We start from the raw sequence: 72,089 nt of genomic DNA on the forward strand, positions 1-72,089 counted from the left end.
TGATAAAAAAAAAAAACAATTACTATTAGATCTCATCCCCACTATGTACAGAACACGATAAGGGGGAGGGGTCAAAAATTTATTGGGGTCATAAAGTTTTATTGGGGGGCAATAAACCTGTCAAGACGGCTTTGATAAAGTTACATGTACCCCATCCTATTTTATATATACTGATGCATCTGATTATGGGCTGGGGGGTGTACTTACCCAGTTACATGCAGACAACACAGAGAGAGTAGTAGCATTTGCATCCCGCACACTCTCACCTGCTGAAAGAAAGTACTCCACTGTGGAACGAGAGGCTCTGGCATGTGTTTGGGCAGTAGAAAGGTGGAGAACATATCTGTGGGGACATCACTTCACACTCCGCACAGACCACCAAGCCCTGACAACCTTGCTGACTTCCAAGGGCACAGGCCGTGCTGGACTGCGTGTGGCACGGTGGTCGGCACGTCTGCTTTGCTTTTCATATGACACTGCTTACCGCCCTGGTACACAGAATGTGACTGCCGATTGCTTGTTCCGCCTACCGTTGCCTGTCACTGAAGACGCCGACCTGGAACCAGATGTCGTGGCTACTGTCTTCCGGGACTGCTTACCTGCCATGTCTCTGCCCGAGTTCACAGCTGCATGTGAAACCTGCCCGGAGCTTACTCTCCTACGACAGCAGATACAGAAAGGCTGGCCGAAATGCAGAAAGAACGTGACTCCTGAACTGACTGCATACTTCAACACGAGAGACGAGCTGGCCGTGGAAGATTCACTCATCATGCGAGGCACTCACCGCCTGATCGTGCCAACATCACTTCGGTCCAAAGTGGTCGACTTGGCACACGAGGGGCACCAGGGAGTGGTGCGCACCAAGCAAAGATTGCGTGAATTATATTGGTGGCCACAGATGGACAAATTCGTGGAGTCCAAAATTGCTTCCTGTGTTCCCTGCCAGTACAATGACAAGACAGTGAAAACTGCGCCTACACCGCTTACTCCAGTGGAATTACCTGACGGACCATGGGAAAAGGTGGCCATTGACATCACAGGTCCTTTTGAACGTGCCACATGGGACTGTCGTTACGCTATCACTCTCACTGACTACTACAGTAAGTGGCCAGAAGTAGCATTCACCTCCTCAGTCACAACAGAGGTGATTACACGCTTCCTGGCAACAGTCTTCAGTCGTGAAGGGAAGCCTACCTGCCTGGTTTCTGACAACGGATGCCAGTTCACTTCCCATGAGTTTGCCAACTTCCTGAAAGAGAGAGACGTCAAACATCTGCGCTCCAGTGTCTACTACCCAAGAGCAAATGGAGCCATCGAAAGATTCAATCGAGTGCTGAAGGAATGTTTACAAACCGCAGACAAAATATTCAAGCCCTGGAAACAAGCTGTGACAGACTTCCTGCAGATATACAGAGCCACTCCACACGCCACTACTGGAGCTACACCATTCGAGTTGCTGCGCCACAGGAAAATGCGCACCAAACTCAACACTCTCCCTGTGTCACACAACACCGCACAACACACACAAGTCAAAGAGACTGTGAAAAGAAAACAGCTTAAAAGCAAAACATACACTGACAACAAAAGGGGAGCTAAAATGCCAAACTTCCAGGTGAACGATACAGTACGTGTCAAGAGACCTGAGCACGTATACAAAGGCTCACCTAAGTTCACAGAGCCTCTTACAGTCATTCGGAGGGTTGGACCTAGTACTTACCTTCTGAGTGACGGCCGGAAATGGAATGCGTCAAAGCTGGCTCACTTTCCAAAGCAAGCTCTGGCGTGCACCAGAGAGAGGAATAATATAGACTGTATGGACAATCTCACCTTACCTGAGTGCACACAGGTGCAAGCACAAAACCCAGGTCCGAGGCGGAACCTCAGGGTTCGTAAACCACCAGCCTGGCTTTCAGACTTTGTGAGGTGAAGGAGTAAAATAGTGTAATAATACTTACTTGATTCATGCAATGTCTTAACTGTAATAATACTTACTTGATTCGTGCAATGTCTAAACTGTAAATAATACTTACTTGATTCATGCAATGTCTAAACTGTAAATAATACTTGATTCATGCAATGTCTAAACTGTAAATAATACTTACCTGATTCATGCAATGTCTTAACTGTAATGATACTTACCTAGGGTCAGACATGTATATTACCTTGCAGTGTTTACAATGTTTACAAATTAAGGTGTTTAAGGATACAATGTTTTTTCTTAATCTATACTTGTTACTTTAATCAGTTAAATTCATTTAACTCTTAAGGGAAGACATTTCTTAAAGAAAAGGGAAAAATGTTGTGTCTTGAGACTTATGACTTACATACCAGCAGAGGGCGCTCGCGCCTCTAGACAAAGGAATGGAGTTGACGTTTGAAAGTGAACGGTTGGAGTTGACGGTTGGAGATTAAAGAGTACGGTTGAGTTCAGCGTTGTCCTGTCTGATTGCGACTAAAATTTACATACTACTAATATACCACATACACGTACACTTAGCTTTTTAGGCAGGACTGCCTTCTCTCGTTAAATCCATCTCTGATATGTTGTTCCAGGTTTGCTCCCACTGTCGACATTAAACCGCGAGTTTTCAATTTTTATTTTTTTTTAAAGCATTCATGTGCCGCGCCAAACAGTTTCTGTCACTAGCCTCGCGAGAACTGCCACCTGCAGTAGTCTGGGTGGCAGTTCCACCTGCAGTAGTCTGGGTGGCAGTTCCACCTGCAGTAGTCTGGGTGGCAGTTCTCGCGATGCTAGTGACAGAATTCTGTTTGGAGCGGCACATGAATGCTTTAAAAAATATAAAAATTGAAAACTGAAAATACAGGACAAATACGGGAAAATAAAAATACGGGATGACGCCGGGACAGAGCGGTAAAATACGGGACTGTCCCGGCCAAAACGGGACACTTGACAGGTATGAAATGAAGACACGTCATGTAGAAGCTCCCAGACAGATGATCAAGTCATTCAGCGACATCCTAGGTGTTCTCCTTACCATGAGTGACGAGTATGCTCATTATTTGACATTCAGTTATATATTATGCCTTATATCAGTGTTTCTCAACCTTTTTTCAGTTGTGGCACCCTTTATATGCATGCAAAATTTTAAGGCACCCCAGTTTACAATGCGTTAAAAACACAGGCTTTGGGGGGGGGGGGGGGGGGGGGGGAGTCGCGACAACGGAAGTTCAAAACGCTTGATGGTCACGGAAACTTCAGATAGTTCCAGGAAGTTCAATTTGAGCGCATAAACACAGAGACAGAACTGCGATTTGAGGATTATTGTGAACAGGAGAAAATGATTATTATGAGTATTGGTGTGATGTGAATTTGAACTTGTTGCACATCCTTGGTTGTTTTTTATACATGTAGTGTATACGTATCCAGTAAGTGTTCTCTAATACTGTGTATTCACCCACTATGGGATATGTATATGGGTAGACAAAACTGAGTTGTCATGTGTGAGGAGTAAACTCACATCACCCTGCAGGCACGTTTTGAGGCAGACCAGTTCATCAAAACCAAACAGGGCAAGACTAGGCTGAGAGCAGATGCTGTTCCCACCATTTTTGTGCATCGCCCCGCACTCAGAAAGAGGAAGCCCCCTGCACTACGATGCACCACTGGACCTGTAAAGACGGGGCCCATAGCTGCTGATCACAGCTATAGTGTTGACACAGGTATAATAAGTATGAACTCCTAATAATTATATTATTTCTTTAAGTGATAGAATATTTAAAACTTAATCACACTAAATAGTATACGTCTTATATCCAGCAGTTTCAAAAACTGAGGAAATACGTTAATAAAATAAAAATAAATAAAACGAAATAAAAAGGAAAATAAAATAAATAAAAGGATAAATAAATAAAATAAAAGGAAATAAAACGTTAGCTGGTACTCCAAAATGGATATCTTCATTTTACCTCCGACCCAACACATTCTACAATCACACTCAAATGTTATATTTAACCAATACTAGCTACCCCGCAAAAACATCGCGTTCAGGTGAAATGGCATTAAGAGAGGAATTTACAATTAATAGGCTGTCGGTCGTTAATGTGAAATCTCGCTAACTGTATTCGCGTTGTCTTAGCATAGATTTAGTTCCCTAAATCTGCTTATTAAGAGGTGGATAATTCACTAAAATGCTTTAATTCACATTTTAATGCACATGCTAATTTGATTCTGATGTCCTTATAATACACAATCTGATTTTTTAAGCGTACTAACCTGTAAAAGTGTATCACAGATGGTCCACTGCTCCTGTTTGACTGCGCTGCTCGTATTTGCTGCTTACTTCCGGGAACTATTGACAGGCTCCACGATCCGCCATTGCTGTAAAAAACTGGTCCATTGAAGTGAACGGAGTTGACGCGACTCTCTCTCTATAGGGCTCGGGGGGGGGGACGTAAAATGGACACAAATTAAGTATTATATCGCAATCTATCGATCGCGGGTGGTTGGCACCAGAGCGAACTAGTAACTCATTGAATCATAGATATGGATCAGATAAATAAACAAGATTTTTTTTTCGGATGTGAGATATCGGAAGTGTACGGAGCCCCTGAAGGGACATGGTGCAATTTTTTTTTTCAGGTAAAAAAGTGGTGAGCACCAGATACTATCAGGTGAGCACCAGATACTATCAGGTGAGCATTTTCTTGCACTCCGATGAGCACTACTTTGCAGTTTTGCCCAAGCTGCATGGATATTGGTGAGCATATTGAAATGTGCAAGACTTTGCACTTGATTCTCCCCGAGTTGAACTGCAAGCAGCCATTTTTTGACGACAAAAAGCTCTCACTGCAATACGATCTCCATATCTGGGGAAGTATTCTCCAAGCTCTTCATCCATCATGACAGAGATCACATTCATGTCAATCTGCAATGAAAACAAATATTTCATTTAAAAAAAGACTTTAAAAAACATTGGTCTAAAGGTTCGAGTTTTAAGGAGAGGTTTCTGTGCCAGATCTTAAGGCTATCATAACAGTGAAATAATATGAAATGATACTTAATCAGGCATCCCAAGTTGCAAAAGTTGATTTCAGGGAGGTTACCCCTCCCCGGAGTTTAATTCTCTCTCTCCTTCCCACTCGTGATTAGAGAAAATAAAGTCTGTCGCCTGTGTGCGCGTTTGTGTGGGTCACTCGTTCTGAATTCTGGGAGATTATATGTGACTCGCGGGTATCAGGGAGACACTACCGAAATGCGGGAGACTCCCGCAGCTTCCGGGAGACTTGGGATGTCTGCTTAATAAATAACACAAGGAAAAGTGTCCTTCTTTACTAGTTCTGATGTTGCATGTTTTCTTTACTGCAAAACACTATTCTCTCGAACCACAATCCACAAGAACTACACTGGATTTCACTAAACTTATTTCTTTCAGTGTGGCAAAAGTAAACGGAAAGTTCATCTAACTTTAGCTATTAGCCCAGAGTTAACGTTGGCTAGCGTCGGCTAGCGTCAGCTCGCTAGCTAACTCTAGCCATCTATGATGAGAAATGCACATAACAGGAGGTTTCTTTTTGCAGCAAAAAAACTTGTTGGGCACTAATATTTAGGCTACTTTCACCAAGCCTAACGTAACGTTATCGCAACCCTTCTAGCTGGCTAAGGTAGCTAGTTAGCTAGCTAGCTAACATTATCTAGCAAGGCCAACCTACATTTATATTTTTGAAAGTAATAAATTGGTAACATTAAGGTTTTTATAGCTATCTAAACAAATAAGCTTACCTTGTCATCTTTAAGTCGCTCTATTTGTTGTTGTGCCACCTGTCGGGACTCTAAAAAGTCATAAATGTCTTCTTCCATGATGGAAGATTCTGAGCACAGCCTGTGCACAGAGTAGAAGTATGTGAAGGTGCTCACCTGATAGTATCTGGTGCTCACCACTTTTTTACCTGAAAAAAAAATTACACCATGTCCCTTCAGGGGCTCCGTAGAAGTGTGCCGTGAGAGCGTGTGAAAACGGTCAAATTCGTGTGTCTCATGCTCAATGCGTGAGCGTTGGCAACCCTGAAAACATACTCTCTGCAACCATCTCCCGGCCAACATAACACAAAAAAGTGATTAAAGACAGAGCAGATAAATGGGACTTAGTCAGTGGGAAACCTGCGTAATCACGTGCTGACCTTGGTCAGGTCATATGCACGCTTTGAGCATGAGACTCACGCATATTTAGCGATTTCACACGCTCTCACGCCACACATGGAATTTCTCACGCTTGAATATTATTATTAATTTATTTTTAAATAATCTAATCGCCACACACCGCAGCATATTCAGCCAATCCATCGGTTGTATATTATAACAGGTTGAACCAATCAGAATATAGATCGCGCTGTTTCTTGGTAGACTTTAGCCAGCCCGCTCCCCAACCACACACACACACACACACACACACACACACACACACGATCTGGGAAACAAGAAACAAATGTTGCAAACTTTTGCTCTTGTGCTCAGCCATTTCCAAAGCCCTGCCTTTGCCTTTCAAATGCATGCATATAGCATCCTAAGAACTGTTTCATTATTGACCAATAAAGGCATTCTGCAGCTCAGTCCATTGTGTTTATTTATTATTAATAATTACCTGGAGTCTGACTAGGTATTGGAGGGGAAAGACTAATATTTCAGGAGTCCTCTGTTTGTTTTGTGATTAACAGAGGACTCCTGAAATATTAGTCTTTCCACTACAATACCTAGTCAGACTTAATTTTCATTGCGGGTTTATATATATATAGTTATACGGCTATGAAGGATATAAAGACATTATCCTCTGTCTGTGTGGATGTAACGTTTCAGAGGCAGAGGTGACGCAATTGCAAGTATATGAATATTTATTATAAGAGAAAGGAGCAAAACACTAGACAAAAACACCAAAGGCAGAAAGGAGCTACACTATACAATAGAAGGGGTAATACTGTGGTACGAGAAGGTAAGACATCTAGGGAAAGGGAAAACATGAAGCTATTACTACTAAACACACTAAGAAAACACAAAGGGGAGAACCATATAAAACAAAGGGCAACTACTCAAGGGAGAGAAAGACCAAAACACAACACCAGTCTATGGACTACATACTAAACCAGACTACAGAAAACGTAACTAGGGGTAACTGGTCTCAGCTTCAGGAGTGGCCCAGGCCAACATAAACAGAACTGAACTATGAAATAAACCAAACACTAATTACTCTAACAGAAAACAAACATACAGTACTACACTAACTCCCTAACAAAAAAACCTACAAACAAACCCAAACCAAAATGGCAGCCACTCCCTACTTACCAGAACACAAACAACACGTAGAATATTTACAAAATGTACAACCGGCAGACAATCCAACAGGGGCAAAGGCAAAAGCAAACACGAGTTCAAACAGTAGTCAAAGCCAGATTTCGAAGACAACGTATATAAATGCAGAATAATAACCAAGGAGCAAAAATGTCTCACTGGGAGGTACTGGGAAGGGCCTTATATAGTGCAGGGTGGAGCGGAGTCTGGAGCGGAGTCTGGAGCGGAACAGACAGCAAACACAATACACAAACACCTTCATAGGACATAACAGCGAGGGGAAAGCTTAACAAATCAACACGATATAAATGAGCTAGTCCACACGGAGCAGGTAAAAGGTCAATAAGGAGAAACATAAAACCAAAACCAAAACTAGATACAAGACAGAGAACATGAACAGACAGAACGATAAACAGAGGACCATAGGAGCGCGGAAAAGCAAGGAAGAACTCATGTACAAGGAATGACCAACACGGGAGTGAAACACTAGGGGGTTTTTATACACAGAAACAAGACGGTGAAACGAGACTCAGGTGTAAGGGACTAACGACGAGGGTGTGACAGACAGAGGGAGGAACGAATGGGAGCGGGGAGCTAGGCGGGACCAGGGAGGAGGGAGGGGCTGGATGTGACAGTGGATGTTGCCTACCATTAGCAAAAGTGGATTTCTGTTTCAATTGCTGAATAAATCCCGCTCAAAATTACTGTATTATGATTCACAGCAAAATTATATGTACTGTAGAATTCACCCGCGACTGAATTTTGACCATGATGCTTTGCAAGTAACATAAAACAGGAAGATGATAAATCCTGCACCTAACATCCGGAGTCATGCAACAGGCTTGGCTAGGATGTATTAACCAACCAACAACCATGATCTAATAATACCTACACAATACTACTAAGAAGACAAGATAGATTTCACACACCCTATGCACACACTAGTTGCTTGAACAGAACACAGCAGCAGCTACAATCTGATACTGGCTCGACAAGGATCCAGAAGCACAGCGCACTATGTTCATGGTCCATTGCCTCAACTGCCAAGTACTCAGACCACCAAACAAACCTGGACTGACCTTCAAAACAAAGTGACATGGACACACACAATACCTTGCAAGCTTTTCCTTGGGGTCATCAGGAAGGCACCTCCCTTTGTTGGTGTTTCGATGAATTGAGCCCCCAACACCTCCAGAAGGCTCATCAGTGGAGTCTGGCGTCCCAGACCCACCCCCCTCCAAGCTCACAATGTAGCCCATCACAAAATTACCAACAACCCTGCTACCTGACGGCTATCGGAAAAGCCAAGTGACAATCCTACCCATATCTCAACATCACACCCACCAAACAATTTATCTCTTCAAGTACTATCCTTACCCCACCTACCCTCAGCCCTTCTTAGCCACACCCACTGACTAGATCTCTCAGCTACCTCTGACAACTCCTTTACCACTGCTCTCATCACACAGCCTCTAAATCCAAACTCAGCCAGTAGTCTTGTGGCAGACTTCGCCACGAAACCCCTAGCCCCTACCTCTACAGGTCTAATATATGCTTGCCAGCCCCGCTCTCTTACCTCAGCCACCAAATCTGCATACTTCAACCTTTTCCTTTTATATGCTGCATCAACTTCGTCCTCAAATGGAACAGTTAGCTCTATGAAATACACTATCCGCTTACTTTCAGAGTACAACACAACATCTGGCCTCAAGTTTGTGACAACAATACACTCTGGAACCTGCAATTTACAGCCTACATCAACCAACAGTTTCCAATCTCTTGCATCAGCCCACTTATCGCCAACTTTTGAAAACTGTGCTGGCTCCTTGCTATGCTGCCCCTCACACACAAACCTAATTACTCTATTGGAACTAGCAACTGGCATGCCACTAACTTCCAACCGCTTCTTATCAAGTGCACCTGCCAGTGATTTAAGTACCTGATTATGCCTCCATGTATAACGTCCCTGTGATAAACTCACCTTGCATGCCGACAGGATGTGCTTCAATGTACCACTTCCTGCACATAGCTTACAAGTTGGATCCTCACCTAACCACTGCCCAAGGTTTTGTGGAGTTGGAAGCACATCATAAGTAGCTCCCACCAGAAACTTTATACGACTCGCATCCAATGCCCACAACTCTCGCCAGGTGATTCTCCTCTTCTCTACACTTTCCCATTTCATCCACTGACCATGCTTACTCTGTCCTGCAGCTTTTGCCCGTCTTACTTCCTCCTCCTGCTCTCGAATAAAACCAGTCACCATTCGTCTTCTCTCAGGAGATGTGGCCTTGCTGAATGCCCTCCATGTATCACCTGACCCTAGTCCTGCCCTACCATTTTGCACCTGCCCTACAACATCTCTATGCTCCAATGCCCTCTTTGCTGCCTAAGTAGCCTCTTGGGAATTCCACTTTCTTCCTGTACGTGTCACTGGTGCCGCTGCTTTGATCAGTGCATCTTTCGACCCCATCTCAACAACATTTCTCTGCCTACCTTGGCACATTTAAACTCCTCAACTAAGCTTGTTAGTGGCAGTTCTAGTACTCCTCTCCCAAACCATGCCACACTACTAAGACAATGTGGAACCCCAAGCCATTTTCTTACAGCCTTATTAACAATCCTTTCTAGCCTCTCAACTTCAGTCATTGGAATATCATACACTGTCAGTGGCCACCTTAGACGAGGCAACAATCCAAACTGCAAACACCACAACTTTAATTTACCTGGCAAATAGGGCTGCACGATGAATCGTATTTTTATCGTTATCGCGATGTGAAGTTTCACGATAAACACATCGAAAGAGCCACGATAACTCCTTGAATAACAGCAAACTCAAATTGCATTATCCTCGTCCAGCAATAGAGGGAGCTATTCGCGCTGCAGACTATGATCACGTGACGTAAGTAGGCAAGAGGCAGAGTGAGGTGAACACGCTCATCAGACACGCAATTTGGTTTAAGCCTGGTTTACACTTGATGCAGCGCGAGGGTCCGCAAGGCGAAAATAACGTAATCATGGTGGCTTCGCCCTGTGCGCGATGGTCTCGCGCGCTGTCGATTCACAAGGTCGTGCACCTCTTGAATTTTGTAAGTTCGCGCGCGCCGCGTCTCAGCGCAATGAGAACAGTCATATTTGCCGGGTTCATACACCTATACAAGGTGGAATTAAAGAACTTGTGCGTCACTTTCAAGGTCCATTTCAATAATTCCCAGCTCGTTAAACTTAATTGAGATAAATATTTATACATATACTCTAAATGATTCGAAATAATTCGCTTTTTTTATCACATTATTTAATGGTTGTTTATTTTCAAAACGCCCAATCTTAACGTCTTCACGTTCTTTCATGTTTCGTCCTGGAATTACAAGAGGCTCGTATTTGTTAATGTAATTACAAGAGAACTGTTCAGTCAGACAGATATTTGTTGTGAAACGAAGTAGTTACAATTTCAAGTACTTTATCCTAAATTCCGGCACTTTTCAAACCTGCTACACAAAGCAACATTAAAATTGGTCAGGTAAATGTTCATTCCCCTGTATTTGAGGGGTGTTTTTTCTATACTACTAGGCCTACATATCGTTTCGGACAACACTGCAAAGAATGTGACACGGCAAGATTAAACGCTTCCGTCGTTCGCGGAGGTTTACGCGAGGTGTGCAGAGTCGCACTACAGTCACTCGTGAAAGTATAAACCTAGATTGAATCTATTGTTGAATAAACCTGCAAAATATTTGGAATTATTCTGGATTCATTACACAGTTAAAAAAAAAACTAATTAACGTGCTGCTGTTCAGAGAGACACTACATCTCTGTATTTTAATCTTAATTTATCGTGGTTCACATCGATATCGGGATATCCAACAATGTTATCGCACATCGTAATTCTAGTCCATATCGTGCACCCCTACTGGCAAAAAGGACTTATCGATACTATTAATAGCCTCACCCAATTCCTTCCTTAACTCTACAACCTGCTCTTTGTCGTTCAGTGCTGCGGTGTACCACCTACCTAGACTCTTAACTGATTTCTCCAGAATAGACGGTATAACTTCTCCCTCCATCACATACTTTTCTTGTGTCAACTTCCCTTTCACAATTGAAACACTCCTAGACTTACTGGGTTTAACCTTCATCCTAGCCAGCCTAAGATTATCACCTAGCTTCTCCAACAGCCGCCGAGTACATGGAACAGTTGTCGTCAATGTAGTCATGTCATCCATGTATGCCCTAATCGGTGGGAGCCGGGTGCCATATATATACAGTAACATGCAGATATACAGTAACATGCTGTATACAGGTTCTACAGTAAGAATTTTATCATTTTACAGTAATAATGCTGTGAAAACTACAGAAATTGATTACAAATGTAAGGACTCAAGGATGGTTATAACGTAATTTTACTTACACTCCACAGAACATTACACACATTCCTACACATATCAATACACTTCCCCTACCAAGAGTCACTCCGCGAAGGGTGGTTATCTAGTTCAAAATAACATCACAATACTATATGCGTCTACACCGAAGGGACTGTGACTACTTGGCCGGGGAACAAGGACCTTAACTTTATCTGTTGAACCATCCTGTGCACCACGGACTTGTGCTAACAGGCCGCCCAATGGAGGAAGGGGTCCTGTTGAGGGCTTTAAACTTCTACCTACCACCTTAGCCCAGCGTGTTCGTTTGATGGGAAGGAGATAGCAGGAACCACCATACCAAAATTATAGCAATAACAAAAAGGCCTTTATTAAAACAGAGATATCTCTGGGGATCTCACATTCTAACATTTTACATCAGAGAGACCCCACAAGTGTTTGAGCATGCCGTCTTTATATATGATTTCTCCGCCCCCAAACGCTTAGATCTTCTTCTATACCTTACCTGGTGTTGTTCTTCAAGCATACAATACTTCTCTTTCTTCTCTGCAATCCCAACATGGACATATGGTTCCTGTCTATGGACTGATAGGCCGACAAGAGGCCACCATTCATGAAGATGCTGTAAATTCATATTTCCCCAACGTCGGCACAATCAGGCCTACGCCTTCTGCTTTTTAGATCTCACTCTACAGTGTGGTCTGCTCACATCCTCTCCCTGAGGTTCATACCTCGGACACATCTTAGACAGTGGTTACATTTTACTTCTACATTAAACAATGATTATACTTCACTTCTTTTAAACAGTGGTTACATTTCGCTTATGTATTATGTTAAAAGAATAAACAAAGCATGTTAATTGCTAAGCAAAAAACCCAAAATCACAACAGACCCTCTCTTGATCTCTGAGAAAACAGAGATCACAAAATATCTTCCAATGTTACCCTCTCATCTGACTCCCCATGATACAACAGTGACATCATAGCTGCTTGTCCCTGAGTATGTTTCTTACGCATGGAATACAACAACAATTTAGCAGTTACTATTAAGACAATAAAGGCCTTGACCCACCATGGACCTTCATACAGGGGCAGTCCCCTGAGTGTCCTGGTGAGACAAACATTTTATGGCTTCACATTCAAATCAAAATCAAATCAAATATATTTGTATAGTGCTTTTCACAACACATGTTGTCACAAATCGCTTTACAGGATTTACAAGGTTAACAATCATACGGGTCCAGATCCCTAGTGAGCAAGCCAAAGGCGACAGTGGCAAGGAAAAACTCCCTATGATGGTGGGGAATAGGAAGAAACCTTGGGAGGTCCAAGACTCAAAAGGGAACCCATCCTCCATTGGGCGGCCCATTAACATTCTGTTACATAATAATCATCACATTGGTGCCAACTTTAATAATGCACAAACAAACAAAAAACAAATAACAATAAACAAAGTCAAATAAACAATGTTAAACTAGGCCTTTAACGTGCCCCAGCTCTAGTGTTATTTTAACTCGTTGTTTGAGAGCTCCGTATCTCTGCGCGCTCAATGGTTCTGGTGGTCTGCACTGGCTGAAGTGATACCACATTTCTCCTTTGCCCTTCAATTGGATGGCGTGTGATGTCTTCTCAATGATTTGGTGACTGGTGGATCTGCTCATGGCGTTGATTCTGACTCCTCCTTCCACCTGGACAGAATAAGCTTCACAGACAGCTTTTTAATGCATTTTACCATTATTTGTACAACCTTGTGGTTTTCCTGTCGGATGTCGCAAGCGCGTTGGGGGGCCCCCGAAAACTTCTCACTGTCATATGAGCTAATACAGAGTGAATCCTGTAACACAATTCACTGAAGATCTTCTGGCCAACAATACAAACACATACATTTGTGCACATATCTTTTCCTTTATCCTTTGTTACCATTTATCCTTTCCAATTTACCCTGAGATTGAGAATGATAAACCAACCCATATTTGTGTCTCAAACCCAAATTTTGTTCCACAAATTTTAGCTCCTAGGTAGTGAAGTGCATCCCATTATCTGAGTGCACTTAATTTATTATACAATGGTGCAGTATCCAGTAATTTTATCAACATTTTGCAGACCAACTTAGGGTCCTCTGGCCTGGTGGTAAATGCTTCTACCCAACATAAGAATTTATCCACAGTCACTAACAAATACCTTAGTCCCCGTACTGGTATTAACATGTCAGTGTAGTCAGTCTGGATCTCCTCTCCTGGCTCCTATTGCCCAGGAAACTTGCTTAGACCTGGTCTTAAAACACAAGTTATGTGCATTACAGATATTCACATTTTCAGTCCAGTCTGCTATTAAGTCAGTTAAGTATGGGTGTGACCAGTAACACATTTTCCTTCATTTTTGCTACCCCTTGTGCTTCAGAAAACACTGATTTAATCAATTGACTTGGTAAAATCAGTCTCACATTAGGTCCTTTCCAAACCTCCTTACCTCATTTACCACCTTTATTGAACCACAACATTTTTCCTTTAGTTTGCGTAGCTCTGAATCCTATGGCAGAGGAGACCACTGTCCTCTGCCCTGCAAACCATCTGATGGGCTCCTGTAACATATCCTGCCTCTTTTTAGCATCCACGTCTGCAGCTGCATTAACTCTGTATTAAATTGCCCCCTTTTGATAACTTGAACATTTAATGATAGCAACTCTTACCAATAGTAACAACACCTTTTACATCTTCTTATCATTTAATGAATTTACCTTCTGAAGTGGTGTAACCTGCTCTCTTCATACCAAGTTCTACATGAACCACTCCTACCACGTACGCCGAGTGTGTACAGATGTTAACTTCCTTGCCTTCCACCCACCTTAGTGCTGCAATAACAGCCAAAGACTCAGCCCTCTGTGCTGATTGTACTACCCAGTTTTACCTGAATGTGCTACCAAGAACTCGCCTGCGTCTCCCTGAGCTTCCATTACCACCACAAATCCTGATTCAACACCACCATCTCGACTCCTGAATCTGTCCACATGTTCTCTACCCCAGGAATTGGTTCCATTTAGCTGCATATGCCACCTCAGTTACACACTCATGTGCCAGACCCTGTATCATACCATGCCATATTAATTCCTTCAAGTGAAAACATTAAGTTTTAAAACACAAAACCTTCTGTAGTGTGAACATTTGTAATTTTACAAAAGCCATGACGCTGTGACTGGTTAGAATATATAATGAATGTCTTGTGACTATGTATGCTGTTTTATTTATTTAAACAAGTTGATGTAATAAATCAGCACCTTCCTGTCCCCCCCCCCCCCCCCTTTTTTCTGAACCACAAGAGGGTGTTTCAGAAACATCTAGAGTAATCTGCCTGTGTCTCAAACGCAGCTAGTGGTTGTGAGATGAGGCCAACGTCATGAGGTCCCTCTGACCACAGAGAAGCTGTTATCTTGTAGGAGTGCTCAGATGTGTTCCTGTGGGGGATGCAGGATCTGGTGTTCTTCCATAAAACCATGGGGGGCAACAAATGGTGGTTTACCTCAAGAGGTTCCCAGAGCAATGGGATAAAACTGACCATTTGTATTTTAGTTATGTCAGTATGTTTGTGTGGCATGTTTAGTCTTATTTTGCAGCTTGTTGTGTACTGGGTAAAGGTCCCTGATAAGGTTTGTAGACTTCACCCCAAAGGGGACAGTCCTGTATGGAATGCACACTGTATGCAAATGTACTCTGATGTCTTTACCAGCAACCTGATTCCCATTGGTTAACCTGGTTTTTGTGACTGCTGTCCCTTTGAGATGCTGGGGGGATATAAAAAGAGACGTTTGTGGGTGCTAGGGGCTCTTCTTTCATCTGGTCTCTCTTCTTTCATCTGGGCTCTTCTCTTTTTTTGCTTCCTTTGGGGTCCTTCTCCGTGAGGCAGCCTGCACCAGTTGGTATCTCTGTTTCCATTAGGTATTATTGTTACTTTAGTCTAGTATGGTTGTTATTGTTTTATATTTTGTTGGTTATTGAATAAATCTGGTTAATTGTGTAGCCACGGTCTTCCTTGATTATAGCTATACTGGGCCAGATGAGCTCATTATTAGTATCAGATAAAAGGTAAATCAATGCTAATACCAATTCCCTCTAAAGTATCCCATCTGCTACGCATGTTTATGATAAACCTCTGACAAAGCAGGCTATTGTTTATAGCAAGGTACTTTATAAAGTTGGTTAGGTATATTCTATAACCTGTACTGATCTATTTGAGAGGTGAGTTCTTTTAGATTCTTACCAACTATAATTTGGAGTCAGATATTTAAGTTTTATGCACGTCAATCCTTCTTCTGCACCTATTTCCGTCCTTGGTTGTAAGCAAGCAGGTAGGTTAGTTATATCTCATAACTATAACCCCTACAATCTGATCTAAAATTAAGATATGGTCAAGATGATCGCAGCATTCTCTCTCCTGGAACCTGCTCAACATATCACATTAGAATAACTTTGACAAATGACATTGTTTTAATAAACCAAGTATTACAAGACTTAGCATAGCTCACACATGGAATATTAGTTATTACCCAATTCTTAGCTATAGTGGCTCTCCTAATCATACCAGCGTCGCTAAGCAGGTGTCAGCCTCACAGGGACCACCACACCATCAGGCTCCACCCATATGCCCCTGGTTGCAATCTCCCATACCTTATCCTGTAGCTCTTCCTCAAATTCCTCCCCAAAATATTGATCCCCTATTGGGTCATAAAACAAAGCAACATGCAGGGGGTCGGGTGGCAGGACGCAAGGCTCAGAGTGATCCACAGCTCCCAGGCCATGAACACAGAGTGGACGCCTCTCGCAGTGCAGGAGTCTGGCTCCAGAAGATGTGAACTGTGGGAGGCCATTCCGTGGAGATCACCAGTCCTAGAGGGCTACATAACACAGTAGCTCCTAGTTTAAAAAATGTCTCTTTTGCGGACGTTATCACGTGCAGTCTCTGATATGAGGAAGTTGTGGTTAATGGGCTGCTGGCCACATTGCACAGTCATTGGAACAGCTTTATGCAGGCTTTGGTCCCAGAATCAGCATCAGGTAAAACACAGTTGATTGCTGAATGAGTTGCTCCTTTGTTTCAACCAGAAATGACAACCTTTTGAGTACAGACAGTGAGGGACAGCATGGGGTCTGCCGCAGCTTTGGTTTGGTGCTGGTACATACGGACTTCTGGACCTCCTTTGTCCAACGGCGTTCTGAGGACACTCCCTCGACCAACAACGCTCCTGCCCACAAAGAAACATCCACCCGACATGCCACAACCACAGTTGCCAGGACAACCCTGACCACCGTTGCCCCTTGCCCGACCCCTCCCTCTTAAACTTGAGTTAAATCTCATTGGTGGGTACTCCCACCCCTGTTGCAGATAGGGAACATATTGAGGAGTCTGGGGCGGGCCCCTGTACGCGTACACTGCCTGCGTACACCCTTTTCTAAACCAGTTAAGGTGTGAGCATTGGGACACCCGGATGTATGCTGCTTGGCTCTGATAACTTGTGGGAATTGACTTATCCAACCATGTGACTTTACAAATGGCGGATGCTGCATGTACTGGCCATTTAACAGAGGGCCTCACCTTAATGTTCCATTATGTCTAGTGAGGGGTACTTCATGTAGCAGGTGAGTTGTGCTTGCTGCATACTGAAAAGCACTTAACTTAAACAGTATCTTCACACTGTATTCCCTGACAGTGTGGTGAACTCATTAAAATTATTCTATTTGTAAGCAAAACTGCAAAACAGTTCAAACAGCTTAAAACATTAAAGTTCATACAATGATATTCAAGTTTTAATCTCAATAAGCTCCACATTTTCAAGTGAAGACAATCACTAAACTCATTGTTTTTCATTTAATATTTGCTGAGCGTCTGACGCAATGCGCTCCTGCATGCCTATTGGTTAAAACCATCTAATTAGCATACTGTGATTTTGTGAACAAACATGGTGGACAGTGCGGCTGGTGCGGGAAAACTACACTGTAAATCCAGCATTAAGGTTTTGCGCTGTCTTAGCTTTTTGTTATGTTTTAAGTTTCGATTCCCAGACCTGAAGCCATGACTGAGGTGTCCCTGAGCAAGACCCCTAACCCTCAATTGCTCACTTGAGATAAAATGTAAGTCGCCCTGGATAAGAGCGTCTGCCAGATGCCACAAAAATGAAAAAAAAGTTAAGTTGGAGGAAATTCTATTAATTATATAATTATTACTAAAAGTATTGTAGTATGCAGTACTTAAATATATATATATCTTAAAAATTTATATTTTCCTAAACTTATATTTTATTAAAAGTTTTATTCTTTTCTAAGTTAACTGTACTTAAAAATTATACTACATGAACTTAACATTTCTTAGGTAATCGGTTACAGCAAAACTTTTGAGTTTAGTGAACTTGTTGGGTTTTACAGTGCACTTTAACACTAAGAATATGAAGGTCCACCGTGACTTTGCAAGGAAGAGAAATTTATATGTAAGGGAATGTTAACATAACACAGGGCACAGGGAAAACACCATAGGAACTAAAGCAACTAGCGATACAGAAACAAAACAGAACCTTATTAACAAAACCACACTGCTAAAAACATGTGTAGCAAGGGAACATGTCAGTAACCTAAACCGAAGACAAACTGCTAGACAGGCAGATTCAAACACTAATAATGCATGAACATCTATCATACTTTCATTAATAACCAGACACCAAAACAAACTAAGGACAAGGAGGCTAGATGAACCAGTAAAAATCCAATACCAGCAAAGCTTTTAAACATTTACCTAAACAAACTTATGACCCAACTGACCAGAGTAACAGAGGGAAAAAACACAAGATCACAAACACAATAGCCCACGATCAGAACATATAAAACCAGGAACTAAATCCCAGACAATAATGAGATATAAACTAGAAACAGCTGAGATGGCAAATGAAGGCAGAACTATACAATGAATGTATGGCAGTGCATCAACGTGCTACCACACCTCTAACGTCTCCCAAAGCCAATATCTTATCAAAACTTATCTAGTTTAACTTGCCAAATACATCACCATTTCACTCTGGCATGTCTACATCACTTACTCACTTCGCTTATCCCGGTGTGTGCACCATCTATAACTATCTCCACCCAGTCCCTATTAATTTGCAGTTAACCCTTACCGCACGACCTGACTTACTTTTATTGTCTATTTCCCTTTTTCTTGGTCCCTTAACTCCCTTCTTGGTCTTTCCTAGTTTAACTCCTTTAGCAGGATTAGCACGTTTTTTTTTTTTATTTTATTTTATTTTATATTTATTTATTTATTTATTTTACCTCTGCTCGCCTGCCTGTCTTCTGTGTGCAGCGTGTTCTAATGTTGTTCACCACTTCCTCTCTGTCAGTCTCTCCAGAGTGCTCAGCAGGGGCGAGGCTAGGGTATTTTTAGTGGTGCTAGAGCATCACCGTGAGGTTGCTCAGCACCCCCTGGCTCAACACATTTTTAAAATATTATATTATGCAAAAAACTTGCTCTGCACCTGCGCAATACTTTGGTATTGTGCCTCTGTGAGCACTGGGGGCTGGGCACCCCTAAAGACCAGATCCTAAAATCGCCCCTGGTGCTCAGATTCACTTCCTCATTGGTCGCAGTTCTCCCCCCCTGCTTGCTCTCATCTTGTCGAATGACTGAATTTTCATGGGGTTTTTTACACTCTTTATTGGGGGTTTTAACTATTTGGACTGTTCTTGTTTCTACATTAACCACTGAATAGATTCATTTTACTTCTCCCTGAGTTTTAGTGGCACTCTCCTGTGAGGAGGCTGTGGGCATTACCGGGCCTTGATCATGAGGTAGCACATTTTTCTGACTGTCTGCTATCTTCCTGGCCTGTTCCCCGATAGCCCAAGCCAACAAACTTATATTTTGCATCGCAATGCTAGTTCTCTTTCACAATTGATTATATTACGGTTTAACTGCGCTCGCTTCAGTCTTCCTACATTCTCATGTTGCTCTTTCAGTTGTTCTAATTTGCAGAGAAACTGTGATGATTTATGGTCAATGATGTCACCTAAAGACACACAATCGTCGCCTGCCTGTCTTGGTCACCTCATACTTTTAATGTCTCATAACATTAGTTGTATGAATTACTTTACAAGTCACAGTCATTTGTTCCTATATGTGGACACTTATGTTTTCCACTCACATAAACCAACACCATAAACCAACCATTTTACATCAAACTTTTACATACGTTTCGCATTTCCTCACCAGCCATTGTTGTTGATAAAAAACTGATACTCGCCTGCAGTCGTCTTCAACCATACTTTAATAGATTGAGGGCTCTGTTGACACCGTAAGGTTTACCACCCTCAATCAATTCAGGTTCTTGGTCCGAAATCAGGCGATTTTGGGGGTACCTCAAGTCCCCGGGACGTCTGTGACCCAGCTGACTCGAGAACGCCGCTCGGTCTTACCGTCGCCTCGTCAGGCAAACGGGAGGGTTTGCCACACCCCAGGAAACAAAGAAACACTTATTAGGCCGGTAGGGACTTCAACCCTGTTTTCATAGGGACTCCAACCCTATATTTTCCTTTTAGGGACTGAAACCCTTTTTCCTTTTAAACCATATATTTTACCTTTTAAACCAAACCAAAAAAAATTTTTTTTAATTGCTATTTAATTTAGCATCGACCAAACACCATTAGTTCATCACAATTTGGTATTATACAAATGTGCAGAAATTTTGTTGTAACAGGTATTCTGCTCTCTCACACTCTCACACTCTGACATGAATCCAAAACTTGAGAGCCCTGAAAATAAGATGGAAACGGGGCACAGAGGTAGAAAATTTAAGTGAAGCATTATTGGTGACATCAGGTAAGAAAACGTCCTTACTTTATGTAAGCCAACGTTAGCTAGTTGTATTCCGATGTGATATTAATTTAGATTCATATATAACCAAGTATCAACATGTAATGTGCGATATAAGGCATACACATATCTATGTATTAGTTTGTATGTTACTCATTGAATGTAGTCATTCTCATGTGTGCGTATGTGACCTCACATTTATGCCTGTCTGTGCATTAGCCTATGTGTCATTTATTGTCCAAAAGTGGAAATTAAGAATGGCTCAATGTGTAGACTAATAGAACCAAATTAATCCTTGTTTAGGCAGAGTATGTAAGACAAGTTATTTAGGAATTCCCTTTTGTCTTCATATTGTGTTAATCTGTCTTCTTTGGTTAAGTCATTAACTAGACCTGGAAAGACGGGCACCCCTCGCTCCTCTCTCTCTCTCTCTCTCTCTCTCTCCCTCTCTCCCCCCTTGTCTGGGCAAAGGTCATGAATATTCATTAATAAAGGCCAATGGTCAATGGCCTGATGAACATGAAAGCGTCTTACAATTACGCCCCTAAAACTTGTTTTAAAAGTCCTTGCTCGAAGCGAAACAAAGAGCTTGGCAGCCTGGTGATTTGGGAAGACTTGGAGAACTTCGCCAGAGTCGCCGAGACTCAAAGACTCGAACACGCCAAACCATCGCGACTGTTCGCTGGACTCACGCCGAACACCGCCGTGTCCAGAAGAGCGATGCCAAGAAACCGCAACTAACGCTCTCACCGAGTCCAACAGAAGATTCTTCTTTATTTTCTTTTATTTTCTTTATTCTACGTTTCGTCGTCAAAAGTACTTTTATTTCGTCTAGTCGTTCAAGTCAAGCTCATCTTCTTTCTCAGTCAAGTCATCTGCACAAGTTTGTCTGCGCCCTCAAGCTTCGACTGTGACGTCACCGCTAAGCCTCCGCGACCCGAGCCGTCTCACGTGACCTGCTCCGCAGACCTTAGCCGCCTCAAGAAACGAACCGTGAACGCGCACCGGTTGGTCCGCGTAACCACGTCTCTCCTTCGAAGTAAGACGCTCAGTTCATATGCTGTTTTGGGGTTGCCAGCTGCTATTTCTCCCGGAGTCCAAAATAGTAAATACTGTTACCATTAACCTGCCCAAACTTCCTCTTTCTTCTTTTCTATTCTCTCTCTAAAGACCTCGTGTCCGTCCCTGGGTCCTACGCTAGTTAGGCAAGCTTTAGGATAGTTAAATAAATAAATCTCATGATCCGACATTGTTTATCATTCGCTATTGTTGTTTAATTTTATATTCTTTGCTGTTCACTATTATATCCCTGGTTTAAATTAGTAGATTCACATATAGGTTTAGTTTCAATTTGAGCCAAATCATTCATATGCTTTGTATCAATTGTAATATTAACCATTTAATAAATGTGGACATTTATTCATCTGGTCACGGTGGTAAATGCATATTTTGGTCGATGGTATTAGGTCACTGCGCGGAACCAGAACTTAACCCTTTAGTAATGAGACTGATCAAACCATATTCCACCTAACTCCGTTATCACAATACTGGTTCCTGAGCAATCAGGATGGTGCCCCGTTCATAATCCATAAACTAACATATGTATCCGCTACATAGTTAACTAGCTAGTTAGCCCAGTCTAAAAACACATTTCACTTGAATGTTTCATTTGATAAAGATGAAAACAATAAAATATTAATATCTAATATTTTCCGATGCTTTAAAATACTTTAATTCGGTCACTGTTAAATACATAATGGGTTAAATAATGCTCTATGCGGTAATCAAGTCTTTGTTATAATGTTCATCATTAAACATAACTAAATCTAGCGACATAGCTAGTTACTCAAATTCGGTCTCGGTCTCATTTTGAATTGGTTTTAATGTGAGATGAACCTTGAAATAGTTGAGCATTTTTCTGAGGTAACGTTAAGTCTAATTTGCTAGGAACGTCGCCGACTATTCTATCGCTAATGATTAATATTCACATTAAATGAAGTTTAACGGGGGGTGAGTTCCCCGTTTCCATGGATGTGTGTTGGATGTGTGTTGGTGTTCCCCCTCCCTTTCCCCCTTAGAATCAGTGTATTTGGCACTTGTTTATGCTTTTAGCGTGTTGCTTATAAAATAACAGTTCGCTAACATTGGTGTCATGACTCATTCTGGTCCTTCTGACTCGACACCATTACAATATGTAATGAATATGAATAGACTTAAAACTGCAGCATTTTTTTGTCGAAACCTTTCCAGATTAATGGAGAAAATCCTATGCAATTAAAATTCATGTTGCTGCTGGACTACTTCTCAGTTAAGCTAATGCAGATCTGCACTGAAGAAAGAAAGGGTGAAGGAGACCAGGTATGGTTTGTGTAAAAAATTAAAACACCATTATTGGGATCATTGTGAAGATTTTGTCCATTGCATTTTAACCCTTAGGGAATAAATATGCTTTCTCATATGTTAAATATGTAAAGCAAAATAAATAATATGCACCAAGTTTGGCCTACATTTTGTTTACTGTACAGAGCTAGAGTGCAACACAGCCCAGAGCAGGAGCGCAACACAGCCCAGAGCAGGAGCATCACAGCCTAGCTCACAGTAAAAATCAATCTGGCCATTATGTTGAGGTGAGTGACTCTCCCTGCTGCACCACTACACTGGATCTTCAGGATCTGCCACCTCCTGAATCCCTCTTCACTGTTTATGTGTTTTCCAAGATTAAGTGCTAATTCACACATATCATTGTCATGATTCAACATAACAGAGATGTCTGATCCCTTTTTGAAATGGCTTTGCAGTTTTCATTCTTGGATGAAAACTGATGTCCAGATGTATAAGCTTAACAAAGCTCTGTAGGTTTTCAAAGGGACTCCGATAAGGAACGTATCACATTTTTGTCTCTTTGAAAAAGAGCTTTGTTAACCTGCACACTTGTACCCCTAGACATCAATTGTTTTCCAAGGATGAACTTTGAGTAGTAATTTCAATATCAAAAAAATTTCTACCTGCAAAGATTCAGAATCTAACCAAGTAAATGATGATTCAAAGACTTATCATTTATACCAAATCATGGTAAATATTTCAGCTCATAAGAACTATAATATTTGTAATGTTATTGGTACAAAATTAACAGCAGCTAACTGGATTTTGTCTGCAACTTTTTAACAGGCAGACTTCAGCTTTTCACTTCTGAGAGGCCAATGACCAGATCTTGCAGATTTCTTCTCTGCAACATACAGAGAATACCCAGGTGCTTGTACAGTCTCTCATCATCTCAAAGCTGGACTATGTAACGTAGCTTGCGCCACGGAGCGAGGAGACGGTCACAAACGCTGAGAGGAGCGAGATTTATTGCAGGGCATTCCATAATCATCATCACTAAGCCAGTCCGGGTCGATAGCGGGAGGGCAGTCCGAAAAACACGCATAAACAGGCATTCCAAAAACAGGGGGCACGAGAACAGACAACGGATCAGAAACAGGAACCCGCAAAGGCCAAGTACGATGAACAAACAATCAAAGAATCAAAAATACTCGACAAGGGACAAGGGAGACTCAGGGGCTTTTATACACAGAACTAAACTAGGGACAGGTGATGACAATGACACAGGGGTGTGGTAACAAACGAGGAATCATCAAAACCAACGAGCAGGGCGGGACAAACAGGCAGGGAACACGGACATGAGGGAACCCAGAGTGACAGCTACGAGAGGGGGCGTTGCCCTACGTGACAGACTACTGCAACTGCTTACTTATGGATCTTTCTCTATGGGTCATCAGACCTCTACAACTGATCCAGAATGCAGCAGCACGACTGGTCTTAAATCTCCCCAAGTTCACATGTCACTCCAGTGCTGCATTCTCTTTACTGCCTTCCAGTAGCTGCATACATCAGATCTAAAACCTCGATGCTTGCTTGCAAAACCAAAAATGGACCAACCCCTCCCTACATGATGGCCATGGTCAAAGCCCCATCTAAACCTTGAGTACTTTGAACCTCAAGTACGGCTTGGCTTAAAACGCCATGCTTAAAGTCTCACGGAAAACAAACTTCAAGACCTGTCCTGGCGCCGAGATAGTGGAATGAGCTTCCATTGACTGTCCAGACTGCAGAGTCCTTAGCAGTCTTCAAATGACTGAAGACTCATCTGTAGAACAGACTAAATCTCTAGCACTTGTCATAGTTGTTTCCGTTGTATGATATAGTACCTATGTGAGTTTGCATTGCTTGTGGGTATCCATTTTAATTTCTGTAGTTTAGCAATATTCAGCCTATGTTTTTGTGTACTTCTAGGTATTTGCATTGATTTCTGTAGTTTAGTAGTATTCTGGTTCGAGGGTATCTTGAATTCTGAACTATCTATGTACTATTTAGAATTAATTCTGTGAACAGATGGCAAAGCACTTTGTAAGGCGCTCTGGATAAGAGCGTCTGCTAAATGCCCTACATGTAAATGAGGAGGAGTGCATCTTTCATGTCACATCAGTGTTATGTGTTTGTAGTTGTGTTCAGGCTACTGATATTGGTGATAGAGAAAGACACTGAGTACAGTCCTGGGGATTTAAATGATTAAAAGTGATGATAGAGGACATTGAGGTGCTCAACATTGGTATAATATACATTTTCATTTGTATAAAATAACTTTGCAGTTTGCATTCCACATTTGAGTTTGTCCTGGAAGTCACGATGAATATGGACAGGAAAAATCTGTAAAATTACGGTACTTCTCTGCAGAACTTTTTGTGCTGTCACTTTATTGAAAGTGCTTAATTGTACTAATTCAGGGAAAAGTTGTAAAATAAAGGTATTTCTCTGCAAAACTTTTAGTACTGTCACTTTATTGAAAGTGCTTAATTGTAATAATTCAGGGAAAAGTTGTAAAATAATGATATTTCTCTGCAAAAATATTAGTGCTGTCACTTTATTAAAAGTGCTAAATCATAATAATCCAGGAAAAATCTGTAAAATAACGGTATTTCTCTGCACAAATATTAGTGCTGTCACTTTATTAAAAGTGCTAAATCATAATAATCCAGGAAAAATCTGTAAAATAATGGTATTTCTCTGCAGAATGTTTAATGAATTTTTCTGTAAATTTATTGTTTTTCCACTTAATTTAAATCAGGGTTTTTTACTTTAAAATTTAAAGTTTTTTTTTTACGATTTTTTTTTTTTACAGTGTATGCTCTAAAATAACGGGTTGCCAGACGCAGTAGGTAGGGGTCCAGACCGTCCTCACCTATTGTTTTTCGGGGATTAATAGAAGAAAGGGCTTTAGCTATTATGTATGGGGAGCAGGTCTGGAGAGTGAAGATATGGTGATTCTGGGAAGCAATAGTAGTGACAGTAGGCTGATCTACAGGCAGGTTTATGTCAATGTTTCTAAAAGTCTGACCAGCTACAGCAAAGTGTACATTAAAAGCTTGACACAGTTCTTGCTGGTCAGAGATCATGTTATTATTAACTAGAATTTTAGTTGGATTTTGTTTGGAGTTATGCTTGAGTGAATTAACTGCTTTCCAGAAATCCCGTGGGTTTGTGGAGATAGATATTTGGCTGATAAAATACTCTGATTTGGCTTTTCTGATTTCAAAAGTGCATTTGTTTCTCAGTTTCCTAAAAGTAAGCCATTTTTCACTTTCTCCTGTACGTCTGGCAATAGACCAGGCTTTGTTTCTTGACTGTAGCAGTGAGGAAATTTCACCTGTAAACCAGGGACTATATCTATCTCTTATTCGCAGTTTTTTGTAGGGTGCATGTTTATTTGCCACTGAGAGGAAGGAATTTCTAAAATGTTCCAGAGCTTCATCCACATCTGAACTGTAGAAAGTTGAGTGGATATTGCTCGCTGCTAAGTCAGAAAGAAAAGCCTGTTCATTAAAATGTTTAAAATATCTTCTAACCACCATCAGAGAGCCTGTTTGTATCTTTGAACTGTTTCTAATGCATCCGATCGGGCAATGATCACTGAAACCAGGCTCAAAAACTCCAGAGGCAGTGATTTTTTCCTTTCTATTCGAAAAAGCTAAGTCGATCAAAGTAGATTTGAGAGGGTCCTTTAGGTTTGGACAAGTTGACTCAGTGATCAGCTGTGAGAGGATAAGATTGCCACAAACTTCTTTTAAATGATCGGATGCATTAGAGAACCAGTTCAGATTAAAATCCCCTAGGACCAGCATTTCAGAGGTTGTATAGTGCGATAAAAGCTCTGCTAAATCATCTGTTGCAGAGGATGGCGCAGAAGGAGGCCTGTAAATCCCTATTAAAACAAAAGAGTCATTTTTTCCTGGGGATACCTTTAATGCTAAAAACTCAAAACACTTTTCTTTAGACATAGTCTTTAAAACTTCCACTTCAATGCTATTTTTCATAAAAACGGCTACTCCACCTCCCCTTGATTTCTGTCTATTCTGTATAAAGTAAAGTTTTGTATTGCTACTTCTGTGTCACTTACAGTTTGCCTGAGCCAGGTTTCTGTTAGGATTAAAATATCAGGATCAGCCTGAGCAATAAGAATTTTCAATTGATCCATTTTATTTTTCTGAAGAAGGCTTCTTATATTTAAGTGGAGAATTCCAAGACCCTTTCTATGTTTAAAACTGTTAAGATCATTAAAAGGGACTATTGAGGATTTAGTAAGGGGACACAATGTGAGTGGAGAAAGCTCTACGTAAATTAAGTTGTTTGTATTAATAAAATTGTTAAAATGATGTTTTTGTGAAGTGCTGATCCTAGGTTTACACACAGTGATTATTGGAAAAACTAAATTAGTACTCTCCTTCTTAGGAAGTCAACTGACAGAGTAAAAAATGTTGTGCCCTAAAATCTGTGAACCGAGCCTGCTTGGACGAATTCCGTCAGGACTGTAGAATGAGGGCCGGTTCCAAAACAGGTTAAAATTGTCAATAAAAACCAGGTCAGAGGAGAGGCATGTTTTTTGTAGCCAGGTATGAAGGTTTAAAATACGAGTGAAGTGCCCTGAGCCTTTGCCCAGTGGTGGGATTGGGCCGGAGATAAAAACTAATTTCCCACAGTCTTTGATGGAGGACAACAAGTCCGTAAAGTCTCTCTTTAACAGTTCTGAGCATTGAGCCTTAGTGTCATTACATCCAACGTGAATTATTATTTTTTGAACAGAGTCATATCTCTGAAGCAGAGAAGGAAGCAGCTGTGCAATGTCTTTAACTTTAGCACCAGAAACTGAGTGTACCACGGCCGTGCGATGCCTGAGAAATCGTGTGATGGAGTCATCTACTATAAGGGTGGTTGGTGGAGAGTGCTGGGCTGGTCGTCTGTGGGCATTGTGATTCGTTCGGAGCTGGTCAGTCCGTAGTCCAGCTGCCCGCGGTGGGGGTCGGGCAGGTTGTGCAGCAGTGTCCAGAGGCTGGGTGCTCTGTACCCGCTGCAAGGTCGAAGTCACCGGCGGGGAGGCCAGCGAGGGTGCTCCGCGAGTGGGCTGCTGTAGAGAGCGGTGTTTCTGCTGTACAGCCGTGTCCAGCTGAGGGGCTTGGCTGGGCGGGATTGAGGTGTGGTGGCGGGTCCGCTGCCCTGGAGGCTTCCAGTGCGGGTTCGGGGTGAAGTGAACTGCTGGGGAGCTCACTCCAGTAGACTGAGAGTGAACAGGGGAGGACGTAGAGGAAGAAATGAGGACATCTTCCAGCTCCTCTAACACAGAAAACCTGTTACTCAGCGGAAGTTTGTGTTGTAGTGTGTGGCGAGCGGACCGCCTTCCTCCACGCGAACGCCCAACAGTGATCCGCGGCATGGAGCAGCTCACCTCCCTCAGTTTGGGTTTAGCTCCCAGCAGGGGCCAGGGATCCTCGATTGGCTCGGTCGCAGCAGCCCCTTTGAAAACACTGCTTTCTAGTCCAGTGGTAATTGCCTGTGACGACGCTAGCATAGAGTCCAGCAGAACCTCGTCTTCCTTTATTTGATATAAAACAGAGATTCGTCCTTCCAACTCCGAAATCTTTTGGCTTAGCCGTGAGCAGCTCTCACACTCTGTTTGTGAGAGTGGAGGCATAGTAGCACCAAAGTGTTAATGCTCTCCCGTTAAAAATAAATAATGAATTAAATAAAATAAATAAAAAGATAAAAAAACACTAAAACGACTAAAAAGTATGCTAAAAAACAACACAGCTTAGCAGCTAGCTTAGCAACTTAGCAACTGCTGAACTGTTTGCACTAGCCTACTGGCAGTAGTGGATGAAGTACACCAATTATGTACTTGAGTAAAAGTACAGTTACCTTGCATTGAATATTACTCAAGTAAAAGTAAAAGTATTCACCTCAATTTTTTACTTGAGTAGAAGTACAAAAGTATCTGCCTTCAAAAATACTTAAGTACTAAAAGTAAAAGTAAAAACCTTTTTTTTTCTTAGCGTCACATCAAAACCCCTAGGCCTACTCGATCAACAGGTGAACAGGAAACAGTGCCTTACATTTGCCTAGCAAACACAAAATACACAAAACTAGCCTATATTATCCTCACGACATTCATTTCCAAACTTTATCCATATTAATAATTCACACTAGAAAGGTAGACAAGTGGACAAACCGTTTATTATGAAAACAAAATTCACCACCAAACAGAACAATAATTTCGAACCGGCCACTTCAGTCCAGCTTGGGGGACTTTTTCTGAGGTTCTACGTTGTCCACCACATGGCGGGACAGGGAAGCTAGAAGCTACTGAACTCATAATATTAAACTTGGCCAAATAATTAATATAATAATAATCAGGGTTGCCAACTCTCACGCAATGAGCGTGAGACACACGCATTGACTGTCTTTACCAGAGACCGTCTTCATTCGCTCACACGACATACATCCGATTTCTCACACTGAAAAAAAATCTAGCTTATTTATCTCCGATCTACATCTATGATTCAATGAGTTACTAGTTCGCTCTGGCGCCAACCACTGGCGATTGATCGATCGCGATATAATACTTAATTTGTGTCCAACAATTTACACTCGCCGCCACCCCCACCAACATTTTACACACATGCCGCTGCCCCGCCCCCCACCTCTGATAATAATAATTTTAATAATAATTTTAATAATTTTACTTCGCTCATATTTGCTTGCCTTCGCCTCCCTCGTAGGAATGAATTGCGAAATTCGCTTCGCTTGGCCAAATTCGCGTTTGTGTCCCCGGCTTTAACGTTTGATGTGGGAGTCTCCTGTTTTAAACTGGCGCTTAGTGTCTCCACAGATTGCAATTTGGGTAATAGCACACCGCTTTGGATAAATGTATCTGTTAAATGTAGTGAATTTCAATGTGATATCATTAACCGGGGTATATAAACCTACTCATCTAATGGCGAACTTACTTTGATGTGTTTTTTCAAGTTTGACGGCAAGTTCATAAATGATGACAGCGATGTGTTCTTCGGAATGAAGAGGAGGAACACGAATCATTTTTCTTTTCGAGGAATTCAAACAATTGGGCTAAATAAGGCCAGGGGTGTTGGGGGAAGACATCTATTGCAGCCATGTCAGATCCTCAGCCATTTAGCGTACAAATCTTAATCTCTTACTGAGCGCTGATTGGTTATAATAGTCTGTGACACGGTACACTTTGACCTGTCGGTATTTTATTAAGCGTTGATTTAAAAATGAAAAAGGAATGAGATGTTTCTGTAAATGTAACGAAGTGAAAAGTAAAAATTTTCGCTTTGAAATGTAGTGAAGTAAAAGTATAAAGTCTTACCAAATAAAAGTACTTGAGTAAAGTACAGATACATAGAAATGTTACTTAAGTACAGTAACGAATTACATTTACTTAGTTACTGTCCACCACTGCCTACTGGCAAGATGTAGTCGTAGACACTGAAAGGTACTCATGTTGATTTATGATTTACTATGGTAAAGTTATGTGTTTGTACTGTGAAATAAGTACAAACAAGTGGGGAATGTAATAGAAATCAGAAATATAAATTTCATAAAACTGCTTTCCCAGAGAAGTGTTTAAGAACATGGTGTGCTACCGAAAGAGGAAGTTTGAGGTCATCCACTGGGTCAAGGAGACTAGACAGAGAGAAGGCGGGAGTGAGGACATGTTCCAGGCTGGTGACATGTTTCATGTTCCAGACGGACAGCAGGCCCAGCAAGAAAACGTTCCCCTTAGATTGCAGAATTATTCTTACATTTGATGTTTGGCACACATGCATTCAATCATGTCATGTATTTACGAATACATCATCTGACTGTAATTGTGCTGATAATGTTTCACATGACCAACCAGCCCTAAAACTGTATAAAAGGGTTGGAGGTTTGAACAATAAACTAGAGTGATCAATCAATCAATCAATCAAAGTTTATTTGTATAGCGCTTTTCACAACACATGTTGTCACAAAGCGCCTTACAGGATTTAAAAGGTTAACAATACTACGGGTCCAGAACCCTAATGAGCAAGCCAAGGGCGACAGTGGCGAGGAAAAACTCCCTAAGATAGTGGGGAATAGGAAGAAACCTCGGGAGAACCAAGACTCAAAAGGGAACCCATCCTCCATTGGGCGGCCCGTTAACACACAGATTACACAAAATACAGACAAAAACACAAGTCACACACAAATCACACAATCAGACTAAGTAAAGGTAAAAATGAAAGTTCTGGGTTATGATATTGTCACTGTAAATGTCTGTTGATGAACGCCAGGCTTTCATTCCGTGTCGGAGCAGCGATGCTGGTATTGTAGGCTCCGACTGCAATGTTACTCTCCAGGTGAACCTCGGAGAAAAGATACGAGATGTAGTAAATATGTAACAGATTAATCAAAGGCCAAACTAAACAGATGAGTCTTTAATCGAGTTTTAAACATTGAGACTGTGTCTGAGTCCCGACACTGTGTCTGAGTCTTTTCTTGCAAAGAGACCCCGGTTGTTGTGATGGAGAATTTCCACGACAGCGTCACACCATATGACATCCATTTTTGGGACAAAATGTTTTAGTTAAGGGTGGCTTCAAAATGTTATGTCTGAACTTTTAGTCAAGCAGATTCAAAAGTAGACATCTGGGTTATCAATATATTATTGAGTAAACAGAAAATTAATTAATTTTCTTGTTTTAATTCAAAATCTAATTTTGTGAAATGTGCTTGGGACAGTCACTCCATATGAGCTTTTTCTAGTTTGGCTGAAAATTGTGAAAAAAAGGAATGTTAATCCCATGAATGCTCTGTAAATTCATATAAAACAGCACTTTCTGAACAATATCACCACAGTTTTTTTTACATATTTTTCTATAGTTTAAGTATATTTGACACTTTGGACCAGAAAAAAGCCATGTCATGTCAACCACCCAGATGCTGACTATCCTGTAGCGTGTTCAGCTCTGCAACTGCAGGGTGTGATTTACTAATGTGTAGTAAGGAAGATGCCTATTGCGCACACATCATTTAAAAATATTTATTAACAGAAATTAGGATGATTTTATTTGACAAAAGGCTATATATAATGAAAACAAAGACATTTCATGTAACAACTAATGCTTAGCAGCATCTTTGGGCACCCTGGGGTTCAGACTGAATGATGCTGTGCTGGAGTTCTTTTACAACTGTTTTCAGATTCTGCTTTGCAAGCACAAAGTGGTTCAAATGTTTATCAGTGTTCTTTAGCTTGGCATTAATGTCCAAGTGATGTTAGAATTCAAATAAAATGTCTGTGTGGTAGTATTTTAGAAATGAGCAAAAAACTGAACCGTGTGCTGAAAACAGTGAAGCGATTCTTGTTTTTCTGCTCTCACTGTCACTGGTTTTGATCGGTTGTTTTGCTCAGTTTACCTTATCTTTTGCTCTCTTGTAATACAATAATAAGACAATAATGTCACTCCATAGGACTGCGGTAAATTTCATTGTTTCTCTTTAATGGGCAGAAGTAAGCAAATGTTCATCACACCAAAACATAAAACACTTCTCATAAATTGCAATTTAACCAGCAAAATCACACACAAAATCCTATACTTTGCCCAGGTTCGATATATCAATATGTGGCCATCTGGTACCATCTACTGGACAAATACCAGAACTGCATGAAAATTTCATCATAAATGGAAAATATGGGATAAAACTGTAAAATATAGAAGCAGATTCTACACTGCATGGTTAACTACTCTGCATGCAATCACAGGCCTTTATTTCCCCCTAACCCTAGAAATGCAGAGAAGACAGCAACTGTTGTAGCAAGAAAAAGAGGAGGGAGGGAGGAAGAGAGAGAGGTGTGTGTGTGTGTGTGTGTGAGATCGAGAGGTCTTGTTGTTCTCCAGTTGTGTGTGTAGAGTATGTGGTTCCTTGGAGACTCAGGTGTTGCTCCAGTACACAGGAGGTTATTCTAGCTCACACACACACACACACTGAGGAGTCAGAATAAACCCTAAACCCTGCATAGAGGGGCTCAGTGAATGTGGAGTGGAATGTGTGTATGTGTGTGAGTGTGTGTGTCTGAGAGGAAATGCTGTAGAAGGACAGAATGCCGGCCGGCCAATCCAGATACACTCCTACTCTGTTGGAGCTGGAGGGGCGGGCAGAGATGTCAGTGCACTTAATATTGTGATGGACAGAGTATCTGTAATTAGAGCAGCGCAGCATCCAGGACTTTATATTCCGTCCAAACCCACAGTCATCAGTGCCTCTTTTCCTGCTGATTCCTTTATATGTCACTGCTATATCAGCAGCTCCACTACACTCAACCTCCCAGTAACAGTGTCCAGTCAGACTCTCTCTACACATCACCTGAGTCCAGACATCAAATCTCTCTGGATGATCAGGATACGTCTGCTGCTCCTTCACACACGTCACCTTTCTGTTCCCCTCAGACAGAGAGAGAAGTGTGTGTGCTGTGTTTGGGTCCAGTGTGAGCTCACACGCATCTGCACACAAGAAGAGACATTAGAGGAGACCACACAAATACTGTGTGTATCTGTGTGTGTGTGTGTGTATCTGTGTGTATTAACTACATAACTGCTGCTTACATTTTCTTAGTCCTGGTTTGAGTCTGATCTTCCCTGCATGATCCACGCTAAAGAAAAACACACAGTTCATTTTTAAATTCTGAAGGCTCTGTCCTGAGAAAGAATATAGAAAGAAAACTATTACTCTCACACACAACTCTCAACTTCCCTCCCTGTTTGTTTCTCACACACACATGCACCTAGATAACAGGACTGTCTGTCTCTCACACACATGCACCTAGATAACAGGAGTCTCTCTCTCTCTGTCACACACACACACACACACACACCTAGAAAAAAGGGATGGCTTCAGTGAAGGTGACAACTGGTGGACAACTGAAGCCATAGCAATGTCTAAAAAGCATCATTGAAGCAATGGCACTGTTTCAATCCTATGACAGCAATTAAAGTTCAGGTCATTCGAGTGATTTGTTCATGTATACCAGGGGTAATCAATTAAATCTTTCCGCGGTCCATTTTTGGCAGATAGCTCAGACCTTAGGTCCGGGTCCGCGGTGGCGAACGAAAGTTGTTGAGCGGGGGGGGGGGGGGGGGGGGGGGGGGGTGTGTGTGTGAACGTAACACTCGTCTGAAAATAACTTCTCTGGTTTAAAATATAGTCTCCCGTTAAATTTTTTTTGGCATTTGGGTCCGTATCCAGTAATCAGGAATGTGATTGGGTCCGGACAGGACGGCGTTCGGGTCCGGATCCGGACCGCGGTCCGCCATTTGGTGATACCTGATGTATACCAAATAATGATTATATTGTCATTACAATAAAAAATGCAGATGCTGTCCCTCATACTCTAACATTTTCCAGATTAGCCCATCGAATAAATGCAAATTATGTTAAGGGTTAAATGTTGGTTAAGGGTGATAAGTAATATTACATCTTATATAGCTGGTATGGCACCAAACCACTCAAACCTGTCAAGCTGTCATTGGCTCAGAACGCATTGAAACGCCATGAGCCAGTGCCACACACTGAAAGACTATGAGCCAATGAAAAGCTTTGAAACATTTTGAAGCAACAACAAGTGTGACACTGGTGTTTCAATACAAGCTCCAACACAGCGTGTAGAGTATAATAGACTAAACTCTAATCTGTCAGCATTGCGCTGTTGGTAGTGACAAACATTCAACAAAAATGTTAGTTTTCCAAGGTAGAAATATTACTATCGTAATAAACTGGTTTAAATGTTTTCACTACCTCTTTTCTGGGTACAGTGAAGCAGTGAGAATGTTTTTCTACATAATTTAAGTAGAGAAACAAACTTGCTCCACAAACCTCTTCACACTCATCACATCCTCATCTCTCCTACTGCTACTCTGTGAATTACTCTAATGACTCTTCAGCCGCCATGGTTCAAACACTCACCTGATCTACTTAGCAGGCTATAAGCCCTGTGCTGATTGGCTGAGGGAGAAAGAGGAGGAATCTGATTGGGTGACCGAGGAGGAAGTGTGTTTGGACTCAGTCGGCTGTGTTTACATTGTGAAAGTGTATTTGTACCCAGCGCAGTAGGAGTTAATATTAATGCAAAGAGGAGAGATGCTGTTTCCCCTTTAACATTTGAATGTTGCAATCATTATAGAGGTAATTGTAATGTAATGTAATGTAATGTAATTCACCTAATATGCAGTTGCATGTAATTTCCAAACTCACCACCAGCTGTAGAATGTACAACCACTCAATATAACACAGTAACAGCACACTGTAATACGATTTTATCTGTTTTCTCTCTCTCTCTCTCTCTCTCTCTCTCTCTCACACACACACCTCCCTAGGGTCTATGCTTTGCATAAAATACTGCGTGGAGTCAACCAACAGGAAACCAGGGAGGGGACAGGGCAAAAAAGGGAACACAGGTGAGTGCAAAACCAGATTACCAAGAGTGTCAGTGTCTGAACAAGTCAGCACGGAACCACCCCCAGGCCCACAGGCGGGCAAAGCAGTCACTGTGGGGGCTGGCGAGGACTGAGGAGTGTCCTGGGGAGCCGGGGAAAGGTCCAGGGGTACCGGTAGGTCCGGCTATGGGGCCGCAGGGACCTGGGAGGCCAGGTGACGGGCCGCAGGGACCTGGGAGACCAGATGACGGGCCGCAGGGACGGGCCGACGGGCCGCAGGGACCGGCTGGGTCGGTTGGCCAGCAGCGGGAACAGGCGGGGTCCGCTGGCGGGTAGAGGGAACAGGCGGGGTCCTCTGGCGGGCAGCGGGAACAAGCGACGACCTCCTCCGAGTTGCGGGCACAGGAGGCAGAGGCGCCAAGGAGGCCCTGTGGTGCCTGGGCGATGAGGAGGTCCCGGGAAGCATGGAAGCCAAGGGGGCCCCGGGGACAGGGGTGTCATCTGGGCCCGAGGCAACCGGGCAGACGTCATCTGTGCCCGAGGCAGCCGGGCCGCCGTGCAGACATCATCGGGGGGTGCGGCCACCGTGCAGACGTCATCGGGGGGTGCGGCCGCCGTGCAGACGCTATCAGGGGGCGCGGCCGCCGTGCAGACGCCATTGGGGGGCGCGGCTGCCGGAACACAGTCATCGGGGGGCATGGCCACCACAACGCAGTCATCGGAGGGCGTGGCCACCGGAACGCAGTCATCGGGGGGCGTGGCCACCAGAACGCAATCATCGGGAGCAGGGGACACCGAGGCGGCGTCATCAAGAGCCAGGGACGTAGGGGACGTCAGGACGGCGTTGTCCGTAGTCGGGGACGCCAGGACGGCATTGTCCGTAGTCGGGGACGCCAGGACGGCGTCGTCCGGAGCCGGGGGCACGGCGTTAGGAGCCGGGGACGCCAGGACCGCGTCGTCGTCAGGAGGCAGAGCCAAAGTTCCCCCCTTTTCAGGAGACGGAGCCACCGGAACGACGTCGTAGGAAGGCGGATCCAAAGTGCCGCGGATCCCCCTCCAGGAGGCGGAGCTGCCAGGCTGACGCCATTGGGAGTCGCCAAACTGCTTGACTGCGGTGTGGAGACCTGGGCCGTGCCGGCGGGTGTGGTGACCGTTGAGGGCATGGGTCTCTGGCCTCTGATCCCCCTCACATGGGGGATGGGATCAAATGCATGGGCCAGGGGGAACCGTCGCACTGGGGCACAGCTTCTCTCCAAACCCTTTGGGGGGGGGTACCTCTGCACTGTAATCCGGCCTTTGGGGCGAGCTTAACTGCAGCACACCCGATGCAAAACCAAGACGCATTAGGTTGCCGAACACAGACCAGGCTTCCTCTCCTCGGGTCGTTAATATCAAGTATTGTTAACCTTGTAAATCCTGTAAAGCGCTTTGTGACAAAATGTGTTGTGAAAAGCGCTATACAAATATATTTTGATTTGATTAGTATGGATAGGATTTGTGTAACGCTGTGTGTGGGTGGAAGGACGAGGTACGAAATCCAGCATGCAGACTTTAACGTCACTTTTATTGAGAACACTTAACGCACAGATAGTGCACATCTAACAATGACATGTGACACTCAGACAAAGACGAGCATGGGACACTGCGCAAACGCACACTAAATAGACAGACCACATAATCCCCGAGTGATGACGAGATGAGCCACAGGTGAAACTGATGAACACCCTCAGACACAACCACCCCCACGAAGATACACAGATGCACACGATTAGACATAGACGACATAATCACATGCCCAAAGGGGAGGGGTCAGGGGCTGTACCGTGACAGAGCCCCCCACCAAGGGCACTACCCGTCCCGGGTTGCCAACAGAACCGAATGCCCCGAACCCACACCGATGAGCGGATCCGGAACATTCAGTCCTTCATCTGGGAGATGACAGCCCTCGGTGGAAAGTCCGCCACAAACAGCCTCGAACACCCTCCCTGGGAAGACTGGGGAAAACACATTAAACAGACACAATGGGACGTTGACGAAAACACACATTGGAACATGAAACACGAGAGGCACAAGAAGGAAAAGGGGATTAGGAAGAAACACCGGGGTAGACACAAACACAGGTACTGACAGACTTGGGAACACGTTTCTCATAACCAGGAGAGCTACCAAGGGACAAAACGCCCCCTGGCCTGCAGGCACTGCAGTGGGCGGTACTACTCCGCCTTCAGTGCGGATCCCCCGCGTGCGGCAGACGCCCCAGCAGCCGGAGAAGCCCTGGGAGGTCGCTCCTCTGGCCGTGTCCCCTGTATGGGCTCCTCCAACTCCATCTCCTCCTCCTCAGAGCCTCTCGAACTCCCCCTCATTGGCTCCTCTGCTTCAAAATAGTTATCAGTAGGCATTGGGCTCGCCCTCTCAAAATAGGACGCGCCTTCAGAGCACTCGGACTGAGGAGGGCTTATGCAGTCATCGGAGGGCGTGGCCACCGGAACGCAGTCATCGGGGGGCGTGGCCACCAGAACGCAATCATCGGGAGCAGGGGACACCGAGGCGGCGTCATCAAGAGCCAGGGACGTAGGGGACGTCAGGACGGCGTTGTCCGTAGTCGGGGACGCCAGGACGGCATTGTCCGTAGTCGGGGACGCCAGGACGGCGTCGTCCGGAGCCGGGGGCACGGCGTTAGGAGCCGGGGACGCCAGGACCGCGTTGTCGTCAGGAGGCAGAGCCAAAGTTCCCCCCTTTTCAGGAGACGGAGCCACCGGAACGACGTCGTAGGAAGGCGGATCCAAAGTGCCGCGGATCCCCCTCCAGGAGGCGGAGCTGCCAGGCTGACGCCATTGGGAGTCGCCAAACTGCTTGACTGCGGTGTGGAGACCTGGGCCGTGCCGGCGGGTGTGGTGACCGTTGAGGGCATGGGTCTCTGGCCTCTGATCCCCCTCACATGGGGGATGGGATCAAATGCATGGGCCAGGGGGAACCGTCGCACTGGGGCACAGCTTCTCTCCAAACCCTTTGGGGGGGGGTACCTCTGCACTGTAATCCGGCCTTTGGGGCGAGCTTAACTGCAGCACACCCGATGCAAAACCAAGACGCATTAGGTTGCCGAACACAGACCAGGCTTCCTCTCCTCGGGTCGTTAATATCAAGTATTGTTAACCTTGTAAATCCTGTAAAGCGCTTTGTGACAAAATGTGTTGTGAAAAGCGCTATACAAATATATTTTGATTTGATTAGTATGGATAGGATTTGTGTAACGCTGTGTGTGGGTGGAAGGACGAGGTACGAAATCCAGCATGCAGACTTTAACGTCACTTTTATTGAGAACACTTAACGCACAGATAGTGCACATCTAACAATGACATGTGACACTCAGACAAAGACGAGCATGGGACACTGCGCAAACGCACACTAAATAGACAGACCACATAATCCCCGAGTGATGACGAGATGAGCCACAGGTGAAACTGATGAACACCCTCAGACACAACCACCCCCACGAAGATACACAGATGCACACGATTAGACATAGACGACATAATCACATGCCCAAAGGGGAGGGGTCAGGGGCTGTACCGTGACAGAGCCCCCCACCAAGGGCACTACCCGTCCCGGGTTGCCAACAGAACCGAATGCCCCGAACCCACACCGATGAGCGGATCCGGAACATTCAGTCCTTCATCTGGGAGATGACAGCCCTCGGTGGAAAGTCCGCCACAAACAGCCTCGAACACCCTCCCTGGGAAGACCGGGGAAAACACATTAAACAGACACAATGGGACGTTGACGAAAACACACATTGGAACATGAAACACGAGAGGCACAAGAAGGAAAAGGGGATTAGGAAGAAACACCGGGGTAGACACAAACACAGGTACTGACAGACTTGGGAACACGTTTCTCATAACCAGGAGAGCTGCCAAGGGACAAAACGCCCCCTGGCCTGCAGGCACTGCAGTGGGCGGTACTACTCCGCCTTCAGTGCGGATCCCCCGCGTGCGGCAGACGCCCCAGCAGCCGGAGAAGCCCTGGGAGGTCGCTCCTCTGGCCGTGTCCCCTGTATGGGCTCCTCCAACTCCATCTCCTCCTCCTCAGAGCCTCTCGAACTCCCCCTCATTGGCTCCTCTGCTTCAAAATAGTTATCAGTAGGCATTGGGCTCGCCCTCTCAAAATAGGACACGCCTTCAGAGCACTCGGACTGAGGAGGGCTTATGTCGTTCTCCTCTTCCTCCTCATCGTAGTAGATGGTGGGGGCGGAGCACTCTGTTGAAGGAGGGCTGCCGTAGTCTTCCTCCTCACAGTAGTCCACGGTGGGAGCAGACCACTCCGATGGAGAAGCGCTGCTGTAGTCTTCCTCCTCACTGTAGTCCTCAGTAGGGGCTGAGCGAACGGACGGTGGAGGGCTGACATCCTCTTCTCCCTCTCTGTAGTAGACCGTAGGAGCGGAGTACACAGATGAAGGGGGACTCACGTCCTCCCGTAGCACTCCGTGGGGGCAGAGTACATCGAAGGGGAGTAGCTGGCTCCACCTTCGGTCTCTTCCTCTCCCGAGTTCCCACTCCCAAACTCTTCCTCGGGAGGGGTCACGCCCACCATCCCCGCATACACCACCAACGGGTCCTCCGGGGGGCGTGGAGATGACGGAGTGGGAAACCCCCATCTGCCAGCTGCCAGGGGAGAGGAGTCCCTCGTTGGGGAGCGGGATTCCGCTTCCCAAGCTCACTGGGCAGCCTGGCGGTAATGCTCCGCTTTCGACTCCTTCGTTGCTTCCCGTGCGTACCGTAGCAGGGCCGAACATACTGGGTCCTGTTCGAGCTCCTCCTCTGTCGTGGGAGCATCACGGCATCGCACAGGGGAAGAGGGGTGATGGTGTCGAGTTGCCCTCTTCCCCTTCTTGGCACATGAAGAACGACCTGGCATGTCTTGATTAGGCTCGTCTTTCTGTAACGCTGTGTGCTGGTGGAAGGACGAGGTACGCAATCCAGCACGCAGACTTTAACGTCACTTTTATTAAGAACACTTAACGCGCAGATAGCGCACATCTAACAACACACACTGACGTGTGACACTCAAAGACGAGCACGGGACACTGCTCGAAATAGACAGACCTGTGACGGGTAGGGTGAGCGAAAATAAATGGAAGCGATCACGCCAAGTCTCAGGGAAATAGGATGGTTTAATATGAAAAGTGCGCAAACCAAAACCCGTGAACTGATCCGAATTAAGGATATAATAACCAGCAGTCAACTGATACAAAGACATATATAGACGAACAAACGACCCTCAGGTGAGACGGATCGCGGGCTCCGCCCACCTGAGGGACAAACACAACGCCACACCCACAGGACAAGCTGCTGCTGTAGACGGGGGCGACCAGTAGGGGGCCGCCGTACCGTGACAGATCCCCCCTCCAAGCCGCACTCCCCTCCACCGGCTGTGCGGCCTACAGCAGCAGCACATAAAACAAAGGGGCAGGCAGGCAGGGACAAAGGACACACCCCCTGTAGTCCCAGAGCTGAAACACAAAACACAAACACAGGTTAGCTCGCCTACCTGGGCGGGACCCTGGACCGACTGGGCCGTCAACAAGACAAAACCACGCCCCGGTCGGTCACAGGGCCCTCACGCCCTAACCGGCATTAAGCCGCATAGCCCCACAGGTGCGAGGACGGGCCACGGCTCCTTGTCCGTCTCAGGGAAAAAGGATGGTTTAATAGAAAGTGTGCAAACCTAAAACCCGTGCAATAGATCCAAATTAAGGATATAATGACCAGCGGTCAACTGGTACAAAGACAAGACATATATAGGCAAACAAACGACCCTCAGGTGAGACGGATCACGGGCTCCGCCCATCTGAGGGACTCACATGACGTCACCAAACAACGACAACAACAGCCGCTGTGGACAGAGGCGGCCGGTAGGGGGCCGGCTCACCGTGACAAGACCACATAATCCCCGAGTGATGACGAGACAAGCCATAGGTGAAACTGATGAACACGCTCGGACACAATCACACCCACGAAGATACACAGACGCAGACGACTAGACGTAGATGACATAAACACATGCCCAAAGGGGAGGGGTCAGGGGCTGTACCGTGACAATTTGTTACTGTTATATATTATTTAATGGTAGTTTATTTTCAAAATGCACAATCTTAGCGTCTTCACATGCTTCAAGTTTCCTGTTGGAATTACAAGAGGTGGTACATTTCTTATATATTTGTAACATAATACAAATAACTAATGTAGTACAAATATTTGTAAAATATTATAAGCTTACAGTATATTTGTAAACTATTTGTAAACAAGCAAACGATTCGGTCAGATAGCTATTTGTTGTGAAATGAAATACAATTTCTTTTGCCAAAATTCCAGCACTTTTCAAATCTGGAAAATGCAACATAAAAATTCCAGCAGCTAATGAGCTGTCAGAATGCTAATACAAATAATTGAGGATAGTACAATCACATAAGAGGAAAATAATTAACTATACTGATTGGCTACCAACAAAAGTAGGTGTGTCCGAGGCACAGTTCTCTGTCCCGCAGCAAACTTTAAGTTAAAAACCAGTTAAAAAGCTTTTCCAGATCACATGTTGCCAAACGTTTAGAGACCTACATAGACACCCATTAGTCCGGTGCCCCACACACAGGAAGTATACGGTACACATGTAATGTCACAGACATTCAGTGATAGAATTTTTGATCTTTTGTTTTTAATGAACGATAATTGCCAGTATTACTAGATTCATAACACTTTTGCAATATATAATTTACATAAGTTCATATGTCTAAGTAGCATTGTTTCTCTCGATAATTTGATGGTGGCAGCACCCCAGCGCCCCCTACTGATGAGCTGCCACTGGTGTCATGTATGATACTGTATGTATTTTAGGAATAAGACCACGTGTGTGTCATGTGTGATGTTTCTATGTATGACACTGTTCTCACATTTGGAGTGTGTGTTCACACAGAGGGTGTTTAAGGGGATTCCTACATACCTGAGTGTGTCCAGTCTGCAGTGGGGATCCTCCAGTCTAGCAGAGAGCAGCTTCACTCCTGAGTCTCCTGGGTGGTTGTAAGTCAGACCCAGTTCTTTCAGGTGGGAGGGGTTTGAATTCAGAGCTGAAGCCAGAGAAGAACAGCCTTCCTCTGTGACCAAACAACCAGACAATCTGCAGAAAGGAGGGAAAAAGAGGAAGAGAGACAGTGAGGGAGATGCATTTTCAGAACAGTCAGTATGGGGTGCTAGAGAGGCCAGTAACAATAATAAACCTAATGTAAGCCATGCTACAAGCTGGACCACATAACACCTTCCTTCTATTACTTGGGATAAACTAGAGAATAGCTACAATTGGGCTACATCACCATCTAGCCATGATAAATGGTTAGCCAATCCCACCAGTTCCCATACAGGCTTGGTATATAATTACCAGAGGTGAATTAAGATGACTTCACATCAGGGAAGAAGCTGGCAGCCAGAGGCGAACAAACATGAAACTAAACCTTCCTAAAAACGAACAAAGGGGAAAGGAAGAGAAATAGCATAGGAAAACTTGAGGTAGGTCAGGAAGCAGCACAGAAGTAAAGGACTTGAATAATAAGGTAAGAGACTATAGAGATAGAGAGGGAACCCACAAGGGCGTGCAGACATGTAACCAGAGACAGGCTGACTTGCGAGAATTCACGTGTGTGTGGGTGTCAGTGGTGGACGAAGTACACCAATTATGTACTTGAGTAGAAGTACAGTTACCTTGCATTGAATATTACTCAAGTAAAAGTATTCACCTCAATTTTTTACTTGAGTAGAAGTACAAAAGTATCTGCCTTCAAAAATACTTAAGTACTAAAAGTAAAAGTAAAAACCTTTTTTTTTCTTAGCGTCACATCAAAACCCCTAGGCCTACTCGATCAACAGGTGAACAGGAAACAGTGCCTTACATTTGCCTAGCAAACACAAAATACACAAAACTAGCCTATATTATCCTCACGACATTCATTTCCAAACTTTATCCATATTAATAATTCACACTAGAAAGGTAGACAAGTGGACAAACCGTTTATTATGAAAACAAAATTCACCACCAAACAGAACAATAATTTCGAACCGGCCACTTCAGTCCAGCTTGGGGGACTTTTTCTGAGGTTCTACGTTGTCCACCACATGGCGGGACAGGGAAGCTAGAAGCTACTGAACTCATAATATTAAACTTGGCCAAATAATTAATATAATAATAATCAGGGTTGCCAACTCTCACGCAATGAGCGTGAGACACACGCATTGACTGTCTTTACCAGAGACCGTCTTCATTCGCTCACACGACATACATCCGATTTCTCACACTGAAAAAAAATCTAGCTTATTTATCTCCGATCTACATCTATGATTCAATGAGTTACTAGTTCGCTCTGGCGCCAACCACTGGCGATTGATCGATCGCGATATAATACTTAATTTGTGTCCAACAATTTACACTCGCCGCCACCCCCACCAACATTTTACACACATGCCGCTGCCCCGCCCCCCACCTCTGATAATAATAATTTTAATAATAATTTTAATAATTTTACTTCGCTCATATTTGCTTGCCTTCGCCTCCCTCGTCTCCACAGATTGCAATTTGGGTAATAGCACACCGCTTTGGATAAATGTATCTGTTAAATGTAGTGAATTTCAATGTGATATCATTAACCGGGGTATATAAACCTACTCATCTAATGGCGAACTTACTTTGATGTGTTTTTTCAAGTTTGACGGCGAGTTCATAAATGATGACAGCGATGTGTTCTTCGGAATGAAGAGGAGGAACACGAATCATTTTTCTTTTCGAGGAATTCAAACAATTGGGCTAAATAAGGCCAGGGGTGTTGGGGGAAGACATCTATTGCAGCCATGTCAGATCCTCAGCCATTTAGCGTACAAATCTTAATCTCTTACTGAGCGCTGATTGGTTATAGTCTGTGACACGGTACACTTTGACCTGTCGGTATTTTATTAAGCGTTGATTTAAAAATGAAAAAGGAATGAGATGTTTCTGTAAATGTAACGAAGTGAAAAGTAAAAATTTTCGCTTTGAAATGTAGTGAAGTAAAAGTATAAAGTCTTACCAAATAAAAGTACTTGAGTAAAGTACAGATACATGGAAATGTTACTTAAGTACAGTAACGAATTACATTTACTTAGTTACTGTCCACCACTGGTGGGTGTGTGTGTGTGTGTGTGTTCAGCTCTGTGTAGGAGTGTGTGTGTTTCCATAAATTACCATATACAGTACATTTGGACAAGGTCTCATCTGTGTCTCTTTACAGTGTTACATTTCTCTTGAAGATTCTGGGAATCTGCTTACGCATCACAATTTTTCTTTCTCTCCACAATGTGGTAATTTAATGAAATGTAGTTAATTTAATTAATTTTAACAGAAAATATTTGGAATTAAGGATGAAAACTTCATGAAATAATAATAAACTGTGAAATTGTCTTGCATTGATTTGTGTGGTAGTATTTTTAATACTGTACCCAAAGGGAATTTATTATTTAATACAATGAAATTGACTTATTTATTAAAAGGAAATTGAATTCTTAAAAGGACATGAATCTTTATCTTAATATTTATTAAAACTGTGTAGTATCACCACACTGTTTCCATTCAAGATTAAATTTACAGAAAACTCACCTGAGAATCTCCAGTTTACAGTTTGAATTCTTCAGTCCAACACAGAGCTGCTCCACTCCTGAATCTTGTAGGTCATTATCGTTAATCTCCAGCTCTCTCAGTGAGGAGTTTTCTGTTTGTAGAACTGATGTGAGAGATTTGCAAGACTCCTCATTGAGACCACAGCCAGACAGTCTGTAAATGAGTAAGTATGGTACAAAATGCAGATCATCCAGATGATGCTGGATTCCAAAATCTGAACTGCTGATTAAATTATTCTCTGTATCTTGAAAACTAGGATGAACTTAATTGCATTAACAGATGAAAAAAGTATCAGAGCAGCCAGTATGAAGTGCTAGAGAGACCAATAACTGTACTGTAGTGGAGGCTTTACCCTGTGCTTTATCATAAACTACTGACATGGTGAGGTCTCGTATCCATTCCCCACCTATGATCCTACACCATCAAACACCTTCCACAATAATAAACCTAATAATCCTAACCTGCTTAGCTCTGAGATTTGATATAATGTTGTCAAATGTGTGTGTATAAGCACTGAAAATGTGGATGTTTTATAACATGTAATTTTAATATTGGGGTATATGTCATATGTGCAGAGATGTATAGTAACAAAGTAGAACTACTTCACTACTGTACATAAGTACTAAAATGCAGTATCTATATCTTTCTCTGTGATCAAACAACCAATCTGCAGAAAGGAAGGAAAAAGAGGGAGAGAGACAGTGAGGGAGATGCATTTCCAGAGCAGCCAGTATGGGGCACTAGAGAGGCCAGTAACTGTAGTGGAGGCTTCACCCTGTGCTTTATAATAAACTACTGACATGGTGAGGTCTCATATCCATTCCTCACCTATGATTGTATGATGATGAAAATAAGACACTTGGGGCAGTGCTGTTTTACAGGCTGTGTGTTTCTGCAGGTTTTATGTAGGAGTGTGTGTTGAGATCTGAGTAGGAGCGTGTGTTCATCTCTGTGTAGGAGTGTGTGTTTCCATAAATACCCACATACATGTGGACAAGGACTCATCTGTATTTCTTTAGAATGTTATATTTCTCTTCTGGGAAATTCTGGAAATATGCTTATGCATCACAAATCATTTAATTAAATGTAGTTAGTGTGTTTAATTTTAAATGAGAATATTTAGAATTAATTAAGGAAAAAAACTTTTATATAATATTAATAAAAACTTTTATAATAATAATAAAGTGTGAAATTGTCTTGAATTGCCTTATGTGGTTGAATTTTTAATATTGTACTCAAAGGAAGTTTATTATTTTAAAAATGAAATTGACTTTTAAGAACTACATAAATCTTAATATTTATTAACACTAGGACTACCAGCATTTTCATACTCCCCTACTAGCTACCAAGAGCTCGTCAAAAGACGAGGTTCTGGGCACCAGGCCATCCAGGCCTGTCCTTTGTTATGTATATGGAGCCGTCTCCAGGTAGACGGGGGGGGGGGGGGTGATAGTGGGAACTTTGTAGATCCATTGACTCAGATAGAATGGAGAAGAAAAAACTCTGGTGTTGTACATATGGGATATAGTGGCACGTATAGTGGCAGTTTTACAAAAGACAAAAACTATTTCAAATAAGGTAAAAAAAAATCAGAGCTATTTTGGCTAATGAAAATGCTACTTTCTGCAGTGTGAGATTTCCTAAATTTCCTCTTTTTGTTTACTGGTTATGGCTGTTGTGTTTTTGGAAGAGGCACACTGCAAAAAGTACCATCTTGATAAGTTAAAATTGCTCAAGAATATTATTCTATTTCAAGTAGCTGAGGATTTTTTTGTAAAAATTTATGTAACCATATCTTTACCTAGTGGCAGTTTTTCAAAAGACAAAAACTATTTCAAATAAGGTAAAAAAAAATCAGAGCTATTTTGACTGATGAAAATGCCACTTATATGCCACAAGGAAATTGACATTTTAAAGGACATAAATCTTTATCTTATCTTAACATTCACTAGAACTACCAAGCCGCCTGCTTTCGACAGTACCCCACTAGAACTACCAAGCCGCCTGCTTTCGACAGTGTCCCAACTAGACTCTTGGTCTCTTGGCAGGTGTGATAAGCCCTTCTTACCTCCAGTGTTATGTAAATGAGGCGTGTGCTGTGGGTGGTTGCTGTTGACACACCTTTCAATACACACCTTTGGCTGCCTCATGAGACTGCAAGCTCTCTTGCATCTCTTGCAAGAAGTCTGCTCATTTTAGGATATGTTTGAGATTTGAGATTTGATTTGTGGAAGGTTGAAATAATGTGAAATTGACACAAACATAATATTTGAATTATAGTGACATATTGATTATTCAAAATGGCTCTGATTTTTTTACCTTATTTTAAGTAGTTAAAACTGTCAATAGGTATAGGTAAAGATATTTTTACATAAATTTATACAAAAAACCCTCAGCTACTTGAAATAGAATAATATTCTTGAGCAATTTTAACTTATCAAGATGGTACTTTTTGCAGTGTGTCTCTTTCAAAAACACAACAGCCATAACTGGCAAACAAAAATAGAAAATTTACTTTTCTCTCCCTACTCTCTTTTTTTGGCCTACCTCCACCCCCCCCACACCTTCTTTGGAGGACAACTTTATTTTTATGTAAGGATCAGAAAACAATTCTGTACCACCACCATCACCACACAGAGAGTAGCCTGTTCAGCCATACCAGTGTTATGAAAATGAGGCCATTACATTGATTCTAAATGTAGGAGTACTGTTTGTGTGTTTGTATGGGGAGGGGTGGAGGTGGGAATATGCAGGTCCAGAAGAAATGGTCCTCTGGAACAAGGTGAAGGTGAATTGGTGAAGCCACCCCCCACCCCCAAAAAAAGTCAACATTGCCAGAAATTTATATTCAAGTTAGCTTTATTGGTATATAGGTGTGTGTATATATAAATACACCTATGAATATTCTGCACACACCTGGCACTGCCACATCATCTCCTTTCTGCACTTGCCACATGTGAACCTATCACAAGACACACAACGATTAGTGGCACGGTTACTTTTGCAACAACACTTGACCTGGCACCATGCCCTTTTCCCTGTGTCAGGTGTGGGTGGTTGCTGCTGCTGAGCCTTTTCCTTGGCCACCTCCTTGGCTGCCACATGAGCCTGTGCAAGCTCTTCTGTAAGATTGACCAAAAACTCCGACCGTCTCTCCTTTACCCCAGTGCATGCTTGAAAAAGCACATAGGCATTCAGTGCTGCAATGTCAATCATATTATAAAACACAGCGACTGGCCAACGCCATGTTGTAGTCTGTGATTGTGTTTGGCTTTTTTTGTGTGTGTTCCCAGTCTCCACCGTACTGTGCATGGTACTGAGGATGCACACAGTCTTTCAGAAGAAAACAGCAACGGGTCTTGGATGGGAAAAGTTGCTCATCTATGGTGATATGCCTTCCTGGGTGGTACGAAGTGATGCAGTTGCCCACGAAAGATTTCCAAATATTAGAAATTGCAGCAAACCGGTCAGTTGCAGCTCGTTCATGGCGTGTGTCCTTGTCGTCAAAGCGTAGGTGCCGCATGATGTCCTGAAAGCGGTTTCGCGACATTATCTTCATGACGGAGGGCACTCCCAGTTTTGCAGACCATGCGTCATGCACCGCTGGAAGGCGGACAATCCCTCGCAGGATGAGGATTGCAATGAACACCATTAGTTCAGGGATGGCCATGAACCAGTTTTCTTGCTCTTGCTGTGTCTGGCGTGCATGCTGGACAGTCCACTCCTGTATGGTCTGAAGTATCTCCAAAGAGATGAAACAGAGGAAACTTTGCAAGCGACTAGTCACTTTCCTTCTGGGAAAAGCAGTTGGCTCTCCGTTCATGGGATGGCGTTCAGCTGGGCTGTGACGTGCATAACAAAGAATGGGGGCCATACAGGTGGACCATACAGGACAGGATAGAAATGTAATTTTTTAACCTTATTTTCAGTAGTTTTTAGCACTTTGAGTTGCATGAATGTATGAAAGGTGCTATACAAATAAAGACTATTATTATTTATTAGAAAAAAACACAGCTCAAATGACCACTGCAATGGTTCACCAACTGCTGCTACATTGGACATCCATATTCATCCAAACACAGACAATCTCCCTCAATCTCCCCAAGGGGAGGCCAGAGTTTTTTCTTCTCTATCTGAGTCAGTGAACACATCCAGCAGAACAATGAACTGATGGTTCACACCATCACCCCCCCCCCTCCACCCACTCCCCGTCTACCTATAATGGCTGCATGTGCATAACAAAGGGTGGCCTAATGGGATGCAAATGTCCCCAGAACTGCCCCCTGGTGGAGGCCAGGTAGAAAAGTTTGGAATTAAAATGGTGGTAGTCCTAGTGTTAAAACGCTGTAGTGTGACCACACTGTTTCCATTCCAGATTAAACTGAAAGAAAACTCACCTGAGAATCTCGAGTTTACAGTTTGAACTCTTCAGTCCAGCACAGAGTTGCTCCACTCCTGAATCATGTAGATCATTATTATTCATTTGCAGCTCTCTCAGTGAGGAGTTTTCTGTTTGTAGAACTGATGTGAGAGATTTGCAAGACTCCTCAGTGAGACCACAGCCAGACAGTCTGTAAAGGAGTAAATACAGTATAAAATGCAGATCAATCGGTTGATGCTGGATTCCAGAATCTGGACTGCTGATTAAATTATCCTCTGTGTCTTGGGAAATAGCTGTTTAGCTCTAAACGTTATATAATGTAGTCAAATGTGTGTGCACAAGCACTGAAAAGTGGGTTAATGTCAATTTAATATTGGGATGTTTGTCATGTGTAAATAAAATGTAAAGATATTACCACATTTTCTTTCAGAGTAGTGTGGATGTGGAAGTCTGGAGATGGAACATTTATAAAACTCTTGGGGCAGAGTTGTTTTACAGGTTGTGTTCTGCAGGGATGTGCGTGTGTGTGCGTGTGTGTGTGCGTGTGTGTGTGTGTGTGTGTGTGTGTGGGTTTGTGTGTGTTCAGCTCTGTGTGTATCTCTCTAATATTCTCTCTCTTTAATGTAGGGTCTCTCTACCGTTCTATTTCTCTCATGGTCTCACTCTTGTTTTCATTTTCATAAACCTTCTGAGTCAAGAACATCCAGAGTTACATCCACTGTTAATCTCTAAATGAAAATACTCACATGGCTTTTCTGGATGCTTTCACCACTGGCAGCAGTCTCAGTAGACATTCCTCTGATGGGTGATATTTCCTCAGGTCAAACTCATCTAGCTCCTCTTCTGAGTTTAGCAACACAAACGCCACAGCTGACCACTGAGCAGGAGAGAGCCTGGCTCCACGCAGACGAGTGTCACCTCCTCTGCTCAGGTATGTTTGGACTTCCTGTACTAGAGAATGATCATTCAGTTCATTAAGACAGTGGAACAGATTGATGGATTTCTCTGGAGAGGGATTCTCCCTGATCTTCTCCTTGATGTACTTGACTGTTTCCTCATTGCTGTGAGAGCTGCTTCCTGTCTGTGTCAGTAGACCTCGTAAGAGAATCTGATTGGACTCCAGTGAGAGACCCAGAAGGAAACGGAGGAAAAGGTCCAGATGTCCATTCTGACTCTGTAAGGCCTTGTCCACTGCACTGTTGAGGAGAGAAGATATTGATTTTTTGAAAATACTGAAAAATCCAGGTTGTTGCTGTTCCAGCACATTTATGTTGGTGGAGATGAAGGTAATAAATACATATAAAGCAGCCAGAAACTCCTGAACACTCAGATGTACAAAGCTGAACACCTTCCCCAGCTGTAGACCAAACTCCTCTCTGAAGATCTGAGTGCAAATTCCTGAATACACTGACATTTCTCTGACATCAATGCCACTCTTTCTCAGTTCATCCTCATAGAAGATCAGGTTGCCTTTTTTCAGCTGTTGGAAAGCCAGTTGTCCCAGTGCCAAAACATGTTTTCTAGTTTGGTGAGGGTAAGTGTCACTTTTCTGATCATACTTTTGGTGCTTGTGTTTGATGTGAAAGATCAGGAAGTGTGTGAACATCTGAGTCAGAGTCTTGGGGATCTCTCCACTCTCTGCTTCACCCAACATCCTCTCTAGAACAGTGGCTGCAATCCAACAGAAGACTGGAATGTGGCACATGATGTAGAGACTTCTTGATGACTTCATGTGTGAGATGATTGTATTGGCCAGACTCTGGTCTCTGATTCTCTTCCTGAAGTACTCCTCTTTCTGAGGGCCACTGAACCCTCGTACCTCTGTTACCTGGTCAACACACTCAGGAGGGATCTGATTGGTTGCTGCTGGTCGAGAGGTTATCCAGAGGAGAGCAGAGGGAAGCAGATTCCCCTTGATGAGGTTTGTCAGCAGCACATCCACTGAGGTTGAATCTGTTACATCCCACAATCCGTCATTGTTCTGGAAATCTAGAGGAAGACGACACTCATCCAGACCATCAAAGATGAACAGGATTTTGTAGCATGTATAGTGAGTTGGTTTTAATTCACGTGTTTCTGGAAAAAAGCAATGAAGAAGCTGCACCAGACTGAGCTTTTTCTCCTTCATCAAATTCAGCTCCCTAAAAGGAAGTGGAAATATGAAGAGAACATCCTGATTTACATTTCCTTCAGACCAGTCCAGTATGAACTTCTGCACTGAGACTGTTTTACCAATTCCAGCCACTCCTTTAGTCAGCACAGTTCTGATGGCTTTGTCTTGTCCTGGTAAGGGTCTAAAGATGTCACAGCATTTGATGGGTGTTTCCTGTGTTGCTGGTCTCCTGGATGCCATCTCAATCTGTCTCACCTCATGTTCATTATTGACCTCTCCACTCCCTCCCTCTGTGATGTAGAGCTCTGTGTAGATCTCATTCAGAAGTGTTGTGGTTCCATGCTGTGAGATTCCTTCATTAATATTCTGATATTTTTCCCTCAGTTTGGATTTGAGCTTTCTGTGGCAAGCAGGGGCCAGTTCTGATAAAGAGGAAGACAACAGCACACATGTTAATGTCTTTAGGATCAACCATAAACGACTCATTACAGAAAATACAAGAAAAGACATTATAGATTTTCATTCCTGTTAGATAATGATGGTCCTGATCATTTAGGTGATAACTCTTCCAGGACTGTGAGTGTTATATTTCAGGATTAATCCAGTGACTGTATGGTCCCTTTTTTTTGAGAGTCTACTGAGTCATATCAGACTCATCACAGGAAATACAAGAAAATACATCATTATGAATAGATTTTAGTCCGCTTAGATTGGCCATGATACATTCAGGAAATTGAAGTAAGTGTTAAATTAGACGTAGGTTAGAGTCTGGGTATCAATAACACTGAATGATCAGCAGGTTGACATAGAGAACACATGGGTTCATGGAGGAAGCCATTACACCAGTTGAAGTTCAACCACACACACTGGTAACTGTCACCTGACTGAGGAGACCTACAACTAGCAGACTGGACATCTAAGAGACAATGGAGGGAAATCATGAGACAGTGACCTGTGGTCAAATCTGATTGGTCAAATCTCAGTTCTAAAGAATAACAATGTATCCTCAAAACTTCAACATTCTAGTCACATGACAACAGTGATTAATGTAGGAGAGTGTTGAGTCTGCACCTGAGCCGATTACACTGAAGGGAGGTCAACTGAGGACAGACCAACACTAATTTAAAATCCTCATTGTGAACTGAGATTCACCAACAGTGTCCTCCCTCTGAAGTAATAAATTGATGTTATGATGTCATGACCCAGAGCTCTTACTGGTCTGTAGTGTGTTGGCGAGGTCTGTCTGGTTCATGTTCCTCAGGACGTGCAGTGTGATCTTCATCGCCCCCTCTCTGACACTGCTCTGATCCTCCTCATCCTCCACCTGTCTCTCAGTGCATTCTGGGTAATCTGGACTCAGTAGATTCTTGAATCTCTTCAGCTCATTTTTCAGCAGGGAGATGATTTTGTGCTCCAGCTCCTGAATAAACAGTATCAGTAAAACTACAGTGTTACAGACAGATGATTGTAACACAGGATAATCCATTAAAGACAAGAGAGGACTGAACTGAGAGGGACTGGGTGGTCCTGTGGACATTATGGTTTATAAGTACATAATTCTAATATTAAAGTTTCAGTTGTAGGTAGTTTTATAAAGCCATAACACAGCATAACACACAGCTTTATACATTTGAGTTTTGTTCATCATCAGCTAAAATACAAACAGGCATTAAAGTAAAACATAAACCAGTAAAGTCACAGAGTCTCATCATGATCTGTGATGAAACACACTCTAATGATAAGACCCTTCACCCACTCACACAATAAACACAATCCACATACACAGAATACAACCACAGAGCTCAAACAAGCCAGAACATAATACAATATCTCCCAATACATGAACCACCACAGAACAAGAGAAGGGACAGAGCTTAAATAGGACAGACTAACAAGAGAAGGGACAGAGATTAAATAGGACAGACTAACAAGAGAAGGGACAGAGATTAAATAGGACAGACTAACAAGAGAAGGGACAGAGATTAAATAGGACAGACTAACAAGAGAAGTCAACTGTGAAGAGGTGGGACTGATAATCACAGGGTGGAGTTACTGAATGAAAGGAGGAACAGACAGACATGAAAAACACATGGGAAGTATAAACAGGGAAAGGCTGGGCGGGGCTAGAGGGACCAAACAGACAGATTGACAGGAGAGGGTGGAGCTCAGCATGACACTTTACACACACACACACACACACACACACACACACACACACACACACACACACACACACACACACACACACCTTGAATACTGACTCCAGTTTGTCTTTAGACATCTTTACAGTTTTCTTTTGGGCACTGTGGACAAACAGAAGAACAACTTTAATGGAAAATCTACATTTTATAGACATGAATACGTTACATTCATGAATACATGTAACATTCATGAATACATGTTACTCTCATGAGTAAATGTTATATTTATGCTTCTGTACATGATGATGATGATGTGATACATGTAGAATAACCCAACACACTTGAACATGTGACGGTTCACTGGGCTCCCAGACTGAGGGACACTGAACCCAAATGCTGTAGTGACAGTAGAACAAACACAGAGAACCTGCACCTGACTTTAACTCTGGTGATGTAGAATAATGTTTATGTGAATGGGGCCTCACCAGATATCTATGTACACCTTGTACCTTTTTAGAAAAATGTGCAGCTCTGCATCAGTCTAGTTCTTGAATTTCTGTGGCATGTTTACACTCGTAATTGTGATTCAAATTGTAATCCTGTTCTTCACAAAATAAACACATAGCTTTACCAGTGACTTCAGTAATTAAATATTTAGAAGTCCATGCTTTGTTAAACACTTTGTCACTAATGTATAACTCACTGTAGGTCAGAGGTCACAGGTCCACTGCTGAATAAAGGAGGATCACCCATGGACTTGTCACTCTTCATAGACACACAGCTGGGTACTGGAGATGATTCACTCTTCATAGACACACAGCTTGGTACTGGAGGTGCTGGTCTCTTCACCCTGATGAAGATGAGGAAAGTGTTGAGAAATTACATCCTTCATAACATCTCATTTATCCTGAATATTCCTCTTCCTGTTTCCTCAGATTAAGTGCTGATGTAAAGCTCCTCACTTTGGGTCAGAGGTTCCTCCTCCACTGCTGGAGATATGAGGCTCCATCATGAAGTTGTTCCTCTTCACACACACACAGCTGGACACTGGAGATGCTGCTCTCTGCTTCCTGTCAACAGTTCATCATAAAGAGGAGGAACAGGACACTGAAACACTGATTATAATGAACCTGATGTCACTGCAGGATGAGTATCTCTAACAGAAGCCCAGTAACACTACAGGAAAATGACATTTTTCATAGACATATGGTTCATGACAATTTTCACATTCTGTACAGTATTGTACATGTACTTTAATGCTTACTTGACTGATACTTGTGATCATCTTTTGGCAACTTATCTATATATTGTTTTTCTTTTCTTTGATTTTTTCACCAATGTTCCACTAAGATTTTCCAGAAGAAAGTGTCATTTAAAGTCAGAGATTTTCCTTTCAGCACAACAAAAACTGTTACAGCTCTGTCAGGAATAGCCGATAACATAATTATGTTCACCTGTCGCACCACCACGCCCACATTCCGGGCGTACTTAAGCACCAGGACTTCACTTCCTGGTTGCGAAGTATTGCCTCATGTCGTCGCATACCAAGCCGTTGTTCCTGATTGTCTCTCTGTGTGCCGAACTCTGCTTGTCCCCTAGACCACGTCTCCTGTCTGACCCCTGGATACCTCCCGGACTCTGCCCTCGCCTCTCGACCCTGGACCGTACTGACCACCGCTCCCACGCTACTGCTCTGCACCTGCCATACGTCACTGTGCTTATCGTGTGGCACGCTGTACAGAGTTGTCAAAATAAAGATAATAAAGATCGTGTTATTCCGCATCAGGATCCCTCTCAGCGTGTTCTATACGTTACAAGCTCCTCCAGTTCCTTTATTCCACAGACCTAATAGGTCACATATGCGAGGACTGACTGAAAAAATCTTGAAGATCTTTAATATGTATGGGCTTTAGAATCTGCTCTTTTGTCTACATTTTCAATTCAGACATTTTGTCATCTCGCAGTAGGACTCACAGATCGATTCGTACATATACAGACTGGATTAAGCTCCTTTATCGTTAGAACAATTAAACAATATATGTTGTACATAATGTAACATTTGTAACATTTCTCAGTATAAGTGTTAATAAACTCACCGTCATATGTCATAGACCTGCGTTAATGTGGTGATTCTTCTTGTTTACTTTCGGTTTAGTCATCTGACCTCACCCATGTCACCTTTACTTGTTTTACCTGTTTGTGTTGTTTTAAGGAAGAAATTATTTTCTCTAATTCTGATTGTGGGATTGGATGAAAAGCATCAAGTTTTTCTCCCATTATGTAATTTAAATCAATATCAACCAAACCAGATGACATACCAGTTGTATTGCTAGTAAAAGGTTTTATATTTTGTCTAATATTCTCTTTTTTATTATCAAAGAAATCTATAAATACATTACTGGTGAGGTTTACTGGAATCTGAGGTTCTGCGCCTGCTTGATTTTTTGTAAGTCTGGAAATAGTATTAAAAAGAAATCTAGGATTGTTTTTATTTTTCTCTATCAGTGAGGCTAAGTATGCTGAGCGTGCTTTAGTGAGTGCCCGTTTGTATTCAATAATGCTATCCTTCCAGGCACAGTGGAATACTTCCAATTTAGTAGATCGCCATTTCCGCTCTAATTTACGTGCTATTTGTTTTAAGTTTCTAGTTTGGTCAGTGTACCATGGGGCGAGCTTTTTAGATCTAGTCTTTTTATATTTGAGTGGAGCTACTATATCTAGAGCTAATCTGCAGGTATTCTCTATGCAGTTGGTTAGACTGTCTAACTCTCCTGGATCGGATGGCGAGTGGGCTAGAGCAGTTAAATCAGGGAGGGCTTCAATAAACTGTGTTGCTGTTAATGAATTTATCCAGCGCTTTATACACTGCCGAGGAGACGGACGGGTATTTATGTTAAGATGAATCTCAAATTGGACTAAATAGTGATCGGAGATAGCTACGGTTTGCGGGAGTATATTTATATTATCTATGTCGATACCCAACGTTAAGATTAAATCTAGTGTATGATTTTGATAATGTGTGGGTCCTACTACGTTTTGTATAATGCCGACAGAGTTCAATATAGAAGTAAAAGCCCTTGTCAGTGGATCCTCCGCATTATCAAAATGTACGTTAAAGTCTCCTACCATTATTATTTTGTCAATACTTACTGCTAAATTTGCTGCAAAATCTGTGAAATCTTTTAAGAAATCTGAGTAAGGCCCTGGTGGTCTATATGCATTTGTTAGGGAAACTGTACTTTTATTTTCAGATGGACTAATTACATTAATAGACAGCATCTCAAATGATTTAGAGATATCTAAGTATTTCTGATGAATTTTTAAACAATCACGATATATTATACATATTCCACCTCCTCTGCCTGACAATCTAGGTCTATGTATATAACTATATCCCACAGGAGTGGCTTCGTTTAGTGTTAAATAGTCACCAGATTGAATCCACGTTTCAGTTAGACATAGAATATCAATTTTCTGGTCAGTTATAAGTTCATTCATAAAAACTGCTTTAGAGTTGAGCGATCGAATATTGATTAATCCAATTTTCAGATCGGTCATATAGGTAATAATTGGATTTGAAGTCTGAATATTAGTTAAAAACTTAGGGCGGACTATTTTCTTATGATTTAGTTTAAATCAAATTAGTTTAAATTAGCCTAAGATTAGCCTATCACTTAGCTTCTCCAACAGCCGCCGAGTACATGGAACAGTAGTCGTTATTGTAGTCATGTCAACAATGTATGCCCTAATCGGTGGGAGCCGGGTGCCATTATGCAACGTCTCCCCACCTACAACCCACTTAGAAGCCCTAATAATAAATGTTATTTATTTTTACGGCGGTTTATCTAATATTTATTATTATTTATGGGGAGATGGGCCGTGGGCTGGTACAAATTCATTAAAGGGCCGGTTCTGGCCCGCGGGCTGCCAATTGAATAGCCCTGCTGTAGAACTTTTACCCTAGATTGTTGTATGTCTGTCCTGCACAACTGTTACCCAGTCCTGTTTACAACCTAGTCATCCATCCCTGCTCCATATGTAGGTCCCTCACACATTTCCTGATTATGTCTTTTTAGCTTCTTAGCTGTATTCAGTCTTGTACTAATGTTTCACGCTGGCAGACGTGTCAGATGTGACAACCTCTAATTTTGATACTCTGAGCATATCAGCTTCATTACATTGACAGTAAGACCTCTGCAGCCACAACCTCTCTATATCAGTCAGCATAGCAGAGGCACCTTCACTAAAGGTAGAAATGGCCATACTTGCTGCTGCCTCAACCCTCAAGACGCGTAGATATATACAGTTTAGCGGTACCCATCTCTTTCACACAGACTGCACTCTAAAATCAAACTGAATAAAATTTTTAAAGATGTTAAAAACAGCCGCTCAACCCGCCATTTTGTCGCTTGGCTACATTCATAATTTAATTTGGGCCCTACACAAAATATGACAGCCTGGTATTTACATTCCATGACTGTTTGGCAGAGGTAACGCCATTTTTACTATTATTAAATCTAGGGGTGCAGGAAAAAATCGATTCGAGCTCGAATCGCATTTCTAACATGGAACGATTCAGAATCGATTCTCATTTTCAAAAAATCTATTGTTTTTTCGGGTGCGTGTGTGCCTTCTCAGCCACCGTAGTGCAAAACAAGGAAACAGCTTTGACTATGTGCAGGCATGCTAGTAAAGCTACATCGGGTTGTGTACGGTATTTGTTGTTGAGCCGCTAAAGTATGAAGTCCAAATGGCTCCGCGGTCTTTGAACGCAACCATTTGAAAACACTTTAGATTTTACTGTCAACACGGCCCGGGTAAGAATGGGCTTGATCATTTGCACACGCATAAAGACGCTACAGATGATATTCAGGGGTTACAGTGATTATAACTCCTGGTAAAATAAATTTACAATAAAAAATAAAAATAATTTAGTTCATTGAGCACTTTAGTTTTGTCCTAACTAGATATTTAGATATAATACTGCTGTAATACTGCAAAGTCGTGGTCATAGGTGAACTTCGCTATAGCCAGTGTGTATTTTATTTTAAATAATTAACACCTTTAAGCCAGTGTATCTTTGGTCATAGATAATGCCGTTTGCCATGATGGATAATTAAAGTCTAGCTCTTATTTATGCATAGAAACGTAAATCAACAATATAATCTGTAGCGTCTTTATGCGGATAAACGAGGGTTGTTGGAATTCGCCACAACACACAAGCCAACACTGTCACACATGAAATGCTAAAGGCACCATTCAGAAACTGATCAGTTCAGTTAAATGTGTTCAGTTCAGTAGATATATGCGGCTTTTAGAAAATATGGTATACATTTTTTTTTTCATCTGTGAAGTGGAAGTTCTGGCAGCTAACATAAGCCTACCCATTTTATTAATGTAACAGCACTTTTATTTTTGGAAGCACTTTCATATATTTTTTATTTTTGTGATTTGTTAAGGAAAAACGTGTAATTTTTTTTCTGGAAGTGGCATGTTCTCAGAAATAGGCAGCTAGTCTAAGCCTAATTATTGTATGAAGCAATTTGTTGTTTTTACAGAAAGAGCAGTATTTTTGTATAATAAAATTTTTGAGTAGTGGCCAGTTCTGGCAGCTAGCCTAAGCCTACCAATTTTATTTACTTTACTAGTTTTATTAGTTTAATGTAGTGTTCTGAGTGTCAGCCTCAAACAGACGTTGTCTTGGATTTACCTTTGTGTGTTTACATTATTGTAATATGTTGATAAAACCTTTACAATTATAATATCTTTATACTCTGTACTGGCATGTACTCTGCTTTCATGCCAGCAGACCGGAGTAGCTCGTTTTGAATTGAGAATCGTTTTTGAATAGGAAAATAATAGTTTTTGAATCGAATCGTTGGGATCTGAAAGAATCGGGAACAATCGAATCGTGACCCCAAGAATCGATTCTGAATCGAATCGTGGGATTCCCAAAGATTCACAGCCCTAATTAAAACTGTAGTTTTTAGTTTTCTGTAGCTAACTAACATAATACTAAATAATTAAAAAAGATGAATAAAACTTTACAGGACAACATGTGAACTAAAACATATGTTCAAAGAATCTGTCTAAAACACGATCTATCAGCACTAGCATGGCTAATTTAAATTAATAAATGAGGCTCTACAGAGTGGTGAACAACTGTTTTTTTCTTTTTAGAAATGTATGACATCTGTTACCTCTCATACAGTAGTAAATATTGTAAATACCTGCAAAACTCCTCAATGGTGTACTCTAATGCCACGGGTGTGTTTTGGATGAAGCAGGAACCACATGTCAGCTTAACTAATGAACAGCATCAGTGAGCAGCACGTAGGCTGCTACTGCGTCGGGGTGCATTCAGGGACAGTTGGAAATTATAATTTTCCTCACATATCTTTGCAGATCTCCTAAGTATTATATTTTAAAATGACCATTTCAAGTAGGATGGCAGTAGGGGTGGCAAGGGCTCTGTTGGAGGGTGGCAATTGCCACCCCTTTGGCTCCACCAATGTCTGCCTTTGCTCTGGATAGGAACCTGGGTGCAACTAGTGGGTTTGAACACAGACAGAAAGATGTTAGAACCCAAATCACGGCCAACCCAAACCACGTCTTCACCACATAGTCAGCCCAGGCCCACACCACAACATGATGAAGGAGCAAGACAGATGTATCAGATGATGCAAAGGGACACAGACATTACAGAGCTGCTTGCAAAGAACCAACAGCTGTTTAGATTACCACGAGATGTACCAGTATTCCAGGGGGATCCACTGGAATTAAAATCTTCTATAAGAGCTTTCAGCTATGCCATTGACTCTAAAGCAGAAAGTGAAGCAGATAAGCTATAATTTTCTCAGTATTCTAGGTCAGTTGTAGGACATTGATTATATGGCAGTGTCAGGAATGTCACCTGATTGCCACTCGAGCTCAGCTGTTCCCCATCACCACGCCCACATTCCTAACATTCTTGTGCCCTTCCGTCCCACTTCCTGACACGACGTATTGCCAACCATGTTGCGAACTGAGCGTTACACCCTTGTGTGGATTCTATTGTGTACCGACCTCTGCTTGTTCCCTAGACCGCGCCTCCTACCTAGCCCTCGGATACCTCACGGACTCTGCCTACCCGTTACGAACTTGGACCAGATTAACCACCTCTACGTAGCAGCACAGACTATCTCTCATAAGAGCCAAGCGTCTTTGTGAGCTACTGCTGTACAGAGCTATCAAAATAAAAGTCTTGAGCTTTTGCATAAGGATCCCTCTCTGTGTCCTCCATAAATTACACAGAGATGGACAATCCCACCAACATGAGAGCCATTATTGCCAAGTTGCCATTTATAATAAGAGAGCGATGGAGAGTTCATGCATATGACATCCAAGAGCGTCAGAGAAGACGAGTCAGATTCACAGAGCTGGTGGACTTTGTTGAACGCCAAACAAAGATCGTGTCAGACCCGCTCTTCAGAGATTTTGACCCTGTACTAAGGTTTTAAAAGGATTAGAAAAGTCAATCAAAATTAAAAATCTAAGTAATTAGGAAAACGAAGTCGTTTCATGACTAGAGTAGAAGAAATGAAAACAGACAATGACAAAGATGATTCACCAAGGCCACAGAGTGATGTCATACAACCGTGCTTTTACAAAACCATGCTTATAGTGTGAGAAGAACCATACAATGCAAGAGAGTTATAAACTTCGGCATACATCTAGGTGTGTGTGTGTGTAAGAAACAGACAGACAGTCCTGCTATCTAGATGTATGTGTGTAAGAGAGACAGACAGTCCTGTTATATAGGTGCATATGTGTGTGTGACTGCCCTGTTATTTAGATGCATGTGTGATAGGGAGACAGTCCTGTTATCTAGGTGTATGTGTGTGAGAGATAGACAGTCCTGTTATCTAGGTGCATGTGTATGAGAGAGAGACAGTTTTGTTATGTAGGTGCATACGTGTGTGTGTGAGACAGTCCTGTTATCTGGGTGGATATGTGTGTGAGAGAGAGATGCAGACAGTCCTGTTATCTAGTGCATGTTTGTGCAAGACAGTCCTGTTATCTAGACGTGTACGTGTGTGTGTGTGTGTGTGTGTGTGTGTGTGTGTGTGTGTGTGTGTGTGAGAGAGAGACAGACAGTCCTGTTATCTGGGTGCCTGTGTGTGTGTGACAGACAGTCTTGTTATCTAGGTGTGTGTGTGTGTGAGACAGTCCTGCTACCTATCTGCATGTGTGTATGAGCAAGACACACAGGCCTGTTATCTAGGTGTATGTGTGTCAGAGAGAGAGACAGAGGGAGGGAGCTTTCTTCCTCTATTTCTATATTTAAGGACAAAGCCTTCAAAATAAAAAAATAAGTGTGTGTGTGTGTGTGTGTGTTTTCTTTAGGGTGGATCATGCAGGGAAGATCAGACTCAAACCAGGACTAAGAAAATGTAAGCAGCAGTTATGTAATTAATACACACACACACACACACACATACATACACATACACACACACACACACACACACAGATACTTACACACACACACACACACACACACACACACAGTATTTGTGTAGTCTCCTCTAATGTCTCTTCTTGTGTGCAGATGCGTGTGAGCTCACACTGGACCCAAACACAGCACACACACGTCTCTCTCTGTCTGAGGGAAACAGAAAGGTGACGTGTGTAAAGGAGCAGCAGACGTATCCTGATCATCCAGAGAGATTTGATGGCTGGTATCAGGTGATGTGTAGAGAGAGTCTGACTGGACGCTGTTACTGGGAGGTTGAGTGTAGTGGAGATGCTGATATAGCAGTGACATATAAAGGAATCAGCAGGAAAGGAGACAGTAATGACTGTGGGTTTGGATACAATATAAAGTCCTGGGTGCTGCGCTGCTATAATAACAGATACACTGTCCATCACATTAAAAACTGTTGGTTTGGATACATTAATAACTGCACTGTCATCTCTGCCCCCCCCCTCCAGCTCCAACAGAGTAGGAGAGTATATCTGGACTGGCCGGCCGGTACTCTGTCCTTCTACAGCGTCTCCTCTCACAAACACACACTCACACACATACACACACTCCACTCCACATTCACTGAGCCCCTCTATGCAGGGTTTTGGATTTTGGATTCTGATTCTTCAGTGTGTGTGTGTGCGCTAGAATAACCTCCCGTGTACTGTGTCGTGGAAATTCTCCGTCACAACAACCGGGGTCTCTCTGTAAGAAAAGATACGAGCTCAGAGAGTGATAATTAGTGAAAGCAACACACACACACGTTGGTTACTTTACCAAATCACTCTGGTTTATTGTTCAAACCTCCAACCCTTTTAAACAGTTTTAGGGGTGGTTGGTCATGTGAAACATTATCAGCACAATTACAGTCAGATGATGTATTCGTAAATACATGACATGATTGAATGCATGTGTGCCAAACATCAAATGTAAGAATAATTCTGCAATCTAAGGGGAACGTTTTCTTGCTGGGCCTGCTGTCCGTCTGGAACATGAAACATGTCACCAGCCTGGAACATGTCCTCACTCCCGCCTTCTCTCTGTCTAGTCTCCTTGACCCAGTGGATGACCTCAAACTTCCTCTTTCGGTAGCACACCATGTTCTTAAAACACTTCTCTGGGAAAGCAGTGTTATGAAGTCTATATTTCTGATTTCTATTACAACTGGAACAACACCTGAGTCTCCATGGAAACATACACTCCTCTACACACACAACTGGAGAACAAAACCTCTCTCTCTCACACACACACACACACACACACACTATATTTGAGTAGCTCTTCCAGTGAGCTGAGATCGTGTGTGTAGGTTTTGTGTTGGTTCTCTGCTGCTGGTGGTAAATGACAGTCTGTAAATCAGCACTCTGATGCTCCAATAAAGGACTGTTGAGCTGCAGTTGATTTCTGTACATATGACATAAATCCTGTTCCACAAGTTACACATGCTGAATCACAACGTCACTGTGTTCAACTCTCTGTACAAATCTACACATTAAAAGTGGAAATCTGTGGAAACTGTGAAAGGTTTTTCATTCTGTTTTCTGTTTGTTGGAGTGATACAGATGCAGATGTTGTACAGTATGAATGTAACGTTGAAGAATTTTTACAATAAAATAGTGTCAACCCTCAAAATCAATCTCTCTCTCTCTCTCTCTCTCTCTCTCTCTCTCTCTCGTGCATGCACACACAGTTAACAGGACTGTCTCTCTCCCACTCAAATACACACACATCCATCTACATAACAGAACTGTCTGTCTCTCTCTCTCTCTTGGCAACTTGTACATTATTGCCAAGCTAAAGAACATTGATAAACATTTCAACCACGTTGTGCTTGCAAAGCAGAATCTGAGAACAGTTGTAAAACAACTCCACACACCACATGATGCAGAGATGCTGGAGCAGAAACACTGAACATCTACGCTGGAGATTAGGGAACATTTGCTACACCAACTGCTGATCAATGGGACATAATTTCCAGTTTGATTGACATGCTGGAACCTGTTGAGGAAGTTCCTCTTGAGATCAACAGTTCAGAGGCTCCATCTCCAGTGTCACCCCAAGCATTGCTGTGCTGAAGATGGAGCTTCAGGCAGAGGGCCATAACACGAGGAGGATGGAAACACTCAGGGAAACCTGCTGCAGAAAAGGTTTGCAGGGATGGAGGAGAGAAAATGTTTGGTGCTAGTGACACTGCTGGATCCTCGTTATATCCTCATGTCTTCTTTACAGTGGACACACTGACCAAGACAGAACAACAGATAAAAGAAGAGCAGGACATTGTGTCCCAGCAACTGATACAGACACCACTGAAGACCAAGGATCAGAGAAAGATGGAAGATGAAGAATTACCTGGTCACTCCAGCGTTCTTGAGCAAACGTATGCAAACATCTTGGGGTCTCATGGATCTCCTACTCAGGAGAGAGATGATGAGCATCACTGAGCAGCTGGATCAGCACCTCTATGAGCCACTGATTGACAGACAGACTGGTCAGATACTGCAATGGTGGAAACAGAAAACATCCCGTCTACACTTTCTTGCACCACTGACAAGTAAATTCCTCTGTCCCCCCCCCCCCCCTCTGATCCCAGTGAGAGAGAGTTTAGTAAGACTGGGAACACTTATGATGACAAGAGGAGTCTCACAGGAGAACACGCAGAACAGTTGTGTTTCCTGCATGAAAACCTGCCGTTCTTAAACTGGGAGTACTGAGAACTTTCAGTGTAAGATGAGGAGAGTGAAGAAGACTCAGGAGCTGCAACTGAGTTCAAATTAAAGCACAATAACACATTCGTTTTTAGATTCTGCAATGTTTACAAAATTGCCTTCACTCAAAAATAAGGGGCTTATGTTATTTGCACTAAAAGAAATTTTTGATGCTGTTAAGTGCACTAAAAGGGAAGGTTTTATTATTTTTTTCTTGCAGAATTTCTGCATGCCACACATGGACACAACCATATGTAGACCAACACACACACACCAAGACACACACTAAAACGATTGTATATATAAATGAACACACAAACTCCAAGACGGACACAGACGCAACCATATATAGACCAACACACACACACCAAGACACACAGATACACAACCATATTGTATATAGACAAACATAATAGTTAATAGTTAATAATAGTTAACAAAGGATGGGCAAAAGTTCACCCCTCACTTGGGCTGAGGTGACCAGGGTAGTTGTGAAACTCCTTGGCGTCAAGGCTCCAGGGTGGAGGAGATCTGCCCTGAGTTTGTTAAAGGCTCCAGGGTGGAGGAGATCTGCCCAGAGTTTGTTAAAGCTCTGGATGTTGTGGGACTGTCCTGGCTGACACGTCTTTTCAGCATCACGTGAACATCGGGGGCAGTGCCTCTGGACTGGAGACATTGGACCAGGACCTACAGCTTTAACTGGATCAGTTTGCAGCCGAGTGCGAGACAGCCGGGATGACAGCCTAGAACACCCTCCCTGGGAGACTCGGAGAGGGGAGGAGAAACGCTATCAGCCGGGCCTCCCTTCCCCCTCACAGTGTCTCCGGAGTGCTCCGATGGGAGCGGGCTCACCTCCTCCCCTTCGGTGTATGATTGACCCTCCGAGTACTCCTCCCCCGTGCACGGTTCACCGTCTGAGTAGTCTGACAGGTCGGAGCACTTGGACGGAGGAGAGGTCGCATCCTCTCCGTCTCGCTCTGTGGGGGTAGAGGATGGAGGAAGGCTTTCCTCTTCTTCCTCGCCCTCACCGTAATACTCTGTGGGGGGTAGAGTACACGGATGGAGGAGGGCTCTCCTCCTCTTCTGACCCCTTCCCCTCAAACTCATTCTCGGGGGTCTTCTCTGCTCTGCAAAGCTCTAAGGAGCCGATTCTCAGAGGCAAGGTGTCTCTGGAGGAAGGGAGGTGTCTCTCTCTCTCTCTCCAAAACCGTTGCGCGTCTTGGCGCGACTGCTCCGCCAGTGACACTTCCTTGGTTGCCTGAGCCTGACGCAGCAGAAACACAACCACGGGATCCTGCCGCATCTCATCGAAGGTCACGGGGTTCTCGTGGCGATGGACAGGGGAAGAGGCATGGTGGTGCCTACTGGGCCTCTGGTGGTGCCTATCCTGGCTTACCCCTTCTTCAGCTCGTCTTTCTGTGACGATGGGCGCAGCGCGATGGACGAGGCATGAGTCCTGCGGTTTCGCACAAACGTCACTTTTATTCACAAAACAAATAGCGCAGACAGCGCACGTAAAACACTTACACATTAAGTCTGGTGTGACTCAAACACTGACAAAGACGAGCACAGAACACTGCGTGAACACACATTAAATAGACAGACCACATAAGCCCCGAGTGATCACAAGATGAGCCACAGGTGAGACATATGAACACTCAGACACATCCACACCCACGAAGATCCACAGACGCAGATGACTAGACGTAGACAACATAAACACACGCCCAAAGGGGAGGGGTCAGAGACTGTAACGTGACAATTATATGCCCCAAAATAGTTTAGTACATTTAGCATTTTAATATGTTAGAAATCTAAGATCTTACCTATTTTGTGTCATATGAGAAGAAATTTAATGACCCTGCCTTGTCTCACAATTATGTCTTCATCAAGATCGTCAGTGGACCTGTCGGACTCCATATGCCAGATGACTGTGAATGAAGTGCAAATGGCAATGCAAGAAGCAGTCTTCATATCTGTTGCTACCAAAACACCATTATCCCAGACCTGGAGGACAGCAAGGCCTTCTGTGACCGCAAAGGTGGCAAAGATGCTGTCAAACACAATTCAAGCTACTCACCCCTTGGAGACTGCAGTGACTGGAAAAAATATTCCAGTAATGAAGCAGGCACGAGAGAAGTCTAACCCAGATGCAGCCACCTTCACGGTTACGATCGCTGTGGCACTTGATAGCATGGATGGCAGCTGTAATGCAAAATGTGAAAGAAAGAAAGATGTGGCTTTAACTAATTCCAAACAGAATTTCTCCAGTATGACACTCTTTTTTTATAGAAAAGAACCAAAGGGCAAAGACCTTCAGAGCTGTAAGCGAGGTGCTTGAAGCCCCTAAAGACTCTGGATTGTCCTCTGACAATCACCTCTGGTTCTGCACTATTCAAGGGTTCTTTAATGTAGAAAATCATCCTGCAATGAAAGGTTCAATTGTTCCACGTGATGGCAGTACCTGTATGGAAGAGAAGATCAGCAGCATTGAGAATGGTGCTGTTAATAATACGAGATCAATTGTTGATTCTTTGGACAAACATGTTGAGCCTATCCATTCCAAAATGACTGATGCAAAAAGCAGTTCTAATATTCAGCTAAGAACAGCTCAGTCTGCAATGGGCGTCTCAGTACTCAGGTCCTCCACTTCAGCAGAGGACATCCAGACCTTTACATCTGTTGATCCTAAGCCTGTGAATGTGAAAAGGCGTGTTAGGTTCCATTTTCTTAATAATTGTATACCTCAGCATGCAAAAGAATGGCAGAACTGCATATTTCTCTCTGTCACATGTGTTCATGGGTTCTATTCAGGCCCCACTGGGGTTATACTGTAAATCCTGGCCACAGCTGGGTTATAGTTGCAGGCCCCAGTGGGTCCCACATGGGCATTATTTTAAAAACATACTAGTTTTTTTTTATTCGAGCTACAAAAGAAACAGACATTTACATAGTGCATAAGTTTATACCTCAGCATGCAAAAGAATGGCAGAACTGCATATTTCTCTGGCACACAAACAAATGAATTGCATGCAGTTTCAGTTTAATGCATCTGCAGCAAAAATCTTACCAGGGCTGACTGTCAGGTCAGAACAAGCACCAAACTGGTGGAGGAAAACCATTCACAAGTGGACCAAACCACCATGCAGTCATATGAAACTGTAGTATATACAGAATATAGTGGGTTCCAGTGGTATACAGTATATACTGAGAGCAGTATGCAGTATACAGTATATATAAGTGCTGTATAGGATATTGCAAACCTACCTATGTTTTTTGTGTAGGCGGTTACCACCATCACCTGTTTAACAAAACAACACAAACGGGTAAAACAAGTAAAGGTGAGATGGGTGAGGCCAGATGAATAAACCGAAAGGAAACAAGAAGAATCACCACATGAACGCAGGTCTATGACATATGACGGTGAGTTTATTAACACTTATACTGAGAAATCTTACAAATGTTACATTATGTACAAAATATATTGTTTAATTCTTCCAACGATAAAGGAGCTTAATCCAGTCTGTATATGTACGAATCGATCTGTGAGTGTTACTACAAGATGACAAAATAGCTGAATTGAAAATGTAGACAAGAGAGCAGATTATAAAGCCCATAAATATTAAAGATCTTGAAGATTATTGCAGTCAGTCCTCTCATATGTGACCTATTAGGTCTGTAGAATAAAGGAACTGGAGGAGCTGTAGCAGTTTTTGTTGTGCTGAAAGGAATATCTCAGACTTCAAATGACACTTTCTTCTGGAAATTCTTAAGCATATATGAACAACTCAACACTCACTTTGTTTCAACACATAGCATAACACATTAACGTCCCCATAGGAAATCCCAAACCCACCGGGTTTCCATCCAAACCTTTCGAAAAAATAATTGCGCAATTTCCAAGTTTCAGCAGAAAAAAATGCGAATTAAGCCTTGTTTCCATTCATTACAGTTATGCGAATAAACTTTAGATCACGTGAGAGGACGCCAAACAATAGTGGTTTTACGTCCATCTGGCAGTTACGCATTTTTGCACGTTGAGGTTTTGAAACATTTTTTTCTTTTTCTTTTCTATACATGGAGATGTTAAATTCAATTTTTGCTCTCTCCAGAACTGTTTTTGTATGCATTTGCCATCTTTACATCGCGATCATGTACAGAACCACATGACTTGAGGCATGATACGTCATCGTTTATGCGAAAAACCCTTTTCCATCCAGTTTTTCCGAATTTTGGCGATGCGATAGTCTAACTTTTCCACCTCCTCCTAGCGTAAAAATCTTTTTGTGATATTTGGGGCTTTTTTCGAATTTTGGTCTTTTTCCATCCAGTTTTTTTCATGCGCATTTTCAAAATGCGCAAAAACTCGGTGGATGGAAAACCCTCAATAGACACATGCGCCTAGATAAGAGGTCTGTCTCTCTCTCACACATACACAGGCACCTAGATAACAGGACTGTCTCTCTCTCACACATACACAGGCACCTAGATAACAGGACTGCCTCTCTCTCTCTCTCACTTTCTCTCTCACACACAAACACACACACATGCATCTAGATAACAGGACTGTCTCTCTCTCTCTCTCTCTCTCTCTCTCTTGCACACACACAGTTAACAGGACTGTCTCTCTCACACACAAACACACATGCATCTAGATAACAGGACTGTCTGTCTCTCTCTCTTGGCCACTTGTACATTATTGCCAAGCTAAAGAACATTGATAAACATTTCAGCCACGTTGTGCTTGCAAAGCAGAATCTGAGAACAGTTGTAAAAGAACTTGGCCTCCTCCAGCACAGCATCATTCAGTCTGAACCCACTCGCTGGAGCTCCACACACCACATGATGCAGAGATGCTGGAGCAGAAACACTGAACATCTACGCTGGAGATTAGGGAACATTTGCTACACCAACTGCTGATCAATGGGACATAATTTCCAGTGTGATTGACATGCTGGAACCTGTTGAGGAAGTTCCTCTTGAGATCAACAGTTCAGAGGCTCCATCTCCAGTGTCATCCCAAGCATTGCTGTGCTGAAGATGGAGCTTCAGGCAGAGGGTCATAACACGAGGAGGATGGAAACACTCAGGGAAACCTGCTGCAGAAAAGGTTTGCAGGGATGGAGGAGAGAAAATGTTTGGTGCTAGTGACACTGCTGGATCCTCGTTATATCCTCATGTCTTCTTTACAGTGGACACACTGACCAAGACAGAACAACAGATAAAAGAAGAGCAGGACATTGTGTCCCAGCAACTGATACAGACACCACTGAAGACCAAGGATCAGAGAAAGGTGGAAGATGAAGAATTACCTGGTCACTCCAGCGTTCTCGAGCAAACATATGCAAACATCTTGGGGTCTCATGGATCTCCTACTCAGGAGAGAGATGATGAGCATCACTGAGCAGCTGGATCAGCACCTCTATGAGCCACTGATTGACAGACACACTGGTCAGATACTGCAATGGTGGAAACAGAAAACATCCCATCTACACTTTCTAGCACCGCTGACAAGTAAATTCCTCTGTCCTCCCCCTCCTGATCCCAGTGAGAGAGTTTAGTAAAAATGGGAACACTTATGATGACTAGAGGAGTCTCACAGTAGAACACACAGGCTTCAACCTTCAACAGGCTAAACGCCTGAACCCTAGGCAGACCAGGTGGTCCTTGTTTTTCAGTCGCTTCGACTTCACCTTGTCCTACCGCCCGGGCTCCAAAAATACCAAGCCTAATGCCCTATCACGTCAATGGGAACCGCAGGTTGGTCCTGTGGTCCCTGGCGCCATATTGCCAGCGCCCATTCAGTGGGACGTCGAAGCGGCCGTCAGACGAGCACTCGTGGCAGAGCCCGATTCAGGAGGCGGGCCACCTGGGCGGCTGTACGTCCCCTCTGACCAAAGGAAAGGGGTCATGCAATGGAGTCACGCCTCACTGTTCGCCGCTCATCCCGGGTCACGCCGGACCACCGAATTCATAAGCAGATGGTTTTGGTGGCCCGGTATGGTAAAGGACATCGGAGGCTTTGTGGCAGCGTGTACGGTGTGTACCAGCAGTAAGACCCCCAGGTCCAAGCCCTTGGGGCTCTTGCACCCTCTCCTGGTGCCTTCACGTCCATGGTCTCATGTCTCTATGGACTTTGTGACCGGGCTGCCGGCGTCCCGGGGAAACACCGCTATCCTGGTCGTAGTCGACCGGTTCTCCAAGGCGGCCAAGTTTGTGGCCTTGCCCAAATTGCCCTCTGCCCAAGAAACCGCCCGTCTGTTCCTGGAGCACGTGGTGCGGGCTCATTGGTTCCCGGTCGACGTAGTCTCCGACAGGGGATCCCAGTTCACCAGCCGGTTCTGGGTGGCCTTTCTCGGGTTGCTGGGGGCTAAGGCCAGTCTGTCCTCGGGTTTTCACCCCCAGTCCAACGGCCAGACCGAGAGGGTCAACCAAGACCTAGAACAGACCTTGCGTTGTCTTGCCTCCGCTTGTCCGTCGTCCTGGGCCGAGCGCCTGGTTTGGGCTGAGTACGCCCACAACACGCTGTGGCATTCGTCCCTGGGGATGTCTCCATTTGAGTGTCTCAACAGGTACCCCCCTCCTATGTTCGCTGACCAGGAGGGCGAGGTCGTGGTGCCGGGGGCCCGGGCCCTTGTCAAGCGATGCCGGCTGGCCTGGAAGGGCGCTCGTCGGGCCCTGTTATCTGCCTCAGCTGCCCAACGTCGCCAGGCCGACAGGCATAGGCTCCCTGCTCCCTCGTTCCGCCCTGGCCAGCGAGTTTGGTTGTCTGTTAAGGACCTGCCTGTCCGTGGGGGTACGCGGAAGTTGGCCCTGCGGTACTTGGGGCCCTTTAAGGTGGAAAGGCAAATCAACCCTGTTGCTTACCGCCTGGCACTTCCCCCTTCCATGCGGGTGCATCCGGTCTTCCACGTGTGCTGCAGCCACGTCGCGTCATTAGTTGCGTCATCACATTGCTCGGGCATTCCATGTAGGGCTGGACTTTAAATTCAGGGCGCCGACATTGCCAAACGCACGTTCTGGCTGCCCTATGCTGTCCGGTCATCGGCGTTAGTTTGATGCTGTTTGTCTGCGGGCGATTTCTGTCAAGGCTGTGGTTGGGGTTCGTTTAGACTACACTCTTCCTAGAGGTAGGTAAATTGTGTTCTCTGGCATCGGAGTGCAAGTTAGTCATCGATTGCTAATGTTAGCTGTTATATTGTGTCCAGGTAGATTCACTCGGCA

General features: G+C 43.3%; 1 protein-coding gene and 3 long non-coding RNA genes across 4 annotated transcripts in view; 1 reads left to right on the forward strand and 3 right to left on the reverse strand.

The window, feature by feature from the left end:
* Positions 1–32,180: 32,180 nt before the first annotated feature.
* Positions 32,181–55,790, reverse strand: LOC143497212 (NLR family CARD domain-containing protein 3-like). Its single transcript, XM_076993079.1, has 11 exons — positions 55,751–55,790; positions 54,617–54,724; positions 54,358–54,504; positions 53,762–53,816; positions 52,729–52,933; positions 50,147–51,935; positions 49,417–49,590; positions 44,999–45,172; positions 42,326–42,499; positions 33,503–33,549; positions 32,181–33,400 (listed from the first exon to the last, which is right to left on the reverse strand). Exons 2-11 carry the CDS (start codon positions 54,664–54,666, stop codon positions 32,868–32,870), a joined length of 3,348 nt encoding a protein of 1,115 aa, XP_076849194.1. The 5' UTR covers positions 54,667–54,724; positions 55,751–55,790; the 3' UTR covers positions 32,181–32,867.
* A 10,896-nt stretch (positions 55,791–66,686) lies between these two features.
* On the reverse strand, positions 66,687–67,495 carry LOC143497225 (uncharacterized). Its single transcript, XR_013125748.1, has 3 exons — positions 67,180–67,495; positions 66,946–67,070; positions 66,687–66,796 (listed from the first exon to the last, which is right to left on the reverse strand). It is a non-coding gene; the product is annotated as an uncharacterized LOC143497225 (long non-coding RNA).
* A 6-nt stretch (positions 67,496–67,501) lies between these two features.
* LOC143497224 (uncharacterized) overlaps positions 67,502–72,089 on the reverse strand; it is a 32,533-nt gene continuing 27,945 nt past the window's right edge. The window contains exons 2-4 of the long non-coding RNA XR_013125747.1: positions 68,133–68,166; positions 67,936–68,024; positions 67,502–67,559 (exon numbers count right to left, since the gene is read on the reverse strand). This is a non-coding gene — a long non-coding RNA (uncharacterized LOC143497224). The remainder of the gene's footprint in view (positions 67,560–67,935; positions 68,025–68,132; positions 68,167–72,089) is intronic.
* The window catches only part of LOC143497223 (uncharacterized), a 4,859-nt gene continuing 1,030 nt past the window's right edge, over positions 68,261–72,089 (forward strand). Inside the window, exon 1 of the long non-coding RNA XR_013125746.1 lies at positions 68,261–68,288. This is a non-coding gene — a long non-coding RNA (uncharacterized LOC143497223). The remainder of the gene's footprint in view (positions 68,289–72,089) is intronic.

Source organism: Brachyhypopomus gauderio, unplaced genomic scaffold (genome assembly GCF_052324685.1).
Source record: "Brachyhypopomus gauderio isolate BG-103 unplaced genomic scaffold, BGAUD_0.2 sc103, whole genome shotgun sequence".
NCBI classification, from domain to species: domain Eukaryota; kingdom Metazoa; phylum Chordata; class Actinopteri; order Gymnotiformes; family Hypopomidae; genus Brachyhypopomus; species Brachyhypopomus gauderio.

What these genes read in the sequence shown, in the direction of transcription:
- LOC143497212 (XM_076993079.1), bottom strand. Translation starts at nt 54,666, where the DNA reads ATGATGGAGCCTCATATCTCCAGCAGTGGAGGAGGAACCTCTGACCCA. An exon ending in AACTGGAGTCAGTATTCAAG is followed by an intron (nt 52,934 to 53,761) that starts GTGTGTGTGTGT and finishes CTGTTTATTCAG; the next exon opens with GAGCTGGAGCACAAAATCAT. An exon ending in TGTAAACTCGAGATTCTCAG is followed by an intron (nt 45,173 to 49,416) that starts GTGAGTTTTCTT and finishes ACTCATTTACAG; the next exon opens with ACTGTCTGGCTGTGGTCTCA.